We start from the raw sequence: 72,089 nt of genomic DNA, 5'->3' as shown, positions 1-72,089 counted from the left end.
TGTGAGCAATCACTGACACTTAAACTGAGCTTATGGACCAGTAAAGGTTGTAAAGGTTTTTGCATAATATATAACATTTTCCTTTGTATTTTATTTTATGCAAATGTATCCACACTTCTTCTGGCAGCTAAGCACAATTCCCCTCATGAAAATATTTTAACAAAACAACATGCACTATTCTTCTTCTCACTAGATGGAGGTCCAGTGCCACTTAAACCTTAGCTTTCTTGATTTTTCCTATTCTTGGTGAGATTGAAATATTTGCTGCTGTGATCTAGACAAATCCTTACAGTGCAACTGTGTTCTCAATAGAGGGCACAGATAAAGGAATGCATATTTATAAATACCTTGAAGCACAGAATATGCTCTGGTAATAAAACATTTAGGAAAAGAATGTAAAAAATGCTATAAAATTGTGAAGATTTAGATGCAGATGTTTAGATGCAAAGAAGATTTTATAAAATCCAGTTGTACTGAATTAATTCCTTTTGGCAGAAGCAGAACTCTTTAATAGATCACATCTGCCTGGCTGCTGCTGCATTAATCGTGACAGTAAATTGCTGTAACTAAACTGTTTTAATTAGGGAAAGTAAGGGCTGCCATCTATTTTGCTTTTCAATTCTTTTACCAATCATTCTTCAGTGCCAGTGCATTTAGTACTCATCAGTTCTGGTGCTAGAACTAAAGGAAGCAAGACCTTTCTTGAGTGGTGCTTCCCAATTGCACAAATTACTCCCATTTAACCTCCTCCAATCTTCTTATCAAGCTTTTTCTTTCACTTCCCAGAAAGTCTATATCCCTTTTGTTCTCCATAAACCTCTTTAATATAGTTAGACTTCTCTGAGAATCATTTCCAAGAAAAGAAATATAAAATCAAAATAAAGAGTCAAACAAGTAGGGATTGGGTTGGTATTGCTACGATACTGTTTTCCAGGCTAGTGTGCTACTGTAAGGTTGGATGGGCCAGTGCTTTAGGTGACAAAAGAGAAAGGTCCAATTTCTTCCTTTCCTCCAGATGTTCTTTATGACAAATCAAAACATTTTGGCTCAAGTACACAGATCTTCCTTAGCTTGTCAGTGATAAAAGTCTTATAAAATTCTTCATGTCTACAGCACTCAGTGTGGGCAGTATCTTCCTGGCAAATGCTGGGTGAAACACGCCCACTTCATGCCCAAACCCTATAAAATTTCACAAATTTTGAGTCCTTCAGTACTCCTGCCTATTCTGGACTTAATTTTTTTAAAAAATATGTTTTAATCTCATCAATGCAGAGATTACTGGTTCTTTTGAACTCCCCCATCCATTCTGGGACCTGGATACATCAATGTAAGTGCCAAATGCCAGTGGAGGTGGCCTTGGTTACCAAGATGTCAACGTGAAGCAGACAGATACAGCACACTAGGTTTGGAGGTGTGTTTCTTCTTGGAGTGGCTCCTGGAGACAAGGTGGGGCACCCTAACACATTGTCTGCCCCAGTATGGGCACTTAAATTGCTCAGCTTTGCAGAACAAAGAAATCAAGGACCTGCTGAAGAATCATGTATCTTCAGGCACCTGGCATCTGAAAATTTACTGTAACAGTGCTGAAAGATTTTTCAGTCATCTCCCTTAGTGGAGGTAACTTTAACAAGTATCTTATGTGTGAACTAGGAGCCTCTGTGCTTCACAGAGATGAAAATAAAGAACTTGCAGTTTATGAGGTGCTGAGCTACCAAAGAAATATTGGCTGAGTAAATACTGTCATTAAAACAACCTGGGTAGGCAGCTCCACATTTCTATCCAAGAAGTTTCAACCCCACTGAGTCCCATGGGGCTTGCAACAGACTCAGCACTCACTGCAAGTCAAGGTTCAAGTTATGATCTGTGAAAAGCTTGTTTACTTTAGAAATTAATCAACATCTAATTTTTCTGCATTTGGGATGGGTAAAGAAATAATAATAATAAAACAGAGCATGAATGCTCCAACTTATAATCCTTGTAGACATGAATTTCTATAAAAAATACATTTTAAAAAGGCTTTTATATAATTTTCACATTGATCCCTTTGCCAAGTCGCTTCCCCCCATTATTTTTGATGTTGGATAATTTTAACTGGCTTTGAAAAACGGTGGAGTACTCAAAGATGTTTTCCTACTAGTTTAATGGAAACAAATATCAGGATAAAGGAGAAATTTATGACTCCTCTGAGGAAGGCACAGCTCAGTCATTGTATTCCTATTTCATAGCAACCTCCTGGGTAATCAGGGATGCACGTAACAGGTTGGCCTAGCCACATGGACCCTGCTCCAGATGAGTCATATTAACTGATCTCTGTTTCCCAGAGCATGTGGACAAGTTGGGGTGAGAAGCAGGGCAGGGGGAAGAGAAATGATGTAGATTGATATTTCCAGGCATCTTCTGTGTCTGTGTTCATGTAGCATTTTCTTTTGTTATTGCTGCAGCAATTACTCTCATAAATTTTTCTCTCTCATTGATTATACTGTATTTACTTATAAACAGTGACTGTTTTCAATTATTTGAAATGTAAATTTACTCTCAAAAATGCAGATGGTGAAGCAACTACTTGATTATGAATGCAGGCTCAGAGTTCTTCTAAATAATACCTCAGTTATCCTTACTGCTATATGAATTAGTTTTACCTGGCATATACCACAGACATGCCTTTGAAATAGAAGAATTCTGAAGTTTTTTACAAATAGTCAAGGTATATTAGTTTTTATGACCCATTTCCACTTGTGAAGATTTTTTCAAAATTTTCCTGAACCCATTATGTCCTTTTTCCAGATTTATACTGTAGCTAATGAATATGAATTATGGCATTGTTTTTATGAAATAAATTAGTCATATCTTGCCAGCCATTTATTAAAAATAATCAAAATTTATGCACATCAAAGCCATCATTGTGTTTGACTTAGCTTAATGAATCAGTTACTCAAATATGAGAACTCTTAAGAGGGGTAGGACATTATCAGGGTTAATACTAAAAGGACCACCTTAAATTAAAGTGAAAAAAAAAAATCTGTGCAGTGGAGAACATTCTGATTACTCAAAATATGAGAGTACAGGATTATTAATTCTAAATATCAATTTTCAAAATCTCTTTAGAATATGCATTTAATCTGAAGTGTCTGAAAATTATTAGAACCATCCCAAATCTCAGATAAAATGCATGATAAAAAGGGAGTTATTTCATCAAAGACCATCTGAGATAAATACACCCACCTCCGTGAAACATTCCCTATATAGAGAGTTAATAATATCAACCTTAAAAGGGTTTTTTTTACACAAGAAGTCATTGCAGGGCACACATGTGGAATTTACATCACCGTCTTCTACTGAGATCTGAAGGCCGACAGAAAAAATAAAGGATGTAACTCATATCTTTGGAAAGCAAATGAATTTTCTTTCTGGCTTTTTTTATGGCAAAGTTCAATAGAGTGTTATGAAGCTAGAGGGAATTGCCAGAACAGTGAGTGGAATCCAGACCTGAAACCCACACAGTAATAATGGAGAAAAGGGAGGTGTTTTTCTTCAGACAGACCGTGCTATTTTTTTGGCATAATCTTTGTCACATAAAGGGAAAATCTAGAGTCTGGTTCCTAGCCCCAGGCAGTTTTGGAATCCTGGTATTGGAGTACCCTTTAGCACACTCTTTGACAGACTAAATTCTCTTCATCGAACATTGTACATTTAAATGGATAAAAGAATGAAAGAAGAAAAAAAATTATTGGGGATTTAACATACAAATAAATTGTCATGCTGTCAAGTAAAACTCCATATCCTGTGCTCCTTCAAACACCTACCAGGGAAATATTAAAGCTGGAAAACCAGAAAAAATCGGCATTGAGATCTCCCTCATGCCTCTTACAATGTGATGAGAGTTACAGTAAAAACTATGAAACACTTAATTTTAAAAAAAGAAACTATATGATTTACATTGAAATGATGTTTTCATCCTAAACTCTGTCATTCTGCTTCCTACTCTTCTTCAGTTCACTTTAGGACAGAAAGGTTTAATTTTCTCTGCTGACACAGAAAGGGAGCTAGCCTGTCAATGAATGTGCAAGGTGAATCTCCAGGGAAGCAAATGCAATCATGCTGAGTAACACTGGTTTACTTTATTTGTAATAAATAGGAAGGTTTATAATGCCAAAAGACTGTGCCACAGTTGTCTAAAGACTGAATATGAATGATAAAAGAAGAAGAAAATGTAGCTGAGTTATATTCTGAGCCTCTGTTTTTCCCCAGTTGCTATAGTAATGTTCAGCACCTTAGTTAGTTATTCCAGCATGCTATGTCCCTGGGAGATTTGTCAGTTCAGGAAGACTGAGAATGATGAGCCTGCCTTGGATCTGGAGATAGACCTCATTAGTTTTGAGGATTAGACACAATAGCTAGTGCTGGCACAGGAAGTCAGCACACAAACATGGAGAGGAATCCCTGGATGCCTTTAATGAGGCCAACCAGCCTGGATATTGGATTGCTCTCGGCATTCCAAAGACAGGTGGTCGTGAGGCTGGTGGGTGACTCTGCTCAAGCTGCCGCGGTGACAATAGCTGTTCATTTGTAAGCCCAGACAAACCAGCTCAAAGCCTCCTACACCTCAAGGGAGGTTGCCTTGCTACTCAGAGGACAACAAAAAACATAAGTAACAAAAGCTTGCACTTTGGTTCCAAATCAAGTCTTTGGGACATTTTTGCTCGGGCAAGTGTAACTTGCAGAGGAATTAAAAAGAAACAACTCTTTGCAGCTGTTCTTTCCTTTCATCTTTTCACTGTCAGTGTTTCTGTGCCTTTCTGGGAAGGATGAGAGAAATGGCATCAGTACTGCCACAATTCCCATTTTCCTACCTGGCTTGTGGTGTATATTTTTTTCCTTATTAACCAATTTTCCTTAGTAACCAATTTTTGTTGATTAGGGGAGAGTATCAGATATTTTACAAAATATAAGACTCATTTCAACTTCTCTGTGCTATAGACAAGCATCCTCCCACCTGGAATCAAACTACTGGACACTTTGAAAGCTGAATACTAACAAAAGCTACAGTAGTAACAAAAAGATCTTTTAGTTCTTCCTGTTGTTTTTAACTGTTTTTAATCTTATGACTGAGGTCTTAAAATTTTTGACTCCCTGATATTGACCATACCTCATAAATTTATATTTTTTTTAAGTTCCTTGGCAAATTGACAGGAAGATGAGTGAGGAAAAAGGCATTTTGAAACGTCTGCTGTCAGAACTGGCTGCAGTTCACTCCTTTCCCCAAAAACTTTCATCTGCTTTTACAACTACTTGTGCGTACACAAACCTGCCTGGAGTCCTAGTAAATTTCTTGAGAAAAGCTGAAGTGGGGAAGCAGAACTCCATAATCAGACACAGTTATTAAGCCCTCAGTCACTCATAACACTGAACTTGAACCAATGCACCTTTATAAACCAATTTCCAAAATGTGATTTCTTGTTGCACAGCCTGTTTAAACGAGAAAATCATTTGGCAACTGAATGCTTCACATGTGTTGGATTCAGCCAACTCTGAAGATTCTTAACATCTCTTTGGGAGCTGGGTTCTACATGGCTTGGAGAGCATTGCAAGAAGATGCAGGAGAACCGAGGGATGGTTAGATATGGAAAGATATAGGAAGCTTAAGAATGCCTGGGAGCAATTCAGTTGAAGCTGGAGGAAGATGAAGGAGGAGGAACAGAGAACTTTGGTGGAAAATTAGAGCTGTCAAGGCTTTAGTATGAAAGTAGCCCGTGTAGTCTGCTGCATTTGGTATAATTCAGCTGTATTACTCTTCAATTTGTCTGAATGTTTTAGGAAGCCCATACATTCTGGAAGGGTGTGCATTTGTTCAGTAGAACTGAATAAGGATGTTTAGAATATCTTGTTTGACTGAATATCTTGTTTGACTGAAATGAGGTTTTATGTTCTATTTAGATGTCTCCCTAGAAAAGTGGTGACAGCAAAAGCCTCATTACTTTGTCCAAAATTTATAGTATTTGGGACAGGGTTGTAATGATATTGCCCCCACTCCAGAATTAGAATCCAGTTAAGGAACTCAAAAATACTTACTCATAGGAACAAATATTCTCATATAGAGAAGAACATGAAGAATTATTTTTCATTTTATTTCAGGTGTATTTAAAAGATACTTTTATTATGGCATTTTGTTGCATCTTTTATTAGGAACTTTGTAATAGAACTCCTTTATTAAATTCGTAGAAATGTCATTGTAGGTTAAAAGGTAAAATTGTTTGATTAAGTGGCTTTAAAATGGTTTTCATTAATTTTGCTGTGAACTGAGCATCAACTGCCTCTGTGAGTCTTGCCTGGAGCTTGGTTATTCTTGTCTTACACCTTTTTCTCCTTGATTGTATTAAATTTATTTTACAATTTTCAGAAAGTAGTCACCATTTTTCAATCATTATTATTTTCTTATTGTAACAATTATCTGATATTTTGGGGTTTTTTTGTTGTTTCTCTGCATGCTGGAAAAGACTTGACTACATGAGACTTTGAAGGGGGAAAACATAAACCTCAGAATTTAAGATAAAATATTATTGCACTGCAACAGGTTTTTTTTTTTTTTTTCTTTAGTTAATCTTCTTCTTGATGAGAATGCTGTATTTCTAGATACCAAATTGTGGAATGGTCGTACTGGCTCTAGAAAAGGCCTTTTCCACTGTATTAGCAATAAACTGATGGCTTTCAGCTAGAGCATGTTCTATTGCCTGCTTCAGAGCTTTCCTGCTTTTTTTCAAAACATCTTGGCTATTGGTTTAATGAAAGAGACACTGGAATTAACTGTCCTAATAAATACATGATTAACCACCAGACACCTATTTTGGTGATGATGTAGTCACCTTCCCTTTAGTGAGTTCTCAGGTCCAACATGACTGCATTTTTTTAATCTACTTTTCCAGTATATTATGTTTTTTTGGCTAAGTATAGGTACTTAGTGCTAGTTCCATCATCCACCAGGCCTCAGATGTCTATTTCCCTGCAGTTTTACATGGGACACAGCAGTGGCTCCAGGCTCTGGTTTAAGCAGTAGGATCCAGCCAGACAATGGGAGTTTTCTTTTGCTTTAGTAAATATATGGGTTTGTTTACTCAATACCACATAAACTGCATCCAAGCAAAACTTAATTAGATATTCTGCCATGAAAAAAACTGTGAGAAGAGAGGAAAGGAGAACAGCTGTTTTTGTCTCTGCTTCAGTCCTCAGACCTACCAAGGTAAGAGAAGTGTGACTGGCTTATTTCCACCAAGAGAGTAAGTAGGTGAAGAAGCATGGGTCTTTTACTCATGTTGTCTTATCTAGTGAAACAGGAGGGAAGACAAGCCTATTTGCTGGTAAGCCAAATTGAAGCTCATACGCTGGATCTAAATCCCTTGCAATGTTGTTATGTCAACAGATTTCTTATTACAGAATTTCTCCTATGTCTAGGATATTTGTTTTTAAAATAAAATTTCTTAACACAAATATATTTACTAAATAGGTTTTTATTATTTGGGGTGTTGTTTTTGTTTTTGTTCATACAGGCCTAAGTTACACTGTATTCTGGGGTGCTCACTTTTTACTACTTCTTTACATATTTTTACTGTATTTAGATCTTGATGATTGTTTAAAAGAGCTGTTTATGCTTCAGACCTCCCTTTTCTTCTTCTTCTCCAAAACTTATAATGGCAGCTGCTACTCTGACTTGTTTTTTTCCATGGGTACACTGCCACCCCACCCATTGTTACTGCCATGGATAGCTGTCATTTGGCTCTTCGTATGTCATACTGATTTGTGATGTTGTGTGAGCCAGAGCATCACCAGCTGAGAGCCAGCTGGGCTTTGTCTCAAAGGCAATTTTTCACCTGTGAAATACTACAGCTTTCTGTCCCATTGTAATTTACCATTACCTCACACACGAGTATTCTTTGTCACGCAGATGAAGAAGTTCTATGCCGAGCTTGCTTCAGCCAGCTCCTTCACCACCATAGAAAAGGAATGGCTAAACTGGAGAGAGGCTGTATGAAGAGCAGCTGAGGTTGCTTGGTCTGTTCAGCCTGGAGAAGAGGAGACTGAGGGCAGACCTCTCTGCAGTTTTCAAAATCCTCATATTGGGAAGGGGAGGGACAGGCACTGTTCTCTTCTCTTCTCTTCTCTGCGGTTACCAGTGACAGGACCCAAGGGAATGGCCTGAAGTTGTGTCAGGAGAGGTTTAGGTTGGATGTAAGGAAAATCTTCTTCTCCCAGAGGGTGGTTGGGCACTGGAAAAGGCTCCCAAGAGAAGTGGTCACAGCATCAAACCTGTCAGAGTTCAAGAAGCATTTGGACAGTGCTCTCAGGCATATGGTGTGATTCTTCTGCCTGTCCCGTGCAGGGCCAGGAGCTGGACTTTGATAATCCCTTTTTTTTTTTTTTTTTTTTTTTTTTTTTTTTTTTTTTTTTTTATTGCTCCAGAATTAGCATTAGTAAGTGCTGTTCAGCAATAAGAAAACAAGTGGTTAAAGCTCCATAATTTCTGGTGCAGTAGTGTCAGTGCAGTATTGACATTCTGGGCTGGTGCAGAAGATCAGCCTCTGAGGCTGGCATAGCTGCAAAGCAAATGTCTCATATTGACAGACTGGCTACAACTGAGATTAGCCCGAGGATGGCAGCTGAGAACGTTTAATGTAAACATGCTACAGTGGTCCAAAATTATTTACTTTATGGCTTGCCCCATTCTTCAGTCAATCCCATTGTACTTCTGCTCCATTTTGGTTGTCACAAGCAGCCTCTTGACTGAAGTTTAAGCCTTTGATAATAAATTGATTTCTCCCACATGTTTGTGCAACTGACTCACTCTACAGTGAGTTTTTGCATTATTCTGCAATGTGACAAATATGTTAATGTATGCAGAACAATGATTCCAATTCTGGCAGACATTTGCTGTGTTCACGTCAATAAAGCCAATTTTTTTCATGCTATAAAGTACTCTGATATGACTATAATGCTACAGCTCACTGAAATTGCTTTAAATTGACTTTTAGGCTACTGATCAGATTATCAAAACCCAAAGAACTGCTCCCGTTGCTTTCTTGTAGCAGTAATTTAAGAAGGCAAAATACCATTCAATTCAATGAGGCATGATTAACACTCAAACACACAGAAGTGAGAAGTCCATAAAAACGTGATTCTGCACTTAGTTATTATGTCTCACAGGTATTTAAGTAGTTTGGAGAAAATTATTTGTGAGGTAGAAACTGGTCATCTTTCAGCTTTTCTATAAAAATCTCTAGCTGATATTCTATTTTGCAGCCAAATACTGTATTCACATATAGTGGTAGTATAACTGTTGCTGAGATTTTCTGTTTATGGCCATATATGTTTATCATGCCAAGCATAATTTATATCCTTGTGTTTTGCATATTTAAGACAAAATCAAGTTGACAAAGCCGATGGAAAAAAACTCAATCAAATTGTGTTTCTATGTTGGTAGAATAGCCCTTGAGGAGACAGAATGTTCCCAGAAGATGCTAAAACAAACATGCAAACAGAACTCTAAAATAGGACCAAGGCAAGAGTTCAAGTGCTTTATTTTCTTTCTGAGAAAGACAGCTTAACTGTTTGCTCCAAAGATACAGATCAAATAAATCTGGAAAGTTACATTGCCTTGCTGAATCACTGTCTGAAAGGTTATTTTAAATATGTTGGAACACAAGCTTGAGGTCCCATTCAGGGTAAGGTTTTCACTGTATGGATGAATGGCAAGGATAAGGCTTATAGAATGGTAGAAATTAACTAGAAAATTTTAATCATGGAAGAAAGAAATGTCCATATTAATGGGCACCAAATGGCATCACTTCAGCTTTATCAATGGTGTTAAGGAAATTTTTATTATAAAAGGTTGCAAATATGGTGTTAGATGATGTTGACTGATTTAGATTTGCAGAAGTGGCTCTTGAAAACATAGGAACTCTATATTGTGCATATTGCAGTATTTCGTAATGAGAGACTGTGGATTATGTTCAGCACAGTAGCAGTTTTTATGGTCTTGTTTAGAAGTCATAGATACACAAACAATTTTAACCCTGTGAATTTCAATGTATGTCTGTACTGAATGGCACCTGACAAGCTTCACCAACATCTATGGGAGCAATATATTTCAAAAAATATGGGAATGTAATGCATCAGCCTGTGAGGGCTAATACCATCTGCCAAAGAGGGTCATCAGACAGCTGCCACACATTCACACTTGCTGTGTGTGACCACATGCACATGTACAATGATTAATCTGGGTCAGAGTCAGGCTGCCTGGCAGCAAACTGAATGCAGCAGGGCTGACAACACAGAAGCCATTTCTCTAACTGTGGGCCTTGTTCTCAGCTTGTTGAGGGCCATGTACTGCTCCTGCCTCTCTCAGTGCATTCTCATGAAAGAATCAGCCCCAAGCTGACCTAATTAAGTATCAGTGGTGGGAGGCTGTTGCTTCTGAGATGTATCTGGAATGAGCTACTGGAGGAAATGATTCATCCTGTCTGTAAGCAGAATCTTGTGTGATAGTCATTGGTTTGTCAAAGCTTTCCTGTAGCAACTTGAGTTTGAGAAACAGCAGAGAACACAAAGAGGAGGTTCTGGAGAACACTGGTTAAAATTACATTTTCTTCTGTGCTTTCTCCCTTAGACTATTAATTCCATTATGTGACATAGTAACTTTTTTCTTTATGTAGAGGAAAGGAATTGAAATAATTTTTCCATGCTGTTTCAAGTGTCTTCATTTCTAGTGTCTGCTTCAGAAATAAGAATGGGATATTGATCCATCCATTCCAGAATAGCATGGTCTCTCTTGGACAGGGAAGCCCAAAACTGGGCACAGGGCTGTGGAGGCAGCATCACCAGTGTTGAAGTGAGGGCAAACATCACTGCTAGCAGTAGTCTTTCTAATGCAGTCCAAAATTGTCTGGCCTCCTATTATGCAAACATATATTGATGGCTCATATTCAGCTTGATGTCTGCCAGGCCCCCAGACCTTTTTCTACAAACCACACTTTGGAGTTCAGCCCGTACTGGTGTGTGGGATTCTTCCGGTCTATTTTGCATTCCCACAGTTTGATTTCATCAGGTTCCTGTTGGCCCATGTCCCCAGCTCCCGTGGGCTCTCTGAATGGCAATCCAGCCCTCCAGCATGTGAATTACCCCCTCCAATTGCATGACATCCAGAGCTTCCCAGGGTACTTTCTCTCTTGCTACTTGGGTCGTTAGCAAAGTTAAGCAATACCAGTTCTAGTGTCTCAAAAGGTGTTTACATGGTTAAATGAACCATTTTTTTGCACGTTGCTTTATTCCCACTGTGCTTCTAAAGCTTTTGGTTTTGTTTATCTTGCTTTCTGAGGTTTTTATGAAGGTGAGATTTCTGTTTCACCCCAGAATAAAGAACTGCAGTTACGTGCCCATTTTCCCCTGCTTCCCAACTGCCCATGACTATAAATACATCAATCATTTTATTTAGCTGCTATTCTCTACCTTTAAAATGTGGTTAATATTTCTAAAGCACTGTGAAGTGCTGTGGTGAAAAATCGTCAAATATCATTAAATAAAGACTTGTGCTTCTGGAATTTAAAAATAAAACCTTAATGTTTCAGATATGAAAAAAGAAAAATCAGAGTTAAAAAATTTTATGAGTATAACTCCAACTCTAAGTGCCCCAGTGCCAGAAAAGCCTCCATCTTCTCTCCTGTGATGGTCCTAATAAAGCATTTTCTCTCCTAACCTGGGTGTTAAACTGATTCATGAGCATTTGCTGCTGATGATCTTCAGAAACAACCCCAGACTGGCTAGCCAGTGCTGACAAGCCTAATGTGGAAATTCTCTTAATCTTGAATAGTTCTCATCACATGGCCACAAATACACAGCTTTTGAAGACAGACTCCAACTGTATTTTTTCCTTTACAAGCAGAACATGCAACTAGATCTTAGGTGTGCTGACAGACTGTCAGTGAGTTCATCCTTGAAGAGGAGAGGTACTCCTAGTCAGTATTAGCAACACCTTACCTCCAGGCAGAGCCAGAGCTCCTGACTCAGGATAGATTTATCTTTGATTTTGTCACTAGAGATGGTGAATGCTACTCACCAAGTATTATTGATACCTGTGATGAACCACTGGCTGGACTGACAGTTGGTAGGGAAGTAGTTTTTCTCCATACTGTAGTTTTTCTCCACACAATGTCATGCAGTAAACCTGTCATGGCATTGTACTGACTAATTACAGATGCTCTGGTGGTGATGGACTTTCTCTGACAGGCTTCTTGCCAAGGAACTCGTAGCAACACTAAGCAACTGCATTTCACAAGGGATGACTTTCAACCAAATGTAGAAATGGCAAAAATATGAATTTGAACTTCTTGTTTCCAAGGAAATGGAGTGTGTTTTATTATGAACTTAACGATGAACTTAGTGAGAGTTTCTTGCAGTTGAATGGGTTTAAATGATGGGCTCTAAGAAGAGCCCTTTGAGAAAAGTACCATGGCTGACCTGACTGACACATGAATGACAGATTCCTGTGGTGGGAAAGAAAAGTACTGCACTGCAGGTGATGTTTAACCAATTCTGATAGACCATCCTTTCAACAGCTTTCTTTAGAAAGTTTTGCATTTGTAAAGGATAATGGCAAATGAGCTGCATTTCTGCTTCTTCATGCTTAAAGTTGAATTTCCGGTCATTCCAGAGGGCTGGGCATAAAAGGCACTTGTGCTGGTTTTTCATTAAACCTGTCAGAACTGCCACCTCTCTTTCATGATCTGACAGCTCAGGGTTTTGAGTTCACTGGAGAATGCACTCTGGAAGGCTTGTTCAGCACCAGTCTGATGTGCAGGACAGTGAGGGGCTGCTGTGTGAGCTTCATCTGAGCAGGTCAGGGTGGGTGTGCTTATCTCTGAGCCATCTCATGTGGCTGGCACATACTGTGTGACAGACTACATCTCTCACTGCAGAGGTAAATAATTTATCATGGACTTGTTTGAGCACAGCAGAGGGTGGATTGCAAAGCTGGATTAAAAGTAGCTGTCCTACCAACTTTCACGCTTCTCTGGGTGCTGTGTAACAGCAGAGAAGCTGTTCAAGCTGCTTGTGTCCTGAGAAGCCTTTCTTATGTGCAGTGAAGTAAGGCAGGCTTATTGCTGTCTGACTGAGATCTTCCATATAGGAATGAAGAAACCAGCTCTTCTAAATTGTGTGAGTGCAAAACCAACTTTTCTGCTGTTTTCCATGTCACAGAGGACTGAGTTTCTAACTGTGAGAGTGGCCATAAGATAGGGTAGCCAAACTGGTTTTAAAATATTGCCCTAATTAAGCTGGACAGGACTAAAAAAAGCCTTGAAGCATTTGCTTTTCATAGATTCACTTCAACAAAGAAAATTCCCTTTTTTTTTGTGGATGAAGGCTGTGGGACAAGTGAGAAATAAATATAGGCACACATTTACTGTTTCTCCAGTTAACAAGATAAGGAAATCTGTGTGGTAACACAAAATGCTTTCATCAAGTAAAAATAATCTCAGCAAGCATGAATTATAATAATAGGCTTTTACACAGACTCAGCTATATATGGCCTAAGTGGCAGAAATACTAAGTATGCTGAAAATATATAAATTATTTATAAGGAGAAATGCATTTAAATTGTCATGGCACTTTATTAACTTTTCCCCCAGGTGGGGACTGTTCTAACAATGCAATAGACTTCTCTTGGTTTTTTTTAAATTTTCATGGTTTGTTTAGTTTTTTGCTAAAGATTACTGATTCATGTGGAAAGTCTTTAGATTTGACATCATCTTTCCTTGACTAAATTGCTACATAATTTTAAAATAAGAAAGTTCTGCTGTCAATACTGATTGATGCATTATTATTATTTTCCTATATTTCATTAGCTTCCTTTCACTTTTCTGTTACTATGCTTGTCACTCTTAGAATGTGTTCTGCATGTTTAATATTTGATATTTAGAGGAATTGCACCTATGCTTTTGGTTCAGTACTTAAAAGCATTATTCTCATAAATAAACCCGTAGCTAGCTGCAACAGACCTATTTATTTATTTTCTGTCTCATTCTAATAGCTATTGCTTATTGGAGTGTACCATCATGACATCACACTGCAACAATTGCTGGATTTTTTTTTCATTAATACACCCTTCTTTTGTTGCTTACACCACATCCTTGTATTTGGGAAGTTTTCATCTAACTATTACTAGTTCTATCCCCTTTGGTATCCATCAGGGACTTTAGTAAAGACAGTTGCTTTTATCCAATCATTCAACAGACTAAAAATGGTCCTTTTCAACCCATCAATTCCTCCTGCAATAGGCCAATTGAGAGTTATTCTTGAATGTTTTCATTCTATATAATTTTAAAATTCCCACCTGGCTGCGTAGAACGAGAAGCAGAAAGTACATATCTTTCAAAGGTTTCCCAATTGTCTGATAAAATATATGATTCTCCACTTCCAGCGTGCACATGGGAACTTGGTCTAAAAGGAGCTCACAGGTCCTTTTGTCACAGGCAGGTCATGACAACCTTCTACCCCTTTCAAGGGACCACCCCCCCTTGTCCTGTCATTTTCCCAGCCTCTGGGAGTCCAGCAGCACCTCTGCAAACCCACTTCTCTCCTGCTGCTCAGGAGAGAGACAGTTCCCATCAGGACCAGTATTTGAAATCATGGTGTTATTGATAGTGTCTATGAATGAGCTAAATTTCTTCCTTCCCCTGTTTACCATTCTGAAAAAATAAAGTAAATTGCTCAGAGAATTACAGCAAATACTACTGGATAACCATAGCTGTGTACCACTATGCTGAAACATCTGTGTTCTTTTTGGAGAGGTTTTCTCAGCTAAATCCATACTGTGATGTCCATAGTGTGGCCTTGAGAGAAGAGAAGCTAAAAATGCCCCCACCCTAGTGTATGAATGTCTGCAGAAGCAGCCTTTCCTCTGGAAAACTGCATCCCAACTAATCCTTGTCTGATTCTTGGGGCTGGTAGATACAGTCACATAGAGAACTGTCATCTGCTCCAGCTGGAATAGAATATTCCAGATTTCCCAGCTGAGCAACATGATTATCTATGGTAGAGGTCTTCTCACATTGTGTGTGGTAGAATGTTTAATTAATCTATGGAATAGGAAGTTTTCTTCAGCAAGAAGTGTGGCGCTTGTCTTGATTCCAGAAAGCACAAATAACCAGCGCTCAGGACAGGACAGTTTCTTAAGGAAGCTCAAATCTTCAATTCAAACCAGACAAAGAAGAGAGTTTTTCATATTCGTGGTGGCCATGATTGCTGGGACTCTCAGCACTGCTCCTGTGTGGCTCCATGCTGAACACCATTTTAATGACAGAGCTAGGAGCTCAGCTTAGAGGTTGACCTCATCAGACCTCATCATCTCGGTAGGAACCGAGACATGTACCCAATCTCAAATGCTTACAAGTGACTGTCACTGAGCACATAGTAACTGGACCCCATATTTGCCCTGGAAAATGTGCAAATGCCTTTCCTTAATGCAGAAGAGATACAATTGGGACAACTGGATTTTTTGGCAGGAGACATCTCCATGAAAGAAATTTTTCTTTTATGTTTTCAATTAGGTTCCTGAGACAAAATCAAGTGAAGCACCTGAGCTCTTCAAAGAAAAGGTTCTTTAGTATAGGGAAAACATTGCATTTTTCCCGTGTTTTGTTCTGTGAAAGGTAATACGGTTTTGACTGAAATCTTCTGAGGATGAAAAGCAAAAACGTGAAGAAGAAAGCAGGACCTGGCCTGAGAAAGTCTGGCACAGGGCTCAGCACAAAGCGTTTGACATTGACAGTGTTTTATGGGCAAGTGGAAACATACCCTGAATCAAAGACCTTGGAAACCAATAACAGACATTGCCCCCCAGTCAGTCGGGGGGTGTTACTTTCCAGTGAGTTGAGAGTTAAGATTACAATAAGAATTCTGTAGCAATTAAAAAATAATCAAGCTATCAGGGAATAAGATGGCTATTGCGTGAAATTCTTCATGTTAGTAGCCTTTTAAGGTCATCTGCTTTCATAGCCATAAATTTCTACTCAGATTGCTGTCCTTCCAATGAAAATGTTTGACTAAGAGCTTGGTGTGCTTTTTTTTATAAATAAAGATCTTGTTCTCAAGAAATAAGTAGTCTTTTTTTTTTTTTTTTTTTTTTTTAAAAAATTTTTTTTTTTTTTTTTTTTTTTTTTTTTTTTTTTTTTTTTCCCTTTGGGAAACAACAACAAAAAATGCAGCTCAGCAGAACTGGATAAACTGTTTGCATTACTTCACACTGTAGATTTTTTAATCCAGGCAAGTTGGGTTTAGCTGGAAAAGATTTACTTATTTGATACTAAGTCTAGTAAAAGCTATTCCAGAATCCAAGGTGAAAATGAAGATGTTAAATGAGGACTTTCATCCAGGAACAATTTGGATATATCTACCTGAAGTACGTCTTTGTTATGAAAGTACTATTAAGATGAGCACTGGTGTTTAAATGTGAGCAATTATCTAAGGCTGGTGGGACTTTTGTTACCTCCAGCTGGGCCTATCCTCTATTGAATGAGTCACCCATGAGATTTCTGAGGTTGAGTCATTGTGCCAAACTGAGATCCTGTTGCAGTGGTCTGCTCTGCTGGTCACAAGTGAAAATGATGAGAATGCCCTTGAGGACGGTTAGGACATGAGGTGCTGGGTGTGAGCTAAGAAGTGACTTGAGAGAGCACTGAGACACTTGAGTGAAACATCTCAATCCCAAAAAACTTGTTCAGTTGGTTCCTGATTTTGCTAGGTAATCTTCTGCCTGACAGTTCTTGAAACGTCTGAGGCCATGCTCCTTTGCTTGCTCTATAAATGATTTATTTATATTTTCATGGTTTTGTATCTGTGCCCAGGCTGCAGAAAGGAGCTGAGTGGGGGTTTTTGTTTGTTTTAATGTGATTTGTTCTCACAGGCTCACACACATCATGCATGAAAGGGATTCATGGCTCCTGTTTTTCAGGGATGTGGTAGTAGTGCAGCTTCTTGTATTCAATAACTTAGAACTCAGTTGGTGCTGTGAAAAATCTGCACTGAATTAGGTCAGTGCCTACAGTCTTGAGTATCTTACTGGAGAGGACATTAAAAGATGTACAGCAGAGGCTCAAGTTAATAAAACCAGATATTGAATTATATTCAAGACAGAGATAAGGTTTATTAGCTTGGATATAATGTTGTGCAATGGTTCTTCTGACATGGAATTGGTTTACACTGAGAAAATCTAGGTTCTTATGGGCATCGTGCAGGTCTGTGTGACTGTGCTTATGTCTGGCCTCATCTTCAAGAATCTCCAGTAAGAATTTGGCTAAAAAATGCAGATGAAAGCCTACAGAAATGTTTAAGTGGATGCTATTGGACAAATATTCTTGCAAACAAACTAAGCAAAGCCTAATGATCCAGGCCAAAGCTGATATCTCTAGATCCTCCACTGCAGCTGTGTATTGCCTTTTGGATAACATACCAGTGTTATGTCCCTGAGTGCAAACATGTCTGTCCTCCAAAGCACTTATCTCTTTTATTGAACAACTCATACCTGGTACTTTTATCTCTTGTATTGAACTACTTGTACCTGGTACTTCTGATCAAAATAATGGTACTTTTAAATACAATGAACTGAAACGTTGTGGTTATAGTAGTCTATAGCCATGCTAGGAATTTTGTACTTTGGTTTAAATTGCCAAGTTTCCTCTAAGTCAGTACATTCAAGTTTGGCAGTTCTAGGGTGAACAAGCATCGATGCACATACACGTGTTTTCTTTGAGATATTATTAACAAGAATGTAGATAATTTATTGCACCTTTCCTGCTTGATTGGTAAACAAGTTTGTTCTGGCTATACATTTGGATTTCATCCAGATTTTTTGTTTACAGCAATGATCTCTCAGTTTCCACTTAGGCGGTCATTTAACATTACTTTCCTTCACCTATTGTTATCTGTCATTGTATAAAGATCACTATTTTTACTTCCTAAAATAGTGCTCTACGCCCATTCTATGGAATCAAGTGAGATTCATAAAACCTTGGAGCAGGTGCTGAAGTTGCTGGTCAATTCATCGGGGTTGAGCATGTACACACTCACAGACACCCCCCATCAGCCCTTCTTGTGACAGGCCTGGCCCAGGAAGTGTTTGAAACCACAAGTTTAGAATTCCTTGCAAAACCTCATCATCCCCTTCACAAAGCTGCTCTGCCAGCAGTGAGCCATGGTCAGCATGAAGAAAACCTGCTACCTGTCCACTGGCAGAGTACAAGGGCTGGACTTGCATGTGCTGAGATACTGCAGAAAAACTGTGCTGTGACATCCACTCCACTGACTTGGCCAGGCTATATCCTAGCTCTTCCCCAGTCTAGACCCACACATTTTCTCACTGGAGAACTAGGTCACAAGGTTAGAGAATGAAAAACCTCGGGGTTTCATCACAGACATAAGCCATGACTCTGGAGTCATCCTGGGTTCCAACATTACTACAGCTCTGTGTTGCCTGCCACAACATCTACCAAAACCTTGCCTGGATTTTAAAAGTAATTGTCCAAGAAAAGGCTGATACCTTGCTCTCGTAACATGACCTTGCTTCAGAGTAAAAAATTTGACATTCAGAAATATGGACAGAGAAGGGTCACGAGATGACAATGCCTCGGGGCTTGTCTCTGCATTTTAAACACATTTGTCTCAGGGAGTTCTCTGACAATCAGGCAATGGTTGAGGAACTTAAACTTTAGCCTGAAATATTGAGGGAGGTAATAGGGCACCTATTCATTCTTAGTTAATCCCAAAAGGCAGCCTCCCTCTTGGTGCCCTGGAATAAATATGAGTACAGCAGAGATGTGATCAGGGCACTAGAGACATCACCTCAGAGTAATTTAGCTTGATTGTAACAAAAGCAATGTAATTATCTTAGAGCTGGGTTGCTACATACACAGGGAAGAACTAGATATATTTTAAAATTAAACAGTACAATGTTAAAGAAAGACATATAACATTTAAAAACTTACTGTAAAATAAATCTCTCAAATTTTCTATCCTTCAAAGTTTATTAAAGAAAATTGAATTGTGCTGGAGTCTGTATCCTGGTTATCCTGCAGTAAATCCAATGTTAGCAACACAGACTGAAGCTGATCATCAGGTTGATTTTTTCTCATTATTTTTCTATACCAGGCAATCATGTTCTATATGACATTTAACACACCCATCAGGCACTTTAAAACTGCCCACTATTTCCCTCTTTGTTCTGGAAAGCAGGAGACATCATCTTCTAATTTCCAGTTTCCAGTGCTGAGGAGTTTAGTTGTCATTGTTCTTGAACCAAATGTAGTCTCTTCACTTAGAGTAGCCAGCTATCCCCTTCATGATCTGCAGTCCTCCACAGAGACACACTGCTCCTCCCACTTCCCTTCTCTGCACCTATTCAAGCTGGTTTCATCTACAGAAAGTATAAAAGACCCAAACTGTGCAGAGTTCCCTTGTGTGAGCAGGTTTTGGTATCAAGGGGCTCCAGGAGGACCTTGTGTGAGAAGCTGCTGGAAGCTTCCCCCTGTGTCTGACAGAGCCAATGCCAGCTGGCTGCAGGATGGACCCACTGCTGGCCACAGCTGAGCCCATCAGGGATGGTGGTAGAGCTTCTGGGATAACAGATTGGAAAAGGGTGGGGAGGAAGGAAAATGGCTGTGGAAACAGCAGCCAAAGAGAAGAGTGAGAACACATGGGAGAAACAGCTCTGCAGACACCAAGGTCAGTGAAGATGGAGGGGGAGGAGGTGCTCTGGGTGTCAGAGCAGATTCCCCTGCAACACGGTGGAGCTAGTATCTGCTTTCTGCCCCTGGAGAATCCTATGCCAGAGACATGGTGCCTAAAGGAGTCTGTGGCCTGTGGGGATCCTGTGCTGGAGCAGGCTCCTGGCAAGGCTTGTCTGCTGGAAGCTTCCCCCTGTGTCTGACAGAGCCAATGCCAGCTGGCTGCAGGATGGACCCACTGCTGGCCACAGCTGAGCCCATCAGGGATGGTGGTAGAGCTTCTGGGATAACAGATTGGAAAAGGGTGGGGAGGAAGGAAAATGGCTGTGGAAACAGCAGCCAAAGAGAAGAGTGAGAACACATGGGAGAAACAGCTCTGCAGACACCAAGGTCAGTGAAGATGGAGGGGGAGGAGGTGCTCTGGGTGTCAGAGCAGATTCCCCTGCAACACGGTGGAGCTAGTATCTGCTTTCTGCCCCTGGAGAATCCTATGCCAGAGACATGGTGCCTAAAGGAGTCTGTGGCCTGTGGGGATCCTGTGCTGGAGCAGGCTCCTGGCAAGGCTTGTAGACCTGTGGAGAGAGGAGCCCACACTGGAGCAGGTTTTCTGGCAGGACTTATGACCCCGTGGGAGACCCACTGGAGCAGCTTCTTCCTGAAGGGATGCACTCCATGTGAGGGATCTCACACAAGAGCAGCACTCTGGGTGTCAGAGCAGATTCCCCTGCAACACGGTGGAGCTGGTATCTGCTTTCTGCCCCTGGAGATCACACAAGAGCAGCGTTTGAAGAACTGTAGTCTGTGGGAGGCACTCCAGTTGGAGCAGTTAATGGAGAAGTGTCTCTTGTGGGAGGGACCCCACGCTGCAGCAGGGAAAGAGTATGAGGAGTTCTCCTGCTGAGGAGGAAGGGACAACAGAGACAATGTGTGATGAACTGACCTCAGACCCCATTTCCTGTCCCCCTGCATCTCTGGGGGGAAGCAGGTAGAGGATTCAGGAGCCATGTTAAGCCTGAAAAGAAAGGAGGGGTGGGGAAAAGGTGTTTTTGAAATGTTGCTTTATTTCTCATTATTCACTTTGATTTGATTGGTAATAAATTTTTTTTCCCCAAGTCAAGACTATTTTGCTGTCACAGTAATTGCTGAGAGATGTCTCTCTCTCTCCTTATCTACATCCATGAGCCTTGAGGAGTGTTTCTTCTCCCCCGTCTAATTGCAGAAGGGAGTGATAGAGGGGCTTTTGTGGGCATCTGGTGTCCAGCCAGGGTCAGCCCACCACCAGACTGTCACTGTACTTATATTCAGGCATTTATACTCACAAATACTCATATTTGTACTCATATATACATATATGTACTTATACTCAGGCACCAGGTAGCTGGTGACAGAGACTAGGAAACAGCAATTTGTATCTGATATAACTTTTATTCAGACTATTTATAGCAATCATGTTTATTTCTTACTATTTTTCTGAAGTGAAAATGCTCAGTGTCAGGTTTGACTGTACTGTATTTACTGCAGAAGAGATACATAATTCAGTTGGTATTTCTAAAAATATGATTAGTTGATGAGTCAGAGAAGAATTCAATTTTCATAAATGTTAAGGCTGGAAGACTGGGATTATCATGATCAGTGTGTCTGACCTGTGACTCTCTCATGTCTTAGGAGGCTGCCTGGTAATTCCTGCATCAATTTGTAATTAAGATGTATGATTCTTCAGAGGAGACCGAATAAAGGGTGCAAACCATATTCTTGAGAAGTGCTGAATGTAATTTCACACAGACAAACAAAAGGTACACCCCACAGACAAGCCCGAATATTGTGATTCATCATTTTAATTTAAAATTTTAAGACCATTAGCATTTACTAATTTCTGATATCTCAGTGCAAATTTTTAGAACATCATACATAACTGTGAACCACTATGTTTTGTGTGTATATATATATATATATTTATACATATAAGGCAATGAAGTACATTTCTATTTATGGGAATCTAAGCCTTACCAAGAACCTGTGTCAGTCATGGGAGATGTGTAAATAGAAAAGGAAGCAGCTGGGATAAAATGAAAAACATAAACTAATCAAACTCTAGACTGCAATAAAAGCTGTGATGAAAGAAGAAAATGAAAACCAAAAATTAACACCACATAGAGCAAAAGATCAATATCTTATTGACTGACAACACACTGCTATGTACTCATTGGTCAGTCATTACCCAGATTGATTTTATGCCACTGCACTTTGGCTCTGGCTTAGCCATGCACACATATTCTTCCTTTTTTCCACTTTTCTACCTAAAATAATGGCTGTCTTCAATATGAATAAAGGCAACTCAAGTCAGCCAGATAACTCTATGCACTCAAAGTCAGAGTCTGAAAAAGAATGACTTAAAGACATCTGAGATGAGATTCAAACTCTGCTGGACAGTGCAGAACCTGCCATTCCTAACATCACTGCTCCATCCACAATGGCCCAGCACAGGAACCAGGCCACTGCAACACACACTGGGGAAGAAGGAGGCAGACAGATGTTTGTAACTCAGCTCTAGATGACCTGTCATAGCAGACATTTGAGTGCTGGAGCTCAGCAAGCAGATATAAAGGCTGGCTCCTTAGAAACTGAGACCCTGTATTCCAAGCAAGAGCTGCCTGGCTTGCAATGACAATTACTAATTCTTGACATACTGTTAAAAAACACATGTGGCTAATGGTGAAATGAACCAGGAATTGGTTCTGGAGAGCTGATAGCCTGCTGTCCACAAGCAGGAATTTACAAGCAGATGAATGAACTGTGAATCAAAGACCAAGCAGGTAAGGTCCTTAATAGGGCTTCAATTGCTGGCAAAGCAGTTTTGAATGAAGGAAAGGACAAGGTTAAATGGACCACTATGAGTTGGCTCGAGTCAACTAATAAAAAAAGTATGATTTGGGCCTATATTTGAAGATATAGCAAAAATAGTGGAAACAGAGTCTTAAGGCATATTAGTTATGGGAAAATGTACATCAGCACTATTCAATCTTGGGCATTCCTTACCTCTTGCAGTAGCTGAAAATATGGGTTTATTTATGTTCTAGAGCAGCTATGCCTAAAAAATTAAGTACAGTTACCCAATTTTGGGAAAGGACCTGTGCTGTAGTATTTTGGGTGACTTCTTTGGGTAGCAATCCCAGCAAGGGAAGGAAAGTGATCTTTTTGCCATTGAATTGGCCCTTGGAATGGTCCTTTCTGACTCTGTGCTCCTCAATGTGGAAGCATCTCCTACTCACAATTTCTGCCTGCTTTGTCAGCATCTTTTTGCCCAAAGTATGGAAGAATATAATATTTACAAGGTGCTCTCTTCAATGTTATGATCCAAGAGAAAAATGCTTGCTCCCAACTTTCCATGCCAAGATCTGCATATGTGAATCAGTGCTAATGCCTCATCATTATTCATATGCCAAACAGACGTTTCACAATCCTTCTTGGTTCAGAGGTGATAAAAGATAAATTTTTAAGCTTCTAACAGCAGAGTGCAGTGTGTTACAAGGAAAACATACTGGAGTTAACCTTAAAATATATACAAGTCTTTTCTGCTCTGTTCTATTAACCAGTATGGGGCAGTTTAATTTTTGTTTATAAGCATTGACGTTAAACTGCTGTTGGAAAGTTATTTGAATGACCAAATAATTGTAGTACCTTTTATCTGGTTTTCTTACAACAGACCAATGAACTACCTTGCTACAGAGTGAGAATACTGCAGCTGTACAGCTTTCCACAGAACTATGAAGCAGAGCCACATTTGTGGCAGAGGATGTCATCCTGCCGAGTGAGGAATTCCTGGCCCACCAGGGAGACAGAGCATTTCGCGCAGATAAAGCATTCCCCGTGCCACTGACGCTCCTCAAATGAGATGTATTTGGCACCTGCAAGAGCTGAAAGAGAGTATGAAAAAAAGAGAAAAAAGAAGATTTGAATCCAGTATTTCTGGACATGGTTCAGTAATGCAACAGATGACTTTCCGATGTGTGATCAGGTTGTCATTCATATAGCGAACGGAAAAATGAACAAAAATCCATAACGTGAAATAATCTTCATTGGCTGAATTGAATAGTATCTTTAAAATTTAAACAGTGGGTAATATTTAAAGCAAAACCACAAGTCACTTGCTTGCATATTCCATTATGAGATCTGAACACAATGGGTTTATCAGAATGTCCATTCAGGTTTGCTGATCTTCCCAACAAGCTCTCATGGAAGTTATTTACAATATTTGTATAGTTTCTATACAACTCTGAATGAAATTTAATAATTAAGTTTCTTCAAGATGGATTCTTTTGGAAATTACCAGATAATGATATTCCTAGAAGAATTATCTGAAATAAGATCTTGAAGATTGAGGGAATTTGAACAGTTTTGATTTTGTTGTTGTTGTTGTTGTTTTGTAGTTTGGGTATTTTTTAAATCATGTGCATGTGATTGGGTATTCATTGATTTCTTTGTCCAATGACATATGCAGCATGCACCTGTAAGAATCAGGAAGTACTTTTCAACAGCTGACTCCACACATAATAGGATTAAAGTGCAGAACACCAGCAAATGCTCTTAGAAAACTCCAGCTATCATAGACCAGTGACACACATGTCTAATTATAAATCATATATAAGTATACAAGGACTCATAAAATAGAGCTCTGCTGCATTTGGCAAGCTTTCTAATTTGACAGGTGTGCCTTACCAGCAGGCAGTTAATCTGTGTTCAGTTTGACCACATTTGCATTTAAAAACAAAACTGAAGAAATCACAGAGGGGCTTTTGTGTACTGTCCTGGGAAGAGCAAAAAAAAGCACCTTTTGAAATATTCTTAAGGAGGAATTTTATACAGAAAACACTACATCAAGCAATGCCTTTGGGCACATAAAACCACTCGTCATCTGTTAGAGAACATGTGTGATCAGTATGTCCTAGCAAGATACAGGACATGTGACACGGAGAGAGTCTCTATGATAGTTAACTCCTTCAGTCTTTCATTATGATGGAAGTAATTTTAATGGTTTTTTTTTTCCCTAAAGTGAAAGTCTTTGAGGGGAGACTGATGATTCATTTCTGTCTGGTCCCCTCTAGAAGACAAGGCTCACCTGCAATAGGTTTCTTGCAAGCAGCACACTTCTTGGCATGAAATTTGCTGAAACAGTCTACACAGTATGGGTACTCATCTTTGGAAATGAATCTTTGTCTAGACAGCTGAGTTTTACACACAGCACACACAAAGCATTCTTTATGCCAAGGCTGGTCGTGGTAGGCCACTCCTCCAGAAGTTATAACCTAATGTATTGACAAACAAAGGCAGAGCAAAGAAACAGAGGTGTGAATCATGAAGTATTGTCCAATCCTTCATAAGTATTTCCACTTGTTTTCTCTCTTCCAACATACACAAGAGAAGAGAGGGTGGTCACATGAACTTTTTTTCATCTGGATTATCCATTTAACTAATCTGCAGTTGAATTCCATATGCTACTTGGGGTTTTTTTTCTTCAATTTTCTACCACAGTATAACCTCATAATTTGTAATAAATATGTTATCTTTAAATGATTTTTTTTCTATTATACTGTAGATAAATGTTTAGAATCAGGCATGCTCTCAGAAGATAAATTCTCAGTGATAGGCAGTGGGTGAGAGTACTGATGCTGAGATAATAGTTAATCTCCAACCAGGATTTTGCTGTCTCTCAAGTGCAACTGTATTTTAAACAGGGAGAAAGACAGAAAAGAAACAGAAGTAAAACAGAATGGAGGTCTACACAGTCAGAAGAAGAAAAAAATCATGTTTATCAGTGTCATCAACTCCTGTTTGCCAGCAATACACTCACAGCTCTGCACTGGTTATTTCGGAAGAGGGAAATTTCCATTTGCTTAGTGTCTCCCATATGTGTGGTAAAGAGCTGGTTTCACGAAATTTGTGAGAGCCTGTACAGAGAAATTTCTATAAACATGAGCTGTAAGACAGTGTTTCTACTATCAAGTCACATGCATGACAGGGAATTAATGAATAAGTGAATGAATGAATGAATGAATGAATGAATGAATGAATGAATACTGCTGGAACAGGAGGAGAAAAGGTTGAAGAAACTTAAGTAAAAATAGTAGTATCATTAAATTTCCTTGGGGAATACAGTTTCAGGAAAATCAAGAATAATATAGGGTCATGTCAAGAAATAAAGTGATTTAAATAATTTCCAATCCCTTAAACATGCCAGTTTTGGGCTATTTTGTGGTTATGTTTGCTTTTCCATTAAAATCTAAAAATTGTGGACAAAAATTCAAGATTCGGTTTGGCAATTTAATCTATTTGGGCTCAATTCTCAGGTATGGGAATTGATGCGAGTTTCAGGAATGAAATGGTTTTAGCTATTATGTAGGGGGACCATTTTAATTCCTAGAATTTTTAAGAAGCAAATCCTGATTATTTCATGTAGGTGGTGCTAATATCAATGCCTGTAATAAACATTGAGCATAATTACTATAATTGCCATGTGTTCATTTAATGCAAGTTAAAGGCTAGATGTAGAGACTTGGGAATATATAAAAGCACTTTCTAAAGTTTAACTACTGAAGAAAAAAGCAGACAGCATATTTTCCGAAATTATAAGCTTTTGTTAGAGGTAGAGGTTTAGAGGTAATCATTACATAACTACCGGAAATTATAAGTTATTTGATGAAGTGTAAAAAAAAAAAAAGCTTCCAGAGTGATGCAGGTACTAAAGAATAAGTAAAATTCTGCCCTTAAAAACAGCTTAAAACATTTCCCTAGAGAAAAGTATCACACTAGAATAATATGATGCTTTGAGTATTTTCCTGAACAAGAGACAATCTTAAAACATGAGAAGTCAAGAGAAGGAAGAACTGATTTATCTGTACTTGGGGGAAAAAAGAAATCAAATCAAGATTTCTGGTACCCACAAGGGTATCATTACACATTGCATCAGTGGGAATCCTGACTAGTGTTATCACAATTGCATGTTACTTGATCTGCTAATTGCCTGATACATTTAAAGAAAAAAATGCCAATATTGTGGATTATTTGATCAGTTCAGGTGGCTAATTATGCATATGAATACATCTGAAAAATGATGGAAAGAGAGGTATGTTTACAAAGGCAAAATCAGAGATTTCCAGGAAAGAAAGATTTTATACAACTTTCCATTTAAACTTTGCTAAAAATCACAATCAATGACTAAAGATTTAGTCACACCAAGCACAAAGTATTTGTTTTGGCAAATAAGATTATTTCAGATATAATCAGTCTTAGATTAACAAGAGTGGACAACAGACACTGTCACAGTTGCCTTTCAGCATCCAGTGTCAATGGGAAGACTCTGATTTTACTCTTAAATCTACACGATCCAGCCCTTTCTCCCAAGAGCAATATTGCCTCACTAGGACATTTTTTTGTATTGTGTGTTTAATTACCTTTTTGCAAGCATAGCAATGGTGAGCAAATTGCTTCTCAAAACAGGGCACACAGTAATTCTCGTTGTCTTTGGTGATTAATGGTTTTGTTCCCAATGGTTGCCGACAATACTGGCAAACGAAACAGGATTCATGCCAGCAACTTCCCTTAAATTCCATTTTACGTGAACCTGAAAAAAACCAAAGTCAACAATCCTCTCAGATATAGCCTTGTAATACAAGTTTTAGATGTTGGGAATGGTCTTGTTTTGAACCGTCTACATCAGCATTGGATTACCCAAGAAAGCAGTTATCCAGAGCCTGTAAGAATACACTTGAAATTTCAAGAACACATTCAGTGCCATATATTAATCTGGCAAAAGATGTGCTGAATTGCCTAAGCTGTGATTTTTAGTTTGTTCTTATATGAATTTTTTTGGGGTTTCTTCTTTGTGATTATGCTTGAATTGCTCAGTTTCTCTCAAACCAGCCAACTCAGTGATAATGTTTAGGTACACAGCAATTTTATAAATTAGAAACTAATTTGTTGGATGTTTAGTACATTTATTATTGGCCTGTCTTCTATCTTTCTTAAACTAAGGCTCCTTTACTTATAAATGCATTATTTATCTTAATCAGCTTAAATTGGCAATTAAAAAAATTTTAAAAAGTAAATATTTTTTCTGTGATGCAGCACATTACACTGCCTTCTCCTACAGCTCACCATTTCTATCCTAGACCAACAATTCTTTTTATCATGTTTAACTAGATGCTTTTGATACAGGAAAAGGACAGAAAGTTGTTCAGTTAAGTGTTTGTCAGAGGAGTCTCAGAGCTTTTATCTCTGTGTACAGGTGTCTTATCTTGATATAGAAACATAAGTCTAAGATATGCACATATATCTGGGAGCAATTTTTCCAGTGGATCTCCATCTTCAACTTCCTATCTGTAGGTAGCATAAGACTGCACAGAGAGGTGCAAGGTGCTTTACCATCCTTTCCACATGAAGAAGAGGATTTCTGCTATATCTGATTAATCGCACTGTACCTGTTTCCTGAACTGTGGGGCCAGTGGAGAAACTACTGGTTGTATTCAGACACAAAAGGTTTGCAGCTTCATCCTAGTGATCAGAAAGCCAGTTTCACAACTAGGTCTTTTCAACACAGAGCTAGCAAGCTGATGAGAAGGAAGTTAATGATACAGAGACTGGCTGGCATTCCCATGCCACCGACACCTTTGGGCACTTGCTGCAAGGATTTAGACGCTGTGACAAAACAAGCAGCATGGAAATACACCAGAAGATAATAATGCAAATCTGAGTGTATTCTGGCACTTTTTTGATCACATCTAGTGAGGTGTGCCTATTTAACAATATTTTTGTAAATTACATACAATTTAAGCCATTTATAATCCTTAAAATGAACATAACTATGTTGTTACAATATTTGTTTCCACTAATTCAGATTTTAATTCAGATTTTTTGTAATGAAAAGGAAACAAACTGTAAAAACACAAACTGGTGCTACAGGCTGAATACAACCTGAGTAATCTAGTGCCAATAGTAAGACTATAATTTTGCACAGCCTGGATCTTACTGTTTGGCATTAAGATATACTGAAAAATAAAATTCTAATGTCACTGCCAAATTTACTGATGTTCTCTGTTCCAAAAGTTAGGGACACACATTCCTAAGCAAGCAGCTTCCTTTTGCAACAAATGGTGCTGTGGCTTCTTTCAGATGCCTGTGAAGAGGCAGCTTTTGGGTAAACACTCTGCTGTATGGGCTTTACTGGTGTGGTGGCAAAGAAAAGTGTAGAGTGTGTCCTGAACAGACACAATCAAAAGCTGAGAAGCATCTTAGTGGAAAGTGCAGAATTTTCAAGATTGCTAATTGCAGGAAGTAAGCCTATTGTAAACATGGACAATATTGTAAAATGGACTTGTATTCATTTTAGTAAAAATGCTGCTGATGATTTGAAAGCAAATTGTCATGTTTTGACAATTTAAACAAAAATTATTTCTGAGTGAAAGCACTAGTATAAAGAACACAAGTGCAGGGTCTGGTCAATGTGGAAGACTTGCAGATGACTTGTCTAATGTGGCAATTCTGCTCACAATAGCTCAGTTTGTCTGCCTATGCTCACAGCGGGATATGTTTCCTAAGAACTGCAGTGGAATCAAGGACATCACATGAACACATTTTACCCTGTATTGAACTCTTCATGTTTTTATAAGGATTCATAAGACCTGTCAGTGATAGATCTGAAGTGTCCGCCTGCCTTCTCCTCACTCCTGGGAGAATGCTACACACAAAGGAAGAACAGTCATCTCCAAGCTGTTCTGAAAGTCAAGGACCCTGTAGCTTGGTTATTCCAAGAGGTAGTTATCATTAAAAATGTGGTTCCATTTCTCAGCAAAGGGCCCCTGTTGTCTTACCAGGCATAATGGTCTTCTGGCAGTGAAAACACTTGGATGAATACTCATCAGAGTAGCACTCGGTACACAGCAAGACCTCGTCCTTGGCAGCAAATGGTTTCTCCACAAGTGACCGACTGCACTTGGCACATCTGAAGCACCCCTCATGCCAGTGGCGGCCTTTGTAGGCCAGATCCTTGGAGAAAGTAAGTTCATGTTAATGAAAACATTTATTTACAGTGCTTTTATCCTTCAGTTCCTTCCAGAACTAAAACAAAAAACGAAGAACATTGCAGTGGTGGATCCAACCAGAAGTGTGCTCAGGAAAGGTGTAAGTACTCAATGTCACAGTGTTGTGTAGATCTCTTTCAGAGGCCATTAGGAGCTGCTTTGGCAGAATGTCCTTCCCTATGTAACAGAGAGGTATTTTTTATTGGAAGAATCACGTTATATATTACAGTTGTCTTTCAAGGGGAAACAAGTGATCAACATTTTTAGATCATTTTTAGTGATCATCAGACCACTGGAGAGAAAACAGATTCCGTACAATCTATATAATCTCTCAATCTGGAGGGATTCTATACAATCTGAAATTAACCTTATGTATTTTCAATGTTACTACTTCTTCTTCCAGCTGACATGACATAATTCTAATAGTTGTCAGAAAACAAGCAATTAAAATCTCATTGAGAACAAAATGATTGTTAGTAATATTAAAAAAAAAAATCAATGCTTTTGATTACATCTGATATAAATCCTCCTGAAAACCTGACAGAAAAAAGTTTAAGAGTCAGTGGGCTTAAGAGATGAAAGAGCTAACAATTTATATGTATATGAAAGAGTAACAATATATGCAGGAAATCCTGACTAAGAATTCAAAGAAAGACCAAACAGCAGATTTAATTTTCCCACAGTTAGAAAATCAAGGGAAAAATGCACCTCAAAAAATCCTTCCCAGCTTAAAAAATAAACCTTTCCAGTGCTCTTTTGTAAGTAAGAAACATAAAAGGGCACATGTCCAACCTTATTGTTCTCCTTGATCATGTCCCTGCCTTTTAAAGAGCTAAAAACAAAAGAACTATCATGCTTCGTTTCAGGAGGTGCTGAGCACCTACCACTTTCATTTGCTTTAGTTAGCACTCTGAACCTTGCAGGAACTGGGCTGTCAACCCAGAGCAGCCCGAAGTAAAGACTGGGTGAGGAGGAGAGGAAGAAAACCAAGCTCTAGCCCCTTGGCAGAGGTGAAACAATCAGCTGTAGATCTCTGTGTGCCACTTTTCTAGATGTCTCTAGCCAGATGCCCTCCTTTCTTACCATGTCTGCTTTTTTCTTGCATTTTTTCCTTCCACTCAGTCCAAACACGTGGCTTTTTGTTTATGATCTTCAACAACAGTAATCCTGTCACTTGCTTAATTTTTGATTTTAAAGGTGAAATTAAGTGAACTCAAAGTATGTGTTCTCCTGGTTAATCTGGTGGGTGCTATGTGTTCATAGCACATTGCTGTGGGTGAAATGCTGATGAGACTTTGAAGAGTGTCTTCATCCAAATCAGCATTTTCCTTGGATGATTCCTGTATGCAGACTATGTACCTTGAAGTGCTTGGGCTGGGAAAGCCTTCCAAGAGGTTTATTTTAATATTTTTCTGTCCTTTTATTTCTAAGAAACATAGGCAAAGAGAGCATGGGAGAAGGTGACCAGTACACACTGGACTTGGCAAAACAAATCCTTTTTGATAGGTTTCATTTGACCTTAAAATTCAATGTCCAGTATACATCCTCTAAATTGAAATATGGGGCACTAGAAAGTCTGTCAAAGACCACAGAGGAACTTGAATTATTAATTAATATTGTAAAAAATGGAGAGGTAAAAGGAAAGACGAGGTCAGAAGCACTGCCACTAATACACCCTCTGTGAGATGAGCAGAAATAAAGAAGAAATAAAAAAACCCCTTAATTTCCAAAAGAGAGAGAGAGAGAGAGAATATGCAAACTATAAACATGTTGTCTTCTCAGCTTGGCATCTGCTTGTCAACACCTACAATAAAAGTAATTTATTCAATGCTCAAAATATTTTTTCAATGAACACGTCTCAGAAATTCCAAGGCGTCAATCAGCCTGATACGCTGAATTACACCACCCACCCTATCACCCCTCCAGCACTGTGCAGCCTCTGCAGCCAGGAGGTGAAGGATGGAGCCCAGCTGAGGTCCACACATACACCACAGCCTTGCTGCATGCTTGGGGTATATGCATGTGCAGATTTCCTCATCTTTGATCCTAGAGCTTTCCTATTCAGGGAAAATAGTACTGTTTCACTCTGCTGTGTGTGGATGTACAACAGCCATGCTTAGATCTCTTCAGTGATACAGGGATATGCAAAGGGGTGGGTATCACATCTACCATTAAAGCAATTGGATTTGTGTATAATTTAACAAGGAATAAACAGTGCAAGCTAAATCTTTACCTTGGAGTTGCACTCAATGGGCTGCTTGCACTCTTCACAGGGGTTGGCGTACAGGCTGTCGTAACAGGGAACACAGTAAGCATTTTCTTCTCTTAGCGCATATTTCCTGCCACGGAGAGACTGCAGGCAGAAATGGCACTCTGTGTGACTGCTGGTCATCCTGCTGGGGCTCTCCACGTGGTCTGCAAAAGAGGGAAAAATCTTGTAATTCAGTGCATGATGCTTGCTCAAATACTAAGTAATGCTGCATTACCTGTGAAAGTTAGACAGGCATTTCCTGGTCATTTGCAGTGCCCTGGATTTCTTAATGCTGGCTTGTTCAACAATAAAATGGTAGCCTTTAACAATATATGCTGTGAATTGTATCACCTACATGATGGGGAGCAAGAGGGCTGCTTCAGCTTATTCTAACACTGTTCCAGGTCAGACACCTGAAAATGAAGCCAACTTCACATTCTCTACGTAAAACTACTGGCATTGTGAGCATTATATACTGGATTCTGAGATATGGCTCATCCAGAAATTGGGTAATGGAGATAGAAGCAATAATTCAGAAATGAAACCAGCTGAGGAGTTAAAAGGCCAAAGAGAAGAGGCAGGCACTTTGTAGTGTGCTCCTGAGTTTCTTTTGATACTCCTGTCCTTGTGCTCGTTCCTTTCTTTTCAAAATACCCCGACATCTACCAATGGAAGGAAGACAAGGGATTCCAAGATACATTGCTGTTTTTTGCATTATCCCAACTGTGCTGCTAATATTTGTGGTATTGTAAGGTCACACAAATACCCCTGGAGAGCAAGAGTGAAATATAAAGAAAAATAAACTAAATAATAAGTCAAACAAAATCAGAACTCAAAGAAACTTTTTCGTGTTATTATTGGAAAAGATTGTTTTTTCTTACATATTTCTTTATTTCTATATTGAATTCCACATTGGCAGTACCAAAATAATGTGAAATAGTTTATATTTCTGTGCCAGACAAATGCAGGAAATACCACAAATCTATTGAGAATCAGTTATATGAATTTCCCATCCTTCAGTTTTTCAGGCTAAAGAGGCTTGGACAAACATCCAAACCTCAGCTGCTTATAGATCTGCGATAGTGAATGTTTTAAGGATTGTGGAGATGAAGACCTATTTCAGTCTCCTTATTGCTGGTTGGATCATCATCACTTTGCTAAAATTGGGTCTTGATTCTTGGAAATGAAGGAAGAAGAAACCAAAAAGTTCACAAAAAACATCTGCTGGGCTCGTTGGGTTGCATTCTTCATTAAACTCAATGGGTGTAGTGCAGCCAGCACCAGCAATCATGAATTTTAGAAGAGTTGAAAATGACTGGGGAAGGTCTCCTAAAATATTTACATGTCAGTGACTTTGGGCAGCTGAAATTTTTGCACTTTGAATAACAAGGCAAATTAGTTTCTCTTAACTAGATGCATAGCCTGAGAATAAGGAAGAACATACAGAAGACAAGATTTGAGAGAGTTCTTAGCCATGACAAAGCCTACATCTAGTCCACCTAGAGTTACACCCTCATACTTTATTTTTATGCACTCACTGACTGTCTTATACTCATGGTTCAATTTTAAAAAGTAATAAAATCTTTTTCTGGGTTTTTGCTTTGGTAAGCTCTAAACCAAAATGGTTGTTTGAACTGTGAGAAAAAAACAATTACTGCAGGTTTCCACTGGCACCAGTGCATAAAGTCAGGCATTTATTAATGTGTCCTGAGAGGTGTAGTAGTAAAACAGTGGAAAGGGGGCAGGGGGCAAGGTTGTCATGCTAATTTCAGACCAAAAGTAATTACTTGATTGGAAAACTCATTGTTCCTGTAAATTGAAAATCTTTAGAGTTGAATTGGTATATTGTACTTCTTACTGCCCTTAATATTACCACACCCTGTCAGCCCAGTGAGGGTGTAGTAAAGAAATAAAATAATCTGGAACCCAGATCAGTGGGAAACATTCTTTCTTAAAAATATTTCTGATGTGTTTGGTGTGATATCCTTGGAAAAATATAACAGGGCTTGAATCAGGACTTCCATTTCCTTAAGGTCAGAGATTTAAATGTGTAACAAATAAACCCATTTATATGAGAAAATTACATCCATCAGCTTGTACATTTACAGAACATGACATATAAAAACGGGCAGAGCTCAGTGTATTTAATGCACAATCACAGTCATGACCAAAGTCAAGGCTAAGTTTTGCGCATTTTGCTCTTTGTCAGGGAAGAAGTATAAACTGGTGTCTAAGGACACAATCAAGGAGTGTTTGTGGTTAACTGTGCTCCATAGTCAAGGTCACAGGACAGGCTTGAAACTGGGTTTCAGAGGATTTTCATGTATTTTTCTAGTGGGAATTAAATTTATGAACTGCCTTGGAGGGTAACCCTGAGTGAACCACCTTCCTGATACCCTCCCTGCTGGATCAGTACTCCTGCTTCCTGACAGAGTTTCATCTCAGCCTAAAAGTGGCAAGAGCAAAACCCAAACAGGATATTAATGAAAAGTTTTGTTACTTATAGAGCATTTTTGTTGCACAAAGCTCTCCAACAAATAGCTTCCCATATCTGTAGAAATATCTCTTTTTTTTCATTCTAATGAATGTCAATCAGGTTTTTAAGTTAACAAAAACTCTGCATTCCAAGTAATTTTCTTTAAAAAGCAGTTCTCTTGATTATTGCTTTTTTCCCCACAGGAAGTCAGTCTGTTCAGGAAGCCCAGGCTGCGTGCACAAACAAGACCCACTACTGTAATACTTTAGAACTACTGAATTTGCAATGTAATTATCCTCCTATGGATATCCTATATGGATATGGGAGCAAAGTGCTATTAATCCTGTTCTACAGATGAGAGTTATTGCTTGAGAAGTTAATAAAATAACCCCAAGAACAGAGTCAAAACCGGAGGGTGTCTTTGGGCTGCTTCTCTAGTAAAATGCTCAAGTTGCCCAAAACTTTTAATCAGACAGTCTTCAGAGTTTGACCATGAATCATTGTAAAAGACCATGTTTGGGAATGAAGCAGCAATGGTATGCAAAAGAATGAAGATTTTTTGCAAACCTTTTGGCAAAAATATGGGTAACCCTTGAGAACTACTTTTGTCATTAGAAAATGCAACAAAAAAGATGAATCTCGTCTCTCCCAGCACCACTTATCCCTGCTCCAATAAATAAGTAATGGTACGAGGGCCACGCAGTGAAGTAGAATGTTTTTCTTATACTTTGATCCTAATCTCTAGAGAAATATGTTTACTTTAAGTTTGCTGGAAGCTAGACTTTGTGTTTTGAAGGTCAGCTAAGAAATCTCTGGAGATCTGATGTTATTCACTCTCATGGAATGAAACGCTGACTCCAGCATTCCAGCTGCTAACTCGAGTCCTAGGCACAGGGAAAGACGGTGATGTTGCCATTCCTTGGGAAAAGATGATTTCATTATTTAAATTGGAACATCTAAAATTGGAAGCTAAATACTGCTGATTTTTATATACCTGGTAGGCAGGGATATGAGGTATCATTTTTAATAGTAAGAATATTCCAAGGAGGTGCAGAGAGATGTTGCCAAGGACATGAGGATATTGTAACTGGAGTCCCTGGGGCCAGATCTGAGAATGCAGCAGTTTCATGGACTGAATGATAAAAGAGATGAAAATACAAAAAAGAGAGCTGGCTAGTCAGCCTGCTGTTAAAGCAGATTAAGATGGAATTTAGCTACAACAAATTAGGACAGGGACTTTCTGGAGAGTCAAATTATTTCCCATAAAATGCAGAGCACTAGAAGACTTCCAGTGAAGAAAGCTGAAAGAACATGGTTGTGAAGTTGTGAATCCTGATAAATATGGAACCATCAGGAAAAGAATGCTTTTTTTTTCTCACTGGAGCTATAAAGCAGAGCCAGAAGTTTAATATACCTTTCAATAATTAATCTTGATGTTTTCTATAAATATTTGTTAATCTCCCTCATATCATACAAAAATAAAAAGGCCAGAAACATTCATGCTACTCAGAAAGGAATTGTATACACTTACGGATGTAGATACATACATATAGGTAAAAATGTTCTGTCTTTCACTTTGTGGAAATTCTAATGGACTATTTCTCAATCTAAATATATCTGCCATTGAACTTCATCATCTTTTTGTTTAAGAACATACAGTTGTAAGAATAAGGCTCTTTCTTAAAGAGGCATAAAGAAAAAAAGATGGGGAAAAATTCTTTGAACAGCACTGAAGGATAAGAAAAACAATTTGATATCTTATGATGAGGACACCTTTGCAAGCTGCCCTAGGCACTTGTTCATTTTCAGGTACTTACCTGCACTTGCATGTTTTAATCTTCTAACACTATTTGCCTTATTTGCATGAATTTGCTGACTTCATTTTCCCTATTTCTATTTTTGTCTCATGCATTTACATACATTAAGGGCTCTGTAATATTTGCTTTTCTAAAAATGGCTAGAGAAGCAATAGGAATTAAGGGAATATATTACAGATCAAGTCAAACCAAGAACCCACAGGAAAGAAGACACAGATATTAACTCTCAGCTATCTTTTCTCTGTGGCACAGGACAGTAATACAGTGTCAGGTCCTGGAAGCATCCGAGTGAGTGCAGAGCTCTCACTGTTGAAATTCTCCTTTAAGCAGCCAGGGTGGGACGCAGCTGTAAAAATCCAACTATCCTGCTCCATGGTCCACAAGTGACACTGTTTTGGTGGGGTGTCAAGGCGCAGCAGATATTTTAGAGGTTGGTCTGGTAATTCACACTAAATTGTACTGTGTTTACACACACCATGACTACAAGCAAAAAGGACAAGAGCTATGGCTTAAACTAGGGGATCAAGCATCTCAGGAATTTTGTAATTTTTTCCTTAATTGGTATTGCTGTCTGCTTTGTTTACACCATACAAACTCAAATGGTGTAGTCATCTAAATTCTTCCCTTTTTTTTTTTTCTGAAATAATTTTTACCCACATTTTTTACAGGTTTTCACATAGTCTAGTAGAGCCAGAGTTTTCTCCTGTGTCATTGTGGAGCTCATTCCTTTCTGACTACTGTCAAATGTATGGAATAAAATGAAGTGACAAAATAATTCAGCTGTGCACTGTTTTAATTTTCAATGTAAAATCCTGCCAGTATTCTTAGTTGTACTTCTCATATTGAACCAGAAAACAGGTTTGAGGATTGCATCTGTTACAAAGGGCTCGTCTGATAAAGAATACTCAAATTAACTGGTGAGTTAGATGCGACAGAATGACCCCCACAGCAAACTGGCAGATGACACCACAGTGGGAGGAGAGGCTGACACACCACATGGATGTGCTGTTATCCAGAGGGACCTCCCCCTAACTGGAGAAGTGGGGGGACAGGACGCTCATGAGCTTCAGCAGGGGGAGTTGCAAGATGATTCTGTGATGGGCCACAGAAAATTTATCACTGCTGAATGACAAGAGGGAGGGTAAAAGTCTCCAAAAACCCTCAGTATTCCCTTATGGGCGTTAGAACAGAAGTGATGGCATTCTCATAACAACAAAACAGGTCTCTTGTAGATGCCTGGTTTTTTCAAGTACCCTTTCTTGTCTTGACACTAGCCTACAATCCATGATTAGGGAATCATGAATGATACATCAAAAAGTGTTTAAATAAACAGAAAGTGGAAGTTAGAAATGAAGACATACACTGGAGTCCTGATCTGAGGCTTCCACCAGTGAGTTCATCCCTAGACTCATAGAATTTTAAGGGTTGGAGGGCACCTTAAGGACCATCCGGTTCCAACTCCAATGCCATGGGCAGGGGCACCTCCCACTCGACCGGGCTGCTCAATGCCCCATCCAATCTGGCTGTGAAAGGTTCCAGAGGAGGGGCATCCATAATTTCTCTGTGCAACCTGTTTCAGTGCCTCACCACCCTCACAGTGAAGAATTTCTTGCTAATGTCTATAATAAATTTCCAGCTTCCTCCAGACCCCCTTTTGGATACTTGTAGGGAGCAGCATCAGAGGAGCACTTTGGAACCATCTCTGCTAGAACAGCATCTGCGCAAAATGCCTGCACAGCTGGGCAGAAGTGCCCAAGGAAACAGCAGCATCTCATCCATACACTGACACCACCTGGCAGAGACACACCTACCTGGAAGTGACACAAGCCTGCCTTTGGGACTGAAATCTTTCCCAGGAAAAACAGTAGTTACAAGAAATGATACCTGTCGTACAAGGGTGAGTGAAGTGCCTGGAGGTCACTGGTGAAAATAGTCTTGCCACTAACAAGAAGTAACAGAACTTCAATAGGAAATGCTGATTCTGATAGTAATCTTTAAGGTCTTAATGAAAAAAAATGTAATTTCTCATCTTTGCAGATGTCCTAGCTGTAGAGACCAGATTCCCTACCCTTACATTTTATTTCAGGAATAGTAAGGTAGATGAAGATGGCTTTATTGTGTGAGAAGGGGTGCATCACATGAATTAAAATAATTTAAAAAACCCCAAAAACTACAACTGTCTACACAGCACAGCTTTTTCTAGAAGGGTTATTTAAAAGCCTGTGATCGACTTAGAGCTGCTTTAAGAAATAAAATGAACAAAAATATAAAAATCAGCAGCAGCAGCATTGTTAGCAACAAGCTAAAATTGGAAAGGATCTTCATTACCCTATTTAAAAAAAGAAATACTTGCTTCTCCCAAACCCAAACATAAATCCCCCAAATGATAATCAGGCATCTGCTGCAGTGGTTTTTCCTCTTATCTCCAGCTGTGCTATGCCAGCCTGGCCTAATTTCCTGAGGAAAAATATAAACCGAGACACAGCACTCTTTTAATAAAAGGATGACACCTTATCAAAATGAACCAAATATAAAATTTTCTAGTTTCAGGCTTTTTAAGAGATTGTGATGAGTTAAATGGCATTACAGCTTAGGAAAAGCAAAGGCTACTGTCAGTAGTACTGGTATGTAAGATCCATACTTCAATTAGCATTATTTCCAGGTGTTTTGATTTGTAGGCCAAATATTCCATAGACCAGTTTTGCTGCTTGCAGTGCTCTCTCAGGCTTGGTTGTCAACTTCTTATCAAGCTCATCTCTGAAAACAGGGATGATGTGGGTCTGCAGACAAGCCCTAGGCTGCTTATCACACCAACAGAAATCATTGTAAAGCCACTGCTGAAGAGTCTAAGAAAAGCTGGCCACTGCAAATGCCTTCCCATTATATGTAAGGTGTTTGGGGGGACCACTGCTGTGCCACTCTCCAATCCTTCAAAAGGGAAAACAGGCTTCAAGATGGGCAATTCCAAGAGGCAGGATCAATGGTTTGGGTTGGAAGGGACCTTAAAGATCACCTGTTTCCTACCCCCCTGCCATGGGCAGGGACTCCTCCCAGTAGACCAGGCTGCTCAGAGCCGCATCCAGCCTGGCCTTAAACACTGTCAGGAGTGGAACATCCACAGTTTCTCTAGGCAAGGAGAGAAGGGGTAAGCAGAAACATTGAAGAGAGCTAGAAAAAGTCTGATCTCTACCTAAGGACTCTGGATTTTTGATGACAATTAGCACAGTAGGTATGGTTATGATATTTAGCGTTAATGATGCTCTGCAGTTGCACTGTTTTTGGAATACAGAGATATATTAATAACAGCAGAAGCATATTAAAATACATATGCATATATTGCATCTCCTAGGTAGACAGACCACAAAGCATATAATCTGGTAAAGAAAATCTGAAAGAAGTGTCACTCTTTGTATTCTACCATTTTTTACAGTAATATACTGGTTATACGATATAACTAAGACAGATGGCAAGAAAGGTTTCTAAGAGAGCTCACAACAAACAAACAACATGAAAATATGCTGTGGCTACTCTTCAACAGACTTATTTCCCTTCCTTCTGCTTCCCTCTAAGTGTTACATGACCACATGCTGTGTCTTCTCTTAAAACAGATCACTAGGAACCCTGGCATCTGTGTGCAAATTAATGTAGCTGAATAATTTATCTCAACTCATGGATGTCAAATTAGGCGATTTAATGTTGTATGGATTAGGGTTTAATTCTGCAGTTGGTGTGCTATTATCTATTGGGCAGTGCTATACACCATTCTGTTATGCAGTCTCAGTATCTGCACCACGGTTGCAGTTACAAACTAGTGCAATTCACCTGTGTGTGCATACCACCAGTGAGGTGGAATTATAGCAGTGTGGCTTTTTGCTTTTTTTTCCTGCCCTGGGTGCCTTAAACACAGTGTGGACAGGAAGGCCTTATTAGATTATCTACATAGGTGCATCAGGGACAGGTTGCTGGCTTTTGGGCTGGGGAGAAAAAAAGATTAAATATTCAGATATACACATTCCTTTACATCATGTCCTATATTCACTGTTGATAGTTATCCAGCACATTTCATTCTAGCACAGTCAAAGGATATACGGACTCACAATGTAAAAATAGTTTTAGAAGTGGTCTCACAAAAGGAATTTTGAAGGCAGTGAACGTTTTTAGGAGAACCCTTTTAGGAGTGGGGCTGGTGGAAAAAAGAGTGGTGAGTGGAGGTCTTTGGCTTTTTCTTTGTCCTCTACCAGGGAGGAAAAATAACAGTGTCACTAGGACAAATATAGGACAAAAATTTTGGTGATTTTCCTATTTTTGCTCTTTAAATATGTGCATCATCCATTAAGCAGGCAAAAAATGGTACTTAAAGACCTCTGGAGTCTTGAGCAGTTGAGTAGATAATGTGCTGTCAAACAAGACAGGGGATAGCATAGCATTGACTCAGTTTTAGCTTGAATCCTCACATCCTGTGGCAGCAACAATGATCAGTCCTTACAGAGATTCAGCCCTGAGTTCCCACCAGTGACATTTGCCCCCTACTTGAAACCTTTGTGACTCTCACATTACCTGTTCTGCCTTCTTGGGAGATAAAATCTGCAGAACAATTATGCGACTGGGTACCCTAACATTTCCCTTGAGCCTTAAAGTCTCTACACCACACATTAAACATTTTCTACTTAAAATAGTCTAGAAGTGGCTATGATTTAAAATTAGTAGACCATGGTATTCTGTCTTTCTTTATTATGATGTGAGGTTACTGACCCTTCAGTAACAGCCCTACTGGGATTTTTGTAATGTCCTGATATGTGAAAAAGTCTTGTTTGTTGTTGTTGTTTTGTTTTTGGCACCATGGCTTCAGAGTGAATTTCTTCCTATGATTATAAATACACACTATCTAAAAATCGGTTCCAGTGTAGGACTGACCTTATCTGATTGAAGGAAAATTAAGCTAATGTTTATCTGAACACCCAAGACAGTCAACATTTGCTCCAGACAAATAAAACCCAGCACTAAATCTTAAAATCCTGGAGGAAATTTGATAAGAATGAAGAAATTCCTTTCTAACATTGAGGAACAATTTAAGAACACGTAATTTAACTCAAGGATATTGTGGAACAGTGAGCCCACTGATACCAGTAGAGTCTGGTTGATGTGGACTTATTCTAGTGATGATGTGAAGAATGTAGCCGCAACCATCTTTGCAAAACTCAAATGGATTTGACTAGTTTTGGTAGAGGATGGTGTTCAGAGGCCACAACTCTGATTAGCTGTGATGAAAAATGTTTGTTTGAGGAGGGGAAGAGTGGAACACAGTGGCAGAAACTGCACCGAGGAACAAATACAATCCAAAGCCTTTCTGCTAATTTATGTAAAATTTATTAAAAATTTTTAGTAAAAAGTCTAAAAAAGTGATCAAACAAATTAAGAATTCTACTACTGTATTTTTAAAAAATCCAACATACCCAAATTGAGTTTTTAATTTGAAATATTTCTCAATGCTCTTCAACTTTCAATCACTAAACTAAACAAAGATTGTCAATTGGAAGATCAGCATGAAATAGTTTTTACTCTAAACATTTTTTCCTGTGCAAGTTAGATTTTTGAACTCTAATTATGCCACAGTTTTGCATGTTTTAGTACATAAATGAATCATGATGTGGCTGAATTTGAAAATTGAAGAGCTCACTTGAGAAAGACAGCTTGATAAGCAAGTTTAAGCCTAATATTGCTATGGGTTTCTGATAAGTAGAATTAAACGTAAACCGCTGAGATATTTTACAGCCGTCCTTTCAAAGGTTTCAGAATGCTTTTCTAACAACAGTAATAAAGTAATCCTAAAACACATTTGTGAGTTACTTGTCTACAGAAAAGATTAATACTTGTCAAAGCAAAATAATTGACTTCCTCAAGGTCAGAGAGCAAACCTTTGGGAGTGGGAACAAAAGAAGCCACTCACTGCGCCTTTGCCATGACATGGGTCTGCTGTTTCCATGGCACTGGCCTGGGATAGTTAAAAGCAGTGCACAAAGGTTGCCAACTGGTCAACTCCAGTGCTAGAGGTAGAAAACACTTCCAAATTTAGCCAAAGCAATAAAATATTCCAGTTGCGCACTTTGCAGTTGTCCTTTGTGACTCTGAGGTTTTGATGAACATTCTTATGCAAAATGTTATGACAACAACTACACCATCCTCTGGCATTTGGCCATTCTTGCTATTAATTCTGCTACCTATGCACAAAGACACATTACAGGAAGATGAATATTTTTCTGACTGAGAAAGCCTCTCAAGTGTGAGGCCAGCAACCAGCTGGGACAGCCTGTGCAGATCCATTACCCACACTACGCTCAGACGTGCAAGAATTAACCAGTCCTATTACATGGACCTTGAACAAATTCAAAGGCAACCATAGCTGGGAAGAAAAGTAGCATACTAGCATGAATTAAGTAGAATCAAAAAAACTTCCTAAGTTTAAGAAAGGTGAACAAGAAGGGACAAGAACTGACACGTACTACATGGCAACAAAGAATGGGGATATTTACAAAAACTAGCTGAAACCTGGTGAAGCTAATGAGTAAAGCACTTTTTTAGCTAAAGGACAGATACAAACTCCTCTCCAGGGTGACTTCTAGCAGAAATTAAAATTAGCCATCATTATGAAGGAACTAAGGCAGTGTAGCTTCTCTTTGTGAGTCTTGTCCTTCCCTTTATCTCTGCTACAGAATTTCTGTCATGGGGTTTTATTAACTTGTTTTCTTGGAGTCATGTTTGCATATTTCCACACAAATGTCCTTACTTGATCCCTCCGGCATTTTACAGGAAAACACAAATGTATGAAACAAGGAGCTCACAGCCTCCTTTCTCATAAGAGCTGCATGCCCTGTTCCCAAAAGAATGAATTCAGATGCAGCAGCCCAAGTGGAGCATTAGCAGCATTTCAGCATGCCAGCTTCTAAACTTTGGGCTCTAGAGATTTTAACAGGACAGTTGAACTAGAAATGATTAATTTATGAGCATAATTTACCCTAAATTGGCAGGGAAATGTAAAACTCCACTTGGATTTACTCTCCAGGCGATCTGAAAGCCGTGACAACACCTAGAGCTTGGGTTGGCAGGAGAGCTGCTCCTTCCAACAGGTTTGGAATTTCACCCTCTGATTTTGGGCTTGATGTTTGGAAGCATGCTGGTTAAAATATTTCTTTCTGTCTGTCCATGGCTAGGCAATACTAAAAGTTTTTAACTGTTCTTTCAAGAAATAAAACTCTGGTAGGGAAAAGAAATGAAAAAAGTTGGGATTATGGGTACGGAGACGACAGAACACACGTCTTACCATGTCAACCAAAAAATCCATGCTTTATAAATTATGATTGCCTGCAAATAATTTGGAGAAACCATACATTAGAATCTCTTTCAAGCAGCTTCTGAATTAATTTTTCTCTAATCCTGCGAGTTAGTTAGTATCATCTCAATATTCTACCACTTAAACACCCTTGAGTCAAAGTGATTTTCCCGATCCTGATTTAAAATTACAAGGGATGGCCATCAGCAATCTGTAATAATGTTAATATATCAAATCCACTGCAGTTTGTTCTGTTACTGTACAAATAAAAACTTGTTGCACAAAGAGAACAAAAATATTAACACAAACAAACAAACAAAAAAAAAGGCACCTGAAACTTAATTTCTAAATGTAAATTCTAAAAAAATATGATCCTAAAAATAAAGAAAGATAACACAAAATGCCTCATGGAGGGAGAATTTGGAGATGATACTTGTTGTTTATAGCAATATTTTGACTTCTTATAAAAGCCAGCTTCGAAACTGTTTTACTTCCAAAATCAAGAAAATCCACATTAGGTGCTAAAAGTACTCATTCTAGAAACAAGTGACTTAACAGAAAAGACACTATCTAGAATTTTTTTTTGCAAAAGCAAATGAAATCTTGCTAGGACATAAAAATGTAATGGGAAAAAGCATACTCATATTTTGTTGGATGGTTCTTTGTAGTAAACAAAACTCATCCTCATCTCTTTACAAAGGAGACCCCAGACAATCTTTCTGCCAATTAATGAGTGAGCCAATTAATACAATGAAAAGAAGTAATAAAAAAAATTAAATTTTTTTAAAACTCTATCTCTTTAGGTAAACAAAATTAAAAACATAATATATGTGTGGAAGTCTGCATCTAATTTATTCAGCAGTTTTTCAGAAAAACTTCCTGCATTTTTGCTCAAAATATTAAGTACCTTCTATACTAACAAGTTTAAAACTTATCAGATAAAGGAATAATGGAAAAAAGCCTCAATACTCACATTTGGTTTTAAGCTGCTTCTCTCAGTAACTGGCGCAGCAAAATACAGGAAGAAATAATTACACGTCTTCACAGAAACAAGCATCCATCAAGTCCAAAAGAAACAGAACACTTTGCCAGAGCTATTTGAGGGTCCCATCAGAATTTGCCTGGATGGGGGAAGGCTGAGGGTCAGTTTGTTTCCCTTAGACCTCATGACATGCAAATATCTGGCTGCCTCACCACTGAATCAAATAATTCTTTGACATACTGTGTTTACAAATGGCAAATACATACCATGTAGGAGGTTCTTAAAGGAACATATTTCTGATAGTTCTCAAAAGGAAAAAGGCATTTCTGTTAAAAAACGAAACTGTTCAGTGCAAGGGCAAAAAGAAAGTAAGATGAACATTATTCGTCCCCAGACTGGCTCACGCATAATGAATCCAAAAGGCCTCATGTGGGCTTGTAAATCAGAAAAGAAAAAGTTGCAATCACTAAAATCTGATTGTTGTGTACAGGAAACAATCCCGGGGCGGGATGGGGGTGGGGGCAGGAAAAAAAACCTCCTCCATTTTCGGGAAAGATGTTCAGGGACATAGCAGAACTGAAAATTCTGACATGCCTTAAGCATTTTCTGGGCTGTCACAATTTGCTGCTTTCCATCAGGTTGGAAGGTGTTCACAAGGATTACCATCAGTGCGGCAGCAATGGACTCCTGCAGGCTCTCTCTCAGTATTTTCCAGTATTTCTGGCTTTTGAGTCACAGCCACCTCCTTCACTTTCTGCTTAGGCCCAACAGGGGCCAGCTTTTACAGACAGGCTCCTGCATGCACAGAGCATTCAGAGGTCCTTATACTTTGCATATGACTCTATGCAGATCCTTAACCAAATGCAGCTGAAAGCAAGGATATTGTGTCCATTTACAAAAGCAGACTGAAGTTAGGCAGAGTGAAGAATGGATGGCTGCTTGTGGTATGAACCACAACTGACCTCAAGGCAGATTTTTCCACAACCAAGAGCCAATAGATCTGAATCACTCAGTCTACAATGTCAAGTGGGTGGGAGCTGTTTAATATCACAAATAGAAGAAAGAAGGAAATGTTTGAGTGGTTTAAATATGTATTATGTTATCTGAGTACTTTGGTAAAATTGCCAAATCTGGACATGTTCTGGGGGTTATCTGTGTCTAGATAGTGTCTCACAGTTAAGACTGATCTTCTGACTACTATTGCCAAGACCTGATGATCTCTGCTTGTAGTCTTGTTAAACCTCTCCAGACACGCAGTCACTACTTAAACAAGACTGATCTCTTTCCTCCTATTTTAATTTGTTCTACAAGCTTTATTTATACCAAACACCTTTCATTTCAAGCCTGTGATTTTAGCAGATTGAGGAGAGAGAGGACCAGCTAGGTGTGAATTTGAGTATAGAATGAGAATCGTAAATAGTTTTCTCGTCTTCCTTCCAGAAAGAAAAACCCCGATAGCATAGTTCTTAACCAAGTACCTTTTCAAGTTCATAAATCAGATCCAGACAGAAGTATTCCTCAAGCAGATCTGTTGAGTTAATGGCACTTAGAAATACTAACACAGTATGTTCTTGCCACCAAGGATGAGAAGTCAGACATGTCCTATAGCACATCACTTTTCTTATGCTTTGAAGACTACCCTCAAATTTGTCTGATAGAGATAACAACTGTATTAATAGAAGACAGGCCCAGAGAAACTTCTAAAACAGAATCAGGGTTTTCCCTAACAGTTACAAATTATGTACAAATGAGGTCAGCAAAATCCTGTTATTTCTTCAGACTATCAATTAGATGATGTCTCTTGCAGCTCTCGCAGCACTTCCTGAAATACAAAGCAGCTTATTTTATCTGTCTCCCAACAGGACCTGTCTTGACCTACCTTCCTCTTCATGTTGAAGATTTGGGAAATTCATCAAGCAAATGGTGGTTCTCCTTAAACTACTCGAGTTACTCATTCTGTTACTCATTAATTTCTTAAATAACAAAACTTCAAAGATATCTAATTCCTTAACAATTCCTAAAGAAAGACCTTGTTTTCCTGACAAAATATCATTGGTATTTACTGAATACGTTCTGTTATTTGGGCTAGCAGAGAGTATCTATACTAAAGTAAAATTGTTGTTCAAAAAGTTTGGGCAACATGGATTTGGAGGCTCAGAAAGGACACAAAGGAGAAATACTGTATGTCTTGTTCTTATATTCCTCTCTGAGCACTCACTTTTGACCTCTGCTGGAGACAATACTGGGCTACACTCACCTTCAGTCCGATCCATCACAGTCACTCTCCTATCATCTGCAGGAGTACTAAACTTCCTATTAAACAAGAAATCCCAATCTACCCATATTTGTAGAAATTTTCATTTTCTTAGCCTACTTCTTCTGAAAACGTTCAAGGAGAAACCATTGCTTGAGTAGCCTTACTCACGAGCCTAGAGAGAACAGAACTACTGTAGTTTTATCTGAACAAGCTCTCAGATAGATTCATGCAGACAACAAAACCCACTGATATTATTTAGAAACCTGCACCAAATTTTTTAAGAAGATGCAAAAAAGTTTCAACGAAGAGTTGGAAGTTCTAACGGAGCAAACAATTTGCTCAGTTCCAGCAGATCTGCAAGTAACCAACTACAAGAGTCATCTTTTGCCACTTCAAAAGAAGGAATGGCAAGGCTGTTGCTGACACAGGTATTACTCTACCTGTGGTTAATGCATCCACTCCAATCTGAGAGTAGCAGCAAACAAGAATATGAGAACATTGTTGAGTGGCTGTGTATAGACACATACATGCATCTATACATATCAGTTTATGGGATTAAAAACATAATGGTGGTGTTTAGATAGCATAAGTGAAGATGAGAGGCTGACACTAACACTTCAAACAAGAGTAAAAGTGTTAATTTGTATACTTTGTAGTGCCTTTCATTTTCCTAGATATTCCAAAGGGCATTTTTGCTTTGTGAACTGCACCTCTGATTTGTAAGACAAGATTACTCTTCCTCCCACAGACATTCCTCCTAGGGAGAGGAAAAAACCTGTCAGTTAGCAGAATTGCTTTTTTCTCTTTCAGAAGACACACTTCTGTATCATAAATGAAAGACTGAATTTCCAAATCACGAAAAAATACCTGGGACAGTTTTCCAACCATATCTCCTTGAATTCTGTTAGTAGCCAGAAGATATCTCTGAACTATAGTGTTTCCATTGTATCTGCTTCAAAGAATCTATTTTTTAAATCCTTCTTATAACATAGGCTGGAACATAGCAAGTTGAACACATGATAAAGTAAATTCTGCAGTATGTTGATTATTATACCAAACAAAAATACACTCAGGGACGCTCAGAATGGTGTGTTAAGTCTAACAGTGCATATTACCTATTACTGTTTGAAAGCTGCAAGTTGCAAGATGATCAAACACTGGTGATGTCAACAGAATGCTCTTCAAATACTTCATCATTTAATGTTATTAAAATAATTTCTTATTTGCATACAGAATTTCATATAGCATATTATTTACAAAAGAGCTCAATGTCATATAAAATTGTTTACATTCATTAAGGAACTTAGTAATTATTCTGGCTAAATAACATGAAATCAAACCTATTCCTGGTACACAAACTATTTCTTAAACAAAGTTCAACAACCTGAATATTTATTGTCTTTTATTCCCCACTCTCTTTTACTGTCAGCTGTTATAACCTTCCACCAAGGAAAGAGAAACAACTGCCTTTGCTTCTGCCTTACAATTCAAACTGTTCTTGTCTCATGGCTGATAAAAGATCAGCACTGGCATGAACATTGTTAAACACTACTGCCTTTTAAATATGTGTAAAATTCTATTGTTTACATTGCCAGAATTACCTCAATTTTTGTTACTCTATTACTGGGGTTCCATACCTGGCCTCTTCAACTTTCAATTGTCGCAATTTCAGGCTTGGATATGTTTATGATTAAGCTCACAAGGATATATGAATTGCTGGAAAACAGAAAAATTTGAATGGAGCAGTATTTGCAAAGAATTTGCCCTCTTTGAGCATTAATTTTGGCAAGGATGGGTGAATGATAATTTTAGTGAAAAGAAAGTTTTTCATCTCTTATTACTCAACCTTGATGTTATGCAAACCCCCTGAAATTATATACATGAAATCAATGGGTATTACTGAAGTAACAGAACTTAGATATTTCAAGTTTGAAAATTATCTTCTCTCCAAAATAAATTTAGAAGTATATTTGCCATACAAGAATAATGGCATTAATAGTGACAGAACTAAATTTTTCACTTTTTTGTACTTTCCTGAAGACATAAAGTACAGTTAATGTAAATATTAGGCTTACAAAAAACCTGAGGGAAGCAGTATTTCTGTCTATGAAGCTTATGTAGAAAGATCGCAAACTAAATTATTTTCAAGAAACTCAGGATAAACAGAACACCACAAGCTCTCTCAAGAGCTGACAGAATGCAAATGTTTCTATCTGCTAGGGGAACTGGACTAAGCACTCAACAAATCAGCTGAATAAACACATGGCATGTACAGCATGGCAAGTGTAACAGGATTTATCTGCTTCCAAAACACCAATGCAAAAGAGAGTCACCTTTTCTGAATTATAAGTTTTAAATGAACAGCTATTTCAGACATTAGCAGAATACATCAGTAGTATCAGTGTGCTGATGTTCATGAACTTGAATGTTCATGAAACTCATATTAGTAGTGGATCACTTTCCTTAAGTTTATTAAAATCCACTCGTACTCAAATTGTTTTTACTGTTGCAGTCCAGTGAACAGAAACTGAAAACTTCCACTAATGACACCAGAGTAAAGATGACCTTTACTGGTGTGCTGTTAGGTATCAGACTATGTTCTAAAACCAGTATTTGAAATTAAGATAGACAGGCTCATATGCAATCCTTATCTCACTAGAAATCCAAATCAGAGAAGTAAAACTATCAGCCTGTGTGTGTATGGAACAAAATACACTGTTAAGTGAACAGTAATTTCTTGAGGTCTCACATGAGGATGCCAATAAAAACCCACTGGTTTTGTACCCAAAGCGTCCACAACTGTGTTCTGCGATATCTACATTAATGTGTGTTAGAAGTATACCGTGGAAGTAACAAAATTCCATTTGCCACCATCACCCAGCAACAGTGTTCACTGGCTGTGATTTGCAAATTCCTAGAGGACAAATTGAAAGTCTGTCAAGCATTTTCTGTTGTCCCTTTTTTCAGCATAAAAGAAAATAAAGTCTGACTCTCATGGAGGTGGATGTGCTGGATCACAGTTTCATTCCTCTGTTCCAGAAAATTTCCTAGGTCTGAGAACAAGATCTTTGATAGAGGTAGTGATTTCCTGAAGCTCTTTTCGAATGCTTTCTGCTCCTTCCTCCTCTTCCATGTTATCTTTTGTGTCACTGTCTCCGTGTTCAGTTTTCTTAGTCTGGCTGGTCAATTGTTTCACCACTAATCCGTGGTATTTGACTATCAGCGAATACTGATCCTGAGGGCAAAAAATGAGAACAAAGCCAGGGGATATCAGTGCTACAGAAAAGGTAGACAGACCTATAATTAAAGATGTAACTTTTTAAAAGGCATTCTCCTGTTCTTGGGCAAAGAGAGTTAGTGATACAGAAATATATTTCTAACATAGTACTTGACAACCTAAATTCAAAGAGACATTCGAAGAGGCAAAAAACTGGAAGTGCATCCAAGTGCTGCAAAAACAGGACAATAAACCACTGAAGCACAAAAGCAATGCAGTTAGTAAACATCATCAGTTTCAGCAGTATAAAATACAGAATTTCAATGTATTTGCTCCTTAAGAGGTACATCTTTCTTTAAAACTGGATTAGAAAAGTTTAAAAAGCAACCATGCTCTAGTTCAGAGGAAAAATGTAAAAAGGTTCAGTTGTAAGAACTGCAATATCCCCAAAGACAGAGCTGTCTCTATGGTTAAGTCAAAGGACTAATAACAGAAGGATTGTTAATTTTATAAAAACAATTTTGATGACAGATCCCTGAAGAGACCAATCTGCAATGTAGTACAGATCAGAGCAATTGTATATTCTGCACATAAAGTAATGTTTAGGCATGAAATCAAATGGTGTCAGGTTTATGCAGCAAAAATAGTGTAAGCCACAACTTTCATGTTCTGTCATAGAAAAAAGGTAATTTCCCCTTAAAAAGCTGGAAAAGAATACCTCTGGGATCTTGCCACTTAGGAAATTAATGATCTGTGGTACTGATCTTCCTGGTGCATGAAGCATGCAGTGAGTTGAAAACTGAAATAACAATACTGATGTCAGGTGCAGAACAAGAGCTGGATCTTCTGTGACTTTGAGCTGTTCAATCAGAGCTTGTCTATGCTGAAACAGGACTTGTCTAAGGAACAAGAATATATTAAAAAAAATATGATTCTATGGTCTTATTATATAGTAGTTGATTACATATGCTAAAACATTATTTAACCTCAATTAATTTTCATTTTCTCCTCTGATCATTTATTTATGTGGAATTCCAAAATGTTAATTGAAAAAAAAAAAAAACAAAAAACCCTATCACTGGTATAGCTCAGATTTTGAAAGATCCCTAGGCAATTTATACACTATATCACAGAAAGCAGTGAGCTAACAAAATTAGCTAAATGTGAATTTTCCTCTTCTCCTTCTCCCATGGATATAGAACTGCTTGAATTTCTATTTTTCAGTTAAGCAGTCTGGAAAGAAGGACTGCCTCTTACACATTGAGCATGACTGCTCCCATACTAACCATCCAGCATTTGTGCAGCAATATAGCCATATTTCATAGAATAAATAAAATTAATGTACCTTTCCTTCTTTTTGTCTCCTTTTTTCACCATAACACCACAAATATCCACTGCAGCATCAAGGCACGAAAGAAAATCTTCTATACTCTATTAAAAATAATATAAATATTTAATCTGTGTTTGCAGATTATAAAAAAGTTTAACTACTGTTCACAATTAATCACACATATCACACTGTGAATACACTTGAAATAAACAACAGAAGAGAAGAGAAAATAACATGTATTTAGTAGAAATTACCTTTGCTCATCTTACAATGGTTCATATACTTAAACACTAACCCAAACTGTAATTCATTAGACTTGGAAATAAAATTAAAAATGAATACACATTCTACAACTATTTACAGATATATTTTTTATTAAGAAACACTTCAGTATGGCCTTTTGCATGAGAGAATTAATAAACAACTCTCTGTGTGCCTACACTGCCATAATCTGAACATTTGGGGTTTTTTAAAATATCCATAATTTTACTAGTTAAGAAATACATGGGAGAACAAGCAAGAACTCTGGGAACAAAATACAAAAACATCAACCCCTTTAGACTGGGGATTCTTGCTCAGTTTTCACTCTTCTCACCTGCCTATGAAAGGCACATTGAATTCCATATGGCAGCAAGAAGCCAAAGGTGACTGTCAGCATCAAAATGTAAGATCACCTTTTCATCTCTGAACATTCACAAATACAAAACCACACTTTCTCTCACTGCCTTACACAAATACAGAAGATTATTTTGCCTTCTACCTTCACAGCAGCAGTGATTACGTACTAAACTATGTGTGTCAGCTACCTATTAGCATTCTATCAGCAAAACAGAAAATCTGAACTTGATTTTTACCTTGCCATTCAGAGAAGTATGCAGTTTAGTTAAAGGACCTTTGGTATCTTCTGGCAGTTTACCTAAAATTTTGATTCTGCCCTGTATGGGACAAGAATGGAAATAATCTGTAATATTAATAATCTTTTTAGATGTAGGCATATTTCAAGTGAAGCAATTACTTATTGAACAAACATCACTGATCTACTAGAGACCGTTAGAAAGGAACTTTTATTTCCGTACCTCACTTGTGATTGTAGAGTAATTTTCTGTTGTCATCATTGACTCAGATGCCAAGAAGTTGAAAACCAGATTTGTAATGTCTGTACACAGAGTCTTCAACAGGTGTTTGGCAAGGTTAGTCTGAGTATCATCTGTTAAAAAAAATAAGTGATTGAAGTAACTTAGTATATAGTTATCGGATTCCTATGATGTTATCACAGCACCTTCCTAACTATGGACTCTATCAACCATTAGTATGAGAAAGTTTTCTGGATACATGAAGATAACATCTCTCATTTGCTGTGATATTCTTATGGAATGTTGTTCAGTGAAAAATGTGAGCTTTCAGGTCTGTAAGAACATTTTAATGCACTGCTAACATTTCAAAGATGTATCTGCATAAGCAGTAAACTAGCCCCTGTACAATCCTCGTGAACCACTGCTATTGATCAAGCCAAAAGTATATAAAGCAAAATTCTGCAGGATAAGCAGTTAAATAGAAGAACAGCCATGTGACTTTAAGACTGAAATACTGCAATTCGGAAATTTTTTTTCCACAGGGAAAATTCCAGGAGAAAGCTGAATACAGCAGAGAATCTTGGAAATGTCTACAGTATTTTCCTAATGCTAACTTTTCTGCCACACCTTACAGAGTAACCCCCTGCAAAACAAATCTGACAGACCATCCTCCAGCAGCAGCTACCTTCAATACCAAACCTACGAGGTTTAAAAGAGCAGCTTCTTAGAATCAGGTGGTATTCTATTTTTTCATTAGTGGGACAGCTGACAGAATAAAATGAACTTACTAATATCTTCCTTTTTTTTTTTTTTTTTTCATCTGGACTGTGAAAAACTGGAAGGAATGCAAACACTTGGGAAGGAAAGACAAGAACACAGTTACCTTGACATAAAGTAACAGAATATGGATATGAAATAAAAATAATGTATTTCAATTACTATGCAAAGCTATGCACTTCAGCATTAAGGCAGTGTTATGCATACTAAACACATCTCTAGTTTTTTCTTTCTAGATTTTCCTTTTTAAACTCTTGCTCCTGTCTGACCTTTAATACAGATTCTGGAATAAATTTAACATCCCTGAAGGAGAATATTCATTTTTCAAAGTATGTATTTTGTACCTGTGAAATGCTTTGCTCCCTTTTCAAATAACCGAATGTTGTTGTACAGGTTTGAGAATTCCTCCTGCAAGTCCTTCATAGCCTGTCTTCTGTTGGCTCCAGAGGAAGATGCTGAAGATGTAAAAACGGAACGCACAACCTCCTGGTAAGTTTTTGTCAAAGGTCTTAGAACAGGAAAAAAGAAAGGAGAAAACATTGAGCAAAGTGTGAAACTCTACAAGGTTTTCCCAAATATATGAGCAACAGAGAAAATGACCTCATTATGTAGTAAATGACAGGGACATGAATGCTACAGAATGGTGAGATAAACAAAAAGCAAATAATGAAAATCAGAAAAAAAAACCCCACGAGGAAATGAAAATATACTTAATGGCAGATGGTCTAACGTTATAGTATGTATGGTATGCAAATGTATAACGAGGTTTTAACTCTTCATAACTCCTCAATGCAAACAAGGTGAAAGATAAAAGGATTTCCAGAAGCCATGCTGTTCACAAACTTTCAGGGGCCTCTGGACAAATTTCTAAAGATGCAGTTACTATGGCACTCCAGGTTTATTCAAGCTTGGCTATTCTCTTATCTCATGTTCCTTTTGCTCTGAACATACATATTCACATTCTCTCTGGTATGGAACATCTTTTAAGGGAAGTTATTCATCTTTGCATAGCTGGCTCAGTTTGCTAACATAACTTATTACCCAGCACTCATGGGTACCAGTGGAGACACAGATGCCAGGAAACATGAGCATATATCAAAGGCTGTCCAGAACACGGGACTCGTGAAACCCCAGCATGTGTCAGTGTCAGGGGGTGGAAGTACACTCATGAAGCTGAAAATGAGTGCTAAGCAGAAGCACATTCCTGTGTCAGCACAGCTTTCTGATACATAAGACGTGTAACATGGAGCTGTACAGAAAGAGAATATTGTGGTTCATGTCTATCAACAAGGCCCTCTTTTCTAAGCAAGAAAAAAGACTGAAGTGTAGATTCATCTGAAGTGAATCACAAATTTTCTAACTCCAGCTGAATTATTGAAATTACCTTCTTAGATGTTCAGCAATTTCTGTAATAAGCTCTTCAGGGCAATCCTGCAAGCGGGTCTTTAAAACATCCTCAATTTCCTCTTGTGACATGAAAGAGAACTCCAGCTTCTTATTCCTACCTGTAGTGGCCATAAACAACACTCACTGAGAAAACATTGCATTTAGTATTGCTACAATTACTCTGTGGCGTGAGGCACTGGAAAGCCTCCAAGTCCAAACACCATAGAAGAAATGCTTATCAACAATGGAAAAACTGGGATGATTATACATGACAGCTGAATTTCACACATACGAAAAACTGACAAAATTTCTCTTTTGATCACTTAGAAGTTTCTGTAATAGACAACTGAAGTAGTGTATGAGGATATGCATTTTTGGTGACACTTTTTTTCTGCTTGGCCCATTATTTTAGAAACCATAATGTCATCAAGAGCAAATAAAGTGCCAGAACTGAATTGAGTGCTCCTACTTGAAGGATTTCACAATGCTATTGTTTTTATTTTTTAAACTCCATTTAATAAGGCAAACAATCATGAAACAGCGTCCTAAACTTGAGGTTACAGTGTAAAATCTGAAAAATGATAAATTAAACCAGACAAGGTGCTCCACTAATAAAAGCAACTTACATGCATACAATTTAGTGCATCTGTATTTCAGTTTTGCACAAAACATGAACTCTTTCCAGGTGCTGTTGAGTTTTTACACATAAGAATGAGATCAGAATGATGACAAAGAACTAGAAAAGGACATGTTCCAGGTGCACCTTAGCACAGGCTTATTGTGCACATAAGTATGGAGATCAATGATGTTCATTGTTGTGCCACAGCAGTAACGAACATACAAGGTTTATAAACAAGAGAAAAGGGAGGTTAAATCAGGTTTTAAAAAGGATCTTACTTACATTTGAATGGTTTCATCTGAGTTTACACCTTGAGATTGTGGTTCAAGCTATTTATTATAATACAGCAATACAAGCATCAATAAGAGCAAAACAGAAAGCCTACACCAAAAACCAAAAGTGACTGAACATTGTTTTACTCAGTAACTGAGTAGTCCTGAAAAATAATTCCATTTATTTATGAATTACAGTACTCTGTGAGAACAGTATCAAACAAAATTACTACACTGTATTTCACACATCAAATATCATGTTTCCAAGTACTTTTCAGTCAGTATTGAAAGTCTCAATCCTACACATAAAATGGAAGCACACATTTCTGGTTCTCCAGCAAACAAAAGAAAGAACATGATTGCTTCATTTACAACCACTGTTTGCTCTAAATCTAACAATGTTGGCTTTTACTTAGCAAGACATTCATGCTCCTTTTAATAGTGAAGGTAGAGAAACAGGCACCAATAAGGAATGATATTAAAACTATCAAAACATTAGTTTTGACTGTATATTTTATTCCTATGAAGAAAAAAAAACTGTTTGATTGCTATGATTTGTTAATTTAGGCCATTAATTTATCATACACTATGCAGCACGTGTTACAAAATCAAGTGTAACATTCACCCCAAAATCTACAGCATTTCCTACATAAAATAAAAGAATGAATATAAAATGGTATTATTTCCTTGACTTAAATTTCTTTTTTAAAGATTAAGTTATACTGTTCAGTGAACATGCAATGTCCATTTCATTTAAATAGCAAGACCAGATGCACAGATACAATTTTAACTACCTAGTGTTCTCATCTTCTTGACATTTTAGCTGACCCTCTCTAAACAGTGGGAGAAGTACAGACATGTAGGAAAAAAAGCAAGTAGCACAACCAGGTTGAATAGGTATGAATAGATAGTGCCTAAAATAAAATGACAAACCTGTAGCAGTCCCTTGTGACTCTTCATCACTGTCAGCATCCTTTCTTCCTTTCTTCTTGGTTTTCTTGATCTTTATCTCTCTGGCATTCCCACCACCTCCTCCTCTCACGCTTCCACTGCCCTCTGGTGGGGAATTACTTGCTTAGTACACAGGAAAGTTGTAGCACTTAAAAAGTTTACAATACCACGGTAATTTATCTGTGTTACTTGCTAATGCTGGATTGAAAACAACAACCTGATTCTAAACACAACCTAGAACATATATTTCAGAATCTAAAGGCTGTAAGTTTAATTCTTAACAAAAGAAAGCAACTGAAGCAAAGCTTTGCTTAAGCTAATGTCACTAATAAACACAAACACTAATACCAAATGCACATGTAATAAAAATGAAAAAAAAAAAAGAGTAGTATCTTGCTTCAGCTAAAAACAGATGAGATACCATAGTCCATAATGTAATGGGGGATTTTCTGTTCACTGAAAATAGCATCTTAGTAAGCCTTTCGCATTTTTATTCAATGATGCTAAATAACTGAGTTTACAAAAACTATTTTAGATACTGTAACTTCGTTAATTTTCAGAGAAAGAATCCTACACCACAAGCATTTACGCAAAATGTTCTTGGAAGCACACATTCAATTAACTAGAGCATTCAATCTTTTTTGACTTTTCCTAGATGACTACAGAGTAATGGGATGTTCCAGTTCTGACACACATAACAAATTACTTTGTTCAGAAGTCCTGCAATCAATGTATGCAACTTCAGACAGAATCTCAACTTGCTATACAGTCCCTCTCCACCAGGCAAGCTGTTCTGCTCCTTGTTCCATTTTTCGCAGCCTCTTTTGTTATTTTTTCACTTGGAAGAAATTTAAATTCCATGTTGCCAGACATATATACACTATGCCTTGAGAAAGAGGGTGTTTTTTCCATTTAAATATGGTCCAAGGTTTCAAGTAACTACATTATGTAATTACTATTGTTTAAGAAAAGGAAACACAAAGACATGGTGCTCTTACTTAAAAAGTTAACTGCATCTGTTACGTGCCATGGATGGATTTTTAAGCATCACTTTGCAGAACAGCCAAAAAAATTAGTACTTTTCACAATCTTATTTGAAATGTGACTGCATTACAGTAATTACATTACATAAAACTGTTATTTTAAAGGGTGCTTTTAGGTAATGCACATAACAGTCCATAATAAAACATTTCAGGGCAGTGCTTGCTGATGGTGCAGCATGTTACCCGTGGGTATGAATTTGTCTAGACACGTAGTACAGGCTCAGTAGAGTCTCACCCCTCAGAGGACTGGAAGCCAAAGCCATTCTATTATGATAGTTCAATTAAAGATCCAAGCTTCTCTGCCTTAAGTATGGCCTAGAAAAATCTGCCATCTCTTGTGGCAAGAATAAGTTTAATTTCCACGTCAACTCAGGCCTACTCATACTCTTTCTTTAAGAGTAGAATGTTCTGTTTTACAGATGAGTACATTCAATCAAGCCAGATGCATCAGTGCTCTAATTCTCTTATTTTCAGTAGCACGGTAACACTCTGCAAGTGAATTCAACACAGATTGCTCAGCTGTGTTGCAGCATCACAAGAATCACATAAAGTTTGGGATTCACAGTCTTCAGACTGAATATTGTTTTAAAAATCAGAAAGATTTCAAAGGGTTAAACCCACATATATTTATTCTTCCCTCAACTAAAATCTATTCCAAACAGACACCACAAAAATGGAGTAAGGTTTGGGATTAATTTAATCCAGAATATACCTCAAAGTAAACTGTCTTAATCTCCAAGTAACTGTTACATGTGCAAAAACAGAAAATTCCATGGCATGGTTTTCTCAGAAAAGATGACAAGTATTCTTAAAAAAAAACCCCAAAAACTCATTCTCAATTTAGACAAAGTTATTTTAGAATTAACAATCAAAGACTTATAATAAGAAACATATTAATTTTCCTGGACCCTTAAAAAATGGAGACTAAGATTTTATCTATACTGTGTAATAAAACATGGCACAGAGGTCCCTCAGCTAATACTGGTTTTATTCAGTCTTATGTGATCATACTGTATAAAATAATAAATGAACACAGGATTCCTTGCTCCTAAAAACATTTACCTTGTGTTGAACTAATTCAAGAGTCCATTATAGTACTTCCTATGCATTTCTAAGTCTGAAATTAGTTCTCATGGACATAACTGACAAGTATACATATCCACAGTATAACAGTAAGCAGTTGGATTTTTTCTTGAATATGTTAAGCAACAGACTGGAAACATTTAACAGACTAAAAAATATACTAACTTTATATTTAAATATTTCAAAGATAAAACAAGTTTTTTTTTTTTTTTTTTTTTTTTGTTGTTGTTGTTGTTGTTTGTTTTTTGTTTTTTTTGGCTAAGCTGAATATTGGTATCTTACCTGCTGCCTTCTTTCTTCTTTCATCCTTTTTGTCTTTTTTATTAGCATGTGAGTTCTCTACACAAGAAGCCTGTTTTAAATCTTCTTCAGTGATTAAATTAACAGGGTTGTTTTTAATTTCCTAAAATGAAGAACATGCACATCATAGCAAAAAGATACAGCAATGGAAGAAACACTTAAGCCAGCTGGCCATTTTCATGTACATGAACCAAACATCACGTTTTCCAAGTGCAACACATGAGACTGGACCAACACAAGCTGCTCTCAGAATATAAATTACACCCATTAAATACAGAAACCTGTTGTTCATTTGTCTTCTTCTTCTCTAGTTGTATTTCAGATGAGATGTACAGAAATTGTAATAGTGACTGAAAAGTCCCATGAGCTTTACTCCAACACTCAACGTGCACTACATCTTGACCAATAAAAAACCTACTGTACCTTTTCTGCTTTCTGTTGCATCAGATCAGAAAAGAGGTCAGCACAGCTGCTTAGAAACTTCTCACTGACTGCAATGGTGTCACTGAAGACTAAACCTGAAGAGCTTTTGTTTAAAGATCTCATCACTTGCTGGAGCAAAATACCAACATCTTCTACTGAGAGTGAGCTGGGCAGAAGAGTCTAAGGTAAAGAAAATTAAAATACAATAGCCTTGTAAATGGATAAACAGAATAGAAACAGGTCTTTTGACATCTGCTAACTATTTAGAAAGTATTGCACTTTTCAAATTAAGCTACTAATTTAGGGGTACACACAATTTTAAATCTTCCAACACGGCAAATCCACATTGCTCTAGAAATATGTGCTACCTCTGGGCAAATGCATGGCAACTTCTTCAAAATGAAGCTCAACAGCTACAAAGCAACACCAAACACAGAACAACAGCAGCACTTAAGAGCAACAAAGGTAGTGCTGTAAGGTCTAAAATTAGGACTTAGGACAAAGTGGCTAAGGTCCCTCTGCTCACCAAAAGTGTTTTAAGCATTTAGCTCATAAATTTCCTCAAAAAAAACCAAACCAAACCAAACCTACAAAAAAAAAAAAACCCAAAAAAAAAACCCAAAAAAAAACCCCCAAAGAAACAACCCCCCCCCCAAAAAAAAAGTCCAACAGAAATATATTGCTCTCTAGCAGAGAAATGCACTAGTTTTGAAATGGAAGTTAGTGTTATATGTCTATAAACTGAATGCCAGTATGTCCTTCCCCTGTTTTTGTTCAGATCAAATCAAAGGCAAATAATGCCCTTTTACTTGTCATTTTAATTAAACTGAATTTTCTTCTTTGACAACATAGAATTTCATTTTACATATGTGTAGTTTCAATAAAATATAATTTGACATAAAAATAAGAAAAAATAAATCCAACAACAACTGAAAGGATTGCTTACTGCTACATCTATCCAGTTTCCAGAGCTGATGGCTTCCTCCACAGAGGCTTCAACTTGATCCACAATTTCTTGACCAACACAAGCTGCTCTCAGAAATAAGAGTTGTGCGGACTTGTATCTTTTTTTAATGTAGCCTGCTGGATCAGGGATGCCAAGTCTATACAATGCATCAAATTCTATAAAATAGTTAGATGTCCGTTAAAATTTATTTCCTTCATATACATACAAGATCTTATGGGATGACTTTATTTTGAAAGCAAGAAATGAAGAGTTAAACATGTTTTTTATACAAGTCAATGCAGCCTTAAGCTAATGCTGACCTAAAACTTAGTTCAGTTGTTAAATGCTGTTAAGAGAACTATGCAGATTAAATAATGGATGTGACTTTGATATGAATTTAGAAAATTGTTTTTTTCAGATTCTTATACCATTAACTTTATATTTGCAGTCATATATTTCCAAAGTATTCTAATATATAATGAATAATATTTACAATAAATTCAGTGTCTAAGTGTTTTGTTTTCAACTATTTAGCAGTTTACACTTAAGAGGTGGGGGAAAACATTCAAAGACTGACAGACTTCCATCAGTCAAGCAGTATTACAGAAACATTTAATACTATAATTTTAAGTTATGGTGAACCTTTTAAATCCACAAGAATAACTGCCACTTAGGGCCTGACCACTTGGGACCATAGGGGGACATTACTCTCTTTATTTAGATCCATATTTTCCCACAGCTCGTGGTGTTTCAAAACACCACCATCCAGCGTCACTCGGCTTGAAGTTAGATCTAATTGTCTAGATTCTAATCAGGACACTAGTGCTACTCACTCCAGTTCTCTTCCTGAGCACTGCATGTTTGGACTATTAGCAGCCAAAGTTTGATTGTAATCTGGACACTTGGCCTGAAACTCCAGCTGTGATGATCTGAAAAGTCTACAATGAGCAGGATAATCCGTGTAGTCAGAGCAGTAACAAAAACAGCATTTGTAATTGTTTGTGAGAAATAGTTACTGTTTAGCAATACAGTCCCCTCTGCTGAAATATAGTTCATTGTGATAAAGTAACACATTATGAGCAAGAAGGTCCTTTAGCAAAGGTGTATCAGCCACTGCATTGATTTCTACTTCTCCTTGTGAGGCTTCACTCTAAGCACTAGCTATATTAAGGTAACACCAATTACCTACACTAGTTTTAGAAAGCTATTTTATCTGTAAGAATATAGATTAATTACCTAAGTAACCATTCTGCTTGAAAAAGGAATCCACCCATTTGTTCTGTGTTTTGGAATAGATGTCTGGAACAAACACAGCCTTATCCTGTCTCCCACCAACCACGGTGCCTTTCAGACGACCAGCGTTAACAAGTTCTTCTAGCAAAGCTACAAGAGGAAAATAAATGAAGAGATGTTTCCTAAGTCAGTATATCCATTAATCAAAAGATAGTAATTATTTTCTCTGGTTCGTTTCTTCTTTCTTTCCACCAATTAGTTTGTGTTTGTTCTAATGAAACATTGCCAAAATCTATCAATTATTTTTAACACTTACGAGAATTTCTTCACAAAAGCTCTGGAAATCAGACAATGTTTCTAAAGACTGAGCCACAATGGCAGGATCAAAACGTTTTCTATTGAATATATACCTGGGCACTTTTAGCTTTTAATTTAAAAAATGCAGACATAGAAGAATCTTTCTCTGGCCAGAAGAATAGAATATACTAGCATTTTATCAGTAATTTTTCTTTGAATTCACTGCTTGCACGTTAACCAAAATGGAAAAAAAAAGATCTGAACACAGAAAATGACATGAAAAGACATGACCTTAACTGCATAACACAGTTGCCAATAATAACCTCTTGAGAATACACAAATACTGCTAACAAAAAACATATTGGTAACTGGTAGTACCAAGGTACTAAGCACTTCTCAATGCTAAATAAGATTTTTTAAATACATTTAAGTTGCATAGGAATATCTGATTTGCCTCCTATGATCTGCTTCTGCCTTTCTGTAACACAAGAGATATATTTTAAAAAATCAGTGACATCAACTAATTCACCCTGCGAATTTCCAGAGCTTTGCCAGATGGCTTTTTTTAATACTCAGTTTATGTTCATTTTTATTTCATTAAAAGATGTGTTTTGCTCTGGAACAAAACATTAAATGGTATCACATGGCAAGGCTTCTTCCTCATTACATAGAAGCAGTAATCAACACTTCAACATGCTTAGTATGGCACACAGAGGTTTAGCTCACTTAAGCAGGAAAGTTTACCTGAAAGCCCAGTTCCAGAAGAAACAGTGCATAGCAAATCATTATAGTTTTTGTCAGATATGCCCACAGTGTAGATGAGCTTCTTTAAGCTAGCAGCTATTGAACACAACTGCCACAAGCAAAGCTGAACAATACTTACGCTGAAAAAATGCAGCAGAAAGAGAAACTGATTTAAACAAGATATAGCTTTATGTAATTTAAGACAAGACCCAGAAATCATGTTCTGCCATGGTTCAGTTACATTGAATAAAATGGAACTTTTAAGACCAATTCTGGAAATAAAATTAGGTTTTTATACTTCCTAATGTTTTAGTTGCCCCAGAAAATAGAGTCAAGGTGTCAATTCCACTTAAGCACTTGTCAGATAATACAGAACGGTTTCTCTGTTTGCAATTTCAACTTTTTAGTCAACATTTTTAGGAAAAATAATTAAGACTTCCCTAGAATCCTGCAAAATTGGTGGAAGAATCTATTCATGAAAGGAAAGAAAAAACCTATTCTTTAGGGAAAGAAGACGTCAGAAGAAAAGAAGTGAACTGAAAATATCAATTAAATTCTGTATTTAATCAAGTGTCAGTTCTAAAACTCCAGGGCAGAGGAGGTGCTCTCAGTGATTTCACAGACCATTGCTATAATTATGTCTAGACAGTATTTTGTTTTAAAACAAAAGGATCCCTCCCTGTAGAACTACCATGAATTCTCATTTATTTTTAAAGGTGACAAGTAGTTTGTAGTGTCCTATTAAGTCTCCATCAAAGTCTAACAAAGATGGTAAGTGTCCCTCCATGTCAGTCCTACACCAGTAACATAATGCCCAGAAATTAATAACATCTGTTATTTCATTATGCTTTGCAATTAGTGTCTTAACCTGAAGAGTCTCTCATTTCTGAAACTACTTTTTATTGTAACTTTATGAGAGCTTAAGATGAATAGCAGCACAAGTGAAAGAACCAAAGAATAATGTTTATCCTGTCTAAACCAAAGTATTGATTAAATAATTTGCTGTTTGTAAATAATACAAATATTACATTGAACTTACATTTTTACTCTGTAAGAGACAGAAAACTGATGAAGACCACTTTTAAACACATTGCTAACAGCAACAGACATAAAAAGCTAAAAAGCAACATCATTAAAAGGTATTTTTCAAGTTTCCAACATTTGTGAAATCGAAATGCTATCTCAGCAAATGGACATAATAAAATCTGGCAATGAATAAAAAAGATAAAAAACTCTCTGAAACTTAGAAACTGCAGAGGTAATGAGAGAAAGTAAGAAAAACTAAAGAAAAGGATTAACAAGCTCACTAAAAAAGGCCCATGGAAGTATTAGAAGTATGTATTGTGATGCTCACTGGTGTCAGGAAAATACCAGAACTTCAATTCCAATTAACACTGTACATCATGAAAGCATGATGACGTACTTGAAGGACTTATCTGAAATAGACTGTAACCAAATACAGAAATTTGCTGAGTACTGAGACATTATTACAATGCAATTTCACAGATTTTCCCTTTAATCGATGAATATTTGGAGGACACATTAAAAAAAGGTGGAAATTTTAAACTGATCATGTGGAACTAGACTGTTTATATGATTTTATTTAAGTGCTAGGATTTTAATTTTTAATGAATAAGCTTGTGGTGGAGAACAGGATAAGCAGATAGATACAACAGGATAAACAGCGGAGCTAAAGTGAGCAATGCCCTGAAGGCAAAAAGACCCAATCAAGAGAAGCATTAAAGTTCACCAGAAGAGACAGAAAACCATTAAAGGATTTTAAAAGACCAGCACCACTTGGTCAGCCAGCACAGAAGACTAATGATGCTTGAAGCAGCATTTTTGAGAGATAGGAGAGGGCACACAAAGTGACAAACAAGTATAGCCTAAAGATTTCAGAAGCTGAATAGGGATTCTTTATGCATTTTTATTTAGAAAAGGAACTGTGGAAAGTAAAAGCAAACAGTTTAAGGACATGTTTTATCTCTCAGCATACAAAGTAATTTAACTAAGAGTATAACAAAAGCTTAGCCTCCATTATCACAGAAAAAAAGTCAGTAAATAAAATCCTGAGCAATTAATGCCATTTGGCTACATAAAATCTGTCCCCTTTTGTGTGCTTCACTGAAAAAACTGCCAGTAGCTAAGGGCAAATAATGAAAGAGATGAATAAGTAAGTACTGTACTTCTTGCATCATTCTGTCCCCAGAGGCATCTTGTCAACAAATGTTTTCATTGCTTTGGATACAGAGAACATCCCTTCAGTTATGGATAGCAGAAAGGGTTTAATACTTTCTACAATAAAGAGAAACACATTGTTCTGTATTTCAGAATTAAGGCTATGTGCTAAAAAGCTTCTTTGAAAGCACGCTTTTAATAGTGAGGAATGGATTTCCTAACAAACACACAAAATATTCTGAATGAAACTCACAGTAAAGTAAATGTTCTTGAAATCCATACCGAGTGATCAAGCTACTTACAGGTGTAGGCCTTGGGAGAAAAAGAAAAACAAAACAATATAAATTAATGATCTGAAACTGACGGGGAGAGTCCAGAAATGATAGAGGTCACTATAGATGAACATAGCCTCAGGGTACTACATTGATGTGTAAAATAGCTTATAAGTGTTTAATTCTGCATTACTGTGAAGTGATAACACAAAAGCTATGACAATTATTGTAAGGAAACTTCTGCTTTGTTAAGTTTTCCTCTTTCTACAAAGTGACATAAAAACATATTGATTTAATAACAAAAACTTATCTATAATCACATGTAGCAACCAACCGATTAAGGAGCAGTGGAGTGACAAGAGGACAGATATTCTACAAAGTAGCAAAAGAACTACAGAGTAACATTTTCTGCAGCCAAAACACTAATGTATGTTGTACAGGGTATATTGTTATACTTCCCTTGTTTTCCAAAAGAGAGTGCCCATTTCTAACAAGTGAGTCTAACGTAACTGAGAATTGGTCCCAGGACTGAACTACACTTAGGGAAATCTATCCATAGGTCTTTTTTTTTCTTTTTCAATCACAAGGGAATCTGGACCATAAAGACCTATAGCAAAAATATTTCAATATGTGGTTGCAGGCATTGCAATTTACCGAGTAATCGCGGTGAAGAGCCCACGAATGCGTGCTCGATGGCGGGACACAAAGGCTTCTGTAAAAATCACCCCACGGTTTTCCTGGTCTAGCTGTCCATGAATAATTCTGCCCAAACGCCTGGATAATGCCTGTAAATAGAAGAATTAAGCTTTTCTAAGCATGCTTTCTGCCATCAGATATATGGGTATCTAATGACAGAAAACAGAAAATGATTTGCAGATGCACCATGAAAACTAAGTATTAATTTTGTACTAAACTTTGCCATGGATATGTCAAAGATAAAGAAAGAAGCTGGTCATAACCAATTCTGCATTTACCAGGTTGGTGGCTTTCATCACCTGTATCAGGAAGTCTCCTGGAAGGTCATATGCCTTGCAGAGTTCCGATATTGTCACCTGGCCAGTTTCCTGTAGTTTATCATTTATTTCTTCTGCTAATTGATCCAGATAACTCCTTTCATAAAAACAAGACAACACATTAAGTGTGACATTCAAAATCAACCTCAAGATCACATACTGAATAACTGACCTCTTCCTGCTACATCATTGCAAAAATAAACTGAAAAGTTATTTTAAATGAATAAAGGAGAACAGTGTAAGTGAAAATGTGTGGTTTTTTTTAAAAAGCCTGCTAAGCAGGGAGCTAGTAGTAAGATGGGTCATTTATCTACTTCTATGAAAACATCTTAGGCTTGTGAGGTAAAACAAGAGGCAGAAGGTTTGTCAATAGCAGAGGCATACAGCAAAGCCAGAGAAACACTGGGTAAGAAATGCAGTCCTTAAACGCAGGACACTGAACACAGATGTTCAGCAGGGCCTTTACACTGTGGATTCACTGGATGCTTTGCTGAGATAGGTCTCACCTGCCAAGAGTAGCAGTGATCACCACCAAGCAGCTCTAAGATCAGGCAAGAAAAATGCATTTCACTTCAGAAGCAGCAAAGGCTGGACATTATTTTTAGTCTGTGTTTTAAAAAATAAACATGGTATGAATTATACATATTGCTCCTGAAGGTACTCACTCATTTATAAGCTGTCCCAGTACAAGCTGAATACCTTTTTCAGATTTAACAATGTCATTAGCTCTGTTTTCAATGTGCAGAAGGTCCACATTTATTACCTAAAAGAAACACCTCTTATCAGAACTTTAAATTAAAAATCATTCTCAAACATTGAAATATTAGGTACACATTCCTATATCTTGAGGAAAGCTGCTTTTATTTTTTTATACTATTGCATACAAACACACTTGATCTGTGTTTTGGAATAAAGCAGCAATCCTTTAGGGGAAAAACCTCTGTTTGCAACTGTTACAAGGTTAAAAGAAACTTATATAATAAAATAGTACCAGAAAGCAGTAAGACAAAATAGGAAACTGGCTTTCAGAAAGGTTTTCCGTTTCCAAGTAATTTTGCTCAAGCCTGAAGGAAAAATTAGCCACAGAAGAAGACTACTGCAGGACAAAGATTATTGGAGACAAAGAATAATGAAGTAAGAGGACAGATTCAAAGAGGCATGCAAAATTAATGATGCATGCTCCTGCAGTTTTAAATTTAAATGGGTAAGATATTTCTTTTCTGTCTGCCCTCCTTAGTTTACAAAGTTCATAAACAAAAACTGTATATATCAGTAGTGATTTCAGAAGGCCTAGATTATCATTAAGCAGAGAGGTTTCAATAAAGCAATAAATGGACAGATTAAGTAATCTGCAGTATCCTGACAGGAGCTACCAGATATTCATAAAATTTGTTCTGTTTTAAAAAAACTATTTAGCTGAAGTATAACTAATGAACTCCATATTCACACTATACATGGCGAGGAAAATAAAGAAGTATAAAGTTTTTATTACTGAAGTTACCTGTTGTAAGTCGACAATGTTAACTCGACCTTCAAGAAAAGTTAAAACACACTTTTAGTATATGAAACATATTTGAACAGATTTAGAATAAAGTACAGATCACTGTGCATAAAATATTTAATTACTTTTTCTGTAGACCAATTAAACTAGTCCATGAGAGTCCAGAGATTGTTAAAGCTTGCTACCTCTGCATGATGCTACTAACAACAAACCCAGCAAATTTTAATTCAGTCCAAGCTGTCCCACTGGTATGATACACCATGGCAAAACACAAACTGAAGCAAACCTGTGGTAACAGTGAGAAAATGGCTAATCTGTATGGACATAATAAGAAGTTCATTTTTCTAAACATATGACCCTGTGGAATTCACCCTTAAGTACAACTCAAAGTACAATGCACTGCCTGCTCATTAAAGCCATCGACAAAAAGCTATCTGAACTTCCTTAGGTGCTTCCTTATGTATCTAAGTCATATCTTCCAATACAAGTGGCTTTTCACATTGGTAAAATAAAAGAATCTCTCAATAACAATTTAGAAATATTATTACCACTAATGGTGTGAGAGGAAAATGACTTTGAAATTCCAAGACAAGGCCAAACATCTCAGCCAGGTACTAAACTGTATGAAAACGCCAAATTTCCTTCAAAAGGATTTTTATACAACTTTTATGCCAGAAATTCCACATGGATGAAAATAAAACAAACAGCCTATCTTGATATGCTTATCGTAAAGACTGACACAGATCTGAAGTGAAAATAAAAGAGCAGTAGGTGAATTAATGTGTAGATGAAGCAAACTGACTTTTTCTGAAAGCTTAAGGGTACTGAATACTTTGAAAATCTTTCTGTAGCATTCAAAATTAACTTCCAAATACATAGGAAGAAGGAAAATGCCACGCTTACCACCAGAAACATGAAGCTCATCGCGGATCTCCTTACTAATCTGTGCTGGAGTGACATACTCCTTGCCATCAAGTGTGTGCACTACTTCCAGCTGCTTTTCTGCGATCAGCTTTGTGACAATTTCTATACAATTCCGTTCTGACAATCTAGCAGAAGCAGAAGAAGGCAGCAGTTATTCTAAGGAAATATTTGCTAAAATTACCTTTAAAAGTTTCAAACATACGAAACATGGGAAATACAATGAAGATTGCTTGCAGTTCTTTGCGAATATACTTTTTCAGACTAAGAAATTAATGTCTGTATCCTGCTTATCACCCACCAAATCATCCATATGGTTTCACTTGAGCGGGTAATCTCTCCAAAGCTTTTACTCTCCTCCTGAACAGCTTTCAGCCCTGTCAGCTAAGAGAGCACACCTGCAGGTGAATTTAGGAATGCCCGTAATTAAAGAATTCGTGTCTTTTGACACTTCGGGGAGTTTTTTATTTTACTTCTGCGCATTTCGGATTAATTTTTCTTTAACAAAAACAAGTTCTGGGCAACGGCCTCAACTAGTCAAGCAGACAGAAGCGAGAAACCGAGCACTGGAGCCGTGGCGATTTTGAGCAACGCGAACTTAGCTGTGACTACACACTCAGTCGCTTCCCTGGGCCTGCCCGTGCTCTGGGGTCCCCGAAGGGACGCGGGGCTGCAGCGGTGACACAGGGAACGGCAGCGGGGCCGTGCCAGGCCGGGCCCCGCGGGGTGCCCGGACCGGGGGCTGCGGGGGAAGGGGGCGGCCGGCGCGGGGAAGGGGCGCGGCAGGCGGGCTCGGCGGAGGTGCCGGCGCCGTCCGGCTCACCTGTGGGCTACCTCGGCGAACTGCGCCCGCTGGAAATCGGCCGCCAGCCGCCGGATCTCCTCCCAGGCCGCCGCCATCGCGCAGCGACACGTCAGCCCCGGCCGGGCGGCCGCGGGCAGCCAGCGGGGCCGGCCTCCGCCCGCAGCGCCGCCCCGCGGCACGGAGGAGCCCCTGCGCGGGCTGGGTCATTGAAAACGAACGGAACAAAAGCTAACCACGGGAAAAGGAGCAAAAAGCGGCGTCCGCATTCGGGGCTGGCTCCAGCAGCTGGATGCGGGCGGAGCGGGCACGGCAGCAGCTCTGCTGTGCTGCCCGCGGCTCCAGAGAGCGGCCGCTCCGTCCGGGCCTGGGGTATCGCAGCCGGACCTGGGCTGTGAGCCCAGCTCTCCGCGTGAAGCGCGCTAGGAGCTGCCACTAGCGAAACCTGAAATGAAATTTAGACCGCGAGTTGGGTGTGATGTCAATAGTGTCGCCACTTAGCGGGATCGCTGTTACGCAGCGAGGGGCAAGCTGAATTTATTTAGCTGTAAGACCAGAGGTGAGCTCCACAGACTTGAAGGCCCTTTGGAGCTGACTGGCCTGTGGCGATGGCAGAGAGCACCGCACAGGGAGCGCTCCCGCCGCGGGGCGAGCGGACGGAGCCTCAGCCACCAGTGCCTGGCACCTGCCAGGCGGGACAGGAACAGGACACAGTGCTGGCACCTGCCAGGCGAGACAGGAACAGGACACAGTGCTGGCACCTGCCAGGCGGGACAGGAACAGGACACAGTGCTGGCACCTGCCAGGCGGGACAGGAACGGGACACAGTGCTGGCACCTGCCAGGCGAGACAGGAACAGGACACGGTGCCTGGCACCTCCCAGGCGGGACAGGAACAGGACACAATGCCTGGCACCTCCCAGGCGGGACAGCAGCAGGACACAGTGCTGGCACCTCCCAGGCGGGACAGGAACAGGACACAATGCCTGGCACCCCCCAGGCGGGACAGCAGCAGGACACAGTGCCTGGCACCTTCCAGGCGGGACAGCAGCAGGACGCTGCCAGCTGCCCAGCACCGGCAGCGGGGTTCGTGCTGCTGAGGCTCTGTCCTTTGTCCTTCCAGATTTCTTGCTGCTTCCTGCGTGGCCGCTGTTTCCACTGACCCTGACAGCCACTCTGTGACTCTGCCTTCCAAAAGTCACAGGAAAATGTGTCTGGCAGGGTTGGTGTCGTGCTGGGTGCGGTTTAAATAGCGTGAACAAAGACTGCAACAGGCATAGTAAGTTGTAGCCACATTTATAGTGGGATAAGTATGTGGCTTCAGGTTTACTGGTCCTTCCCTTTGAGATAAAAAATTAGGGGCAGGATTCATTTTGCTTGGGCATCTGAAGTTTGCTGTTGAGGTCTGGTCTTGGAGCCTTTGCCGGCAGCGAGACAGGCTCCCCAAAGCGCATCTCTTCCTAAAACATAGCTCTAAACCAAGCTCACTAATTACAGCGCAGAGGTGTCTGTGTTCCTCTGCCGGCAAAGAAGACATCAAGGGAGATTGCTTAGCCAGGTCCTTGATTTAGGCATATTTCTGTGAATTAATAATGTAGTGGAAGAATAGAGAAAAAATGTGATAGCAATTTTATGGACAATATTTATGAAGATTATATAGAAATAGGCTACCACAGGGGACAAGGAAAAAGAACTAGGGACATAGAACTGTATCCCTCCTACCTAATCTTCAATGGATTTGAAGTCCTTTAATTATATGTATGCTCTAGCAGGCAATAGAGAGTCCTTTTCAGCTAATAGATTAGCTGAAAAGGACTCTCTATTGCCTGGTAGAGTACCACTGGACTGGCCAAACTGAGTGTTGCAGTTAAGATTCCAAAGTGATGTATAATGGCTGGACCTTCACTTGTCTGTGCATGACTTGAGTTCAAGCCACTGTTCCCAGATTTTTTGGAAATAGTCATCTGTAAATAGAGCTGGGTTATTTTTTTGTTTGTTTTTTGGTTGTTTTTTTCTTGTTGTTTGTTTATTTGGTTTTTTTTTTTTTATTTATTAAGCTTAGAATTATGTTCCACCAGTACGCAAAGAAGGAGCAGATGAATCATAAATACACAACTGTTAGAAGCCTTTGATATTTCCAAATTGCAGGTTCTGGGTCCGCAATCAAAGAAATTTTATAAGGACCCTTTTCTTTTGAGATCTATGTACATATGCACAACAGATGCATTAATATTTTCAATACCTAATTGCTAATCAAGTAGCAATTCAGATTTATTTTTTTCTGTCGAAATCCATTTTCTTTAGACAGCTTATAAGTGAAGTTAAATCTTGTTTTAAAAATAGAGTAACTGATTCATTTTACTATACTTGCACAAACCTCTTGCAGTTGACTGAGCCTTAGTGTTATTAGCATCTATTTTATGCATGGGTATGATGTTGAAAAATGAAGTTGATACAATTTATTTTTCTGCAGCTCTTCTGAGTTCATTGATTCCAGATCTATCACAATAGCAGAAGTGTTTTTGTTTCATTGTTGCAGGTATATAAAATAAGTGTGAAAGGTTTTGTAGCTATAATGAGGGCAAAAGTTTAAATGGACTTTTACATAGTTATTATAATATGTATTGATGGCTATATTCCATTGACACAAAGTAAATAATTTCTTATGAAAGCCATGCACAGTATTGCATTGATTCACCCTAGGAATATCAATTACCCTGTCTTAACTGGGGACAATAAAAGCAAATGATAAGGTTCTTACTC

General features: G+C 38.2%; 2 protein-coding genes across 4 annotated transcripts; both read right to left on the bottom strand.

The window, feature by feature from the left end:
- Nucleotides 1-21,267: 21,267 nt before the first annotated feature.
- On the bottom strand, nucleotides 21,268-45,072 carry FHL5 (four and a half LIM domains 5). 3 transcript variants are annotated; one of them, XM_041478185.1, is made up of 7 exons: nucleotides 44,956-45,072; nucleotides 44,681-44,828; nucleotides 32,070-32,251; nucleotides 29,627-29,801; nucleotides 27,212-27,381; nucleotides 24,880-25,066; nucleotides 21,268-23,677 (listed from the first exon to the last, which is right to left on the bottom strand). In XM_041478185.1, the coding sequence occupies exons 3-7, from the start codon at nucleotides 32,226-32,228 to the stop codon at nucleotides 23,526-23,528; spliced, it is 843 nt and encodes a 280-aa protein (XP_041334119.1). In that variant the 5' UTR covers nucleotides 32,229-32,251; nucleotides 44,681-44,828; nucleotides 44,956-45,072; the 3' UTR covers nucleotides 21,268-23,525. The 3 variants fall into 3 exon arrangements, with proteins under 3 accessions (XP_041334119.1, XP_041334118.1, XP_041334120.1); XM_041478184.1 differs by lacking the exon at nucleotides 44,956-45,072 and adding an exon at nucleotides 43,699-43,739 and having other exon boundaries at nucleotides 44,681-44,852; XM_041478186.1 differs by lacking the exon at nucleotides 44,681-44,828 and having other exon boundaries at nucleotides 44,956-44,976.
- Nucleotides 45,073-48,146: 3,074 nt separating this feature from the next.
- On the bottom strand, nucleotides 48,147-69,454 carry UFL1 (UFM1 specific ligase 1). Its single transcript, XM_041478063.1, has 19 exons — nucleotides 69,349-69,454; nucleotides 68,508-68,653; nucleotides 67,605-67,633; nucleotides 66,769-66,866; nucleotides 66,086-66,200; nucleotides 65,745-65,875; nucleotides 65,072-65,130; nucleotides 61,603-61,749; nucleotides 60,367-60,542; nucleotides 59,421-59,600; nucleotides 58,980-59,100; nucleotides 56,554-56,676; nucleotides 54,728-54,848; nucleotides 53,688-53,851; nucleotides 52,570-52,700; nucleotides 52,348-52,428; nucleotides 51,509-51,594; nucleotides 50,882-51,062; nucleotides 48,147-50,181 (listed from the first exon to the last, which is right to left on the bottom strand). Exons 1-19 carry the CDS (start codon nucleotides 69,423-69,425, stop codon nucleotides 49,969-49,971), a joined length of 2,379 nt encoding a protein of 792 aa, XP_041333997.1. The 5' UTR covers nucleotides 69,426-69,454; the 3' UTR covers nucleotides 48,147-49,968.
- Between the last annotated feature and the right edge of the window lie 2,635 nt (nucleotides 69,455-72,089).

Source organism: Pyrgilauda ruficollis, unplaced genomic scaffold, assembly GCF_017590135.1.
Source record: "Pyrgilauda ruficollis isolate IOZ18807 unplaced genomic scaffold, ASM1759013v1 scaffold43, whole genome shotgun sequence".
In the NCBI taxonomy this organism is placed as follows: Eukaryota; Metazoa; Chordata; class Aves; order Passeriformes; family Passeridae; genus Pyrgilauda; species Pyrgilauda ruficollis.
Note: the sequence above shows the minus strand (reverse complement) of the source record. Positions and strands in the feature narration are given on the sequence as shown.

Excerpts from the sequence above, each read along its gene's own strand:
- FHL5 (XM_041478185.1), bottom strand. The coding sequence starts at position 32,228 with ATGACCAGCAGTCACACAGAGTGCCATTTCTGCCTGCAGTCTCTCCGT. Across the intron at positions 25,067-27,211 it reads ATTGCTATGCTTGCAAAAAG|GTTATAACTTCTGGAGGAGT; the intron begins GTAATTAAACAC and ends TCAATACATTAG. Across the intron at positions 23,678-24,879 it reads TTGCAAGAAACCTATTGCAG|CTCTTGCAGGTGCCAAATAC; the intron begins GTGAGCCTTGTC and ends ACTCTCTTTCAG.
- UFL1 (XM_041478063.1), bottom strand. The coding sequence starts at position 69,425 with ATGGCGGCGGCCTGGGAGGAGATCCGGCGGCTGGCGGCCGATTTCCAG. Across the intron at positions 61,750-65,071 it reads TCAAGAACATTTACTTTACT|CTTTGCTAGAAGAACTTGTT; the intron begins GTGAGTTTCATT and ends TTCCTCTTGTAG. Across the intron at positions 59,601-60,366 it reads GAAACTGGATAGATGTAGCA|ACTCTTCTGCCCAGCTCACT; the intron begins GTAAGCAATCCT and ends TCTTTACCTTAG.